Source organism: Malus domestica, chromosome 07 (assembly GCF_042453785.1).
Source record: "Malus domestica chromosome 07, GDT2T_hap1".
Taxonomy (NCBI): Eukaryota; Viridiplantae; Streptophyta; class Magnoliopsida; order Rosales; family Rosaceae; genus Malus; species Malus domestica.
In genome coordinates, this window is record NC_091667.1 from 35,422,032 (window position 1) to 35,482,981 (window position 60,950).

Genomic DNA, 60,950 nt, shown 5'->3' on the forward strand with positions numbered 1-60,950 from the left:
AAGATTGGCCGTGTGTTGACCCACCACCTTGCCCAGCAACCGAGTTAAACCCTGATCTACGCTTTGACCCGAAAACGACTCGTCCACTTGTCAACTTACGATTGGCTCTTGATCTACCAATATGGAACTTCCACGAGTGCGGATCCTCGCCTGATCCTCTTTGTGAAGACTCTAGAGATCCTCAAATTACATTCGTTTATCGTACATCGTACGATCAGAAATCATTGTAATTTTTTTTATTTAAAATTGAATATAAACAGTACCTGATAAAAACTGACAGCATTATGTACGATGAATGAAAAAATATGGCGAAGATTCTCTCTCACATCTATTTTGGCACCCTGCCAGGTGTCGCCAACTCATTCATTTTCGGTAAACGAGCATTAATTCCCATATCGGACAAACACGAGAGGCTCTCCACATTTTCTCTATAAAAGAGGCATTTCTTCAAAGATGGTAATTATTAACGATTTTTTAGGCTAACTTCAAAATTCTTCTAAATTAGTTGAACCCTTCGGCCGGCACCACATTGGTGTCAAGGGTGACCCGAGTCTTATTTTGCAGGGTTCGAGACAAATCAGGGTTTGGCATGCCGTATAGAAAAGTTGATAATACCAAATGGCATGTACGTACAAAATCTAGCTTTCGGTGTCAATTCATATTCGATTTCTAAAGAATCTTTTTTGCTTTTTCAAAGCATGTCGTATAAGAAGAGTTGATAGTACTAAACAACATGTAGTACAAAAAATCAGCTTTCGATGTCAACTCATATTCTCCTAAAGAATCTTTTTTTTTTTTCCAATTACCACGTAGAAACATAGGGATGAGTTCTTCCCCTTCTTCTAGGGACAAGTACTAGTGATAACTTGTCCAAGTCCAAGTCGTGAACATATGATAATTAACCCAAGTTGTGAGCATATGGTGATTAATCACTAATCAGAACACGCAAACAACTAATTTATTGTTATTGTGAAAATGAAAGTTGCAGGAAAATTAGTTTGATTAATATTCTGCTGATAAACAATTAAAAGTCACAACTCGCGTCAGTGTCCGGGATTTTAGTGTTGGGGTTGGTTTTCTGGTTCCCTCGATGAGCGGCACACACGGCGGCAGACATAGTAACTCCGCTGCATGACCGAACGAGGACGAGCACCGTGCGTTTTCGAGAACGACCGCCATTTTTGTTGATTTTTGAGCTGCTACTTGGACTGGAGGACGACGAGCACCGTTTGCTCTGCGTGTGTTCTTCTTCGTTGTCCCTTTGTAGAAAAGGTAGGGCTTCTCGCTAAAACAGTCTGTAAATCTAGGGCCCGTTAAATGGGCCCAAATGTACAAAATGACTTAATGGCCCAAGCGTTGCTAGGTGACTAGATTTCCACACACCAAAGGATGGAAGAAAAGGATAAGATTCTTGAGATAAATGATAAACACATATTTTTGTACTTTTTCACAACTCTATTTAATCTGGTGCGTCGGTTTTTTTTTTTTTAGTAATTTTTCTCAAAGTTCCAAAGGCTACTGTCAAATTGATTGATATGTTTTTTTTATTTTTTTCCGAATTAGAGTCAAATTTTTCTTGCAAGTTTCTCTTGACAAAGTACTCTTAAAAGAATAATCGAAAGGTGGCTTCTTGGGCTTTCCCTTTTTTTTTTTTTTTTGAAAAAAAAAAGAAGATATTCTCTACACTAAGGGACAAGCCTCACAATGAGCTTAGCCTAAAACATTTCACTTACAAATGAAGATGAATACTACTAAATTGTAGTACTAACAAGCCGTCTTTCCTCCTCTTTGCAAATGGAAAGCTAGAAAATAGGTAATTTGTCAAGTGTTGATGATGGGGTGGGTTCGTGAGCTCTTCCTTCAGAGGCATTGGTGGGATTTCAATAATTGTGGATGATATGGACATTTGACATTAATGTTATTGGAAATTTTACTATGGCGATCAAATAATTATGTATCCGACTTTAAATTATGGTTTTATACTTTATACTCGAAATTCCGATTTTCTCAGGTACTTGTTCGGGGCTTAGGGTTTAGGTTTGGATATTATTTTGCATTCTAATAACAATAACATCCTGATTTATCCTAATTGTTTTGACGTGCTAATGACAATAACACGACTTATGAGACTGTTTTAGTGCTCTAATAACATAACGACTTTTGGATTTATGTTTAGGGTTAGCCCAAGTTGTAACGGTGAGTGGGAAAATTAGTTAGGATTATGATAGATTAAGCGTTAAGTGCCTTCCATTAAAACAAAAACTATTTCCTCATAGGCCCAATGGGTTACTACGAAACCCACTTTCTTGTAATCTGCATGTTTAAACCAGGCCCAATGGGCCATATTAGACTTTTCTGTTCCTCCCACTAAACAATGCCACGAGAGAATTCAAAGACATGCCACGTTGACCAAACAGGAGAGAGAGAACGCTACAAAACTACAACTACAATCGTGAACTGTTGTTCATAAGGTACATGGACAAGGGACGTACAGGAGGACTTATGGGGGCGTACAGCAGGTTTGAGATACTGGATTCTTGGCGTCGAGCCTTTAGAGCTCTCGACGCCACTCGGTAAAGGGCTGTCCAGGATGAGTAACGTTAATATTATTGTTGTTTTTGTTGTTGCTGTGATTCATGTTTGGCCACAACGATCCGCATTTGGAGACTAAACTTGTCAAATCATTGGCCATAAGAACAAAAGCTTCAACTTTTGTATGTCATTGAACGGTTTGGGCGGAGATAGGAAGTTTCGACTGAGATGACGGCCAGTATAGAAGCTCTTCGCCGTAGAACTCGCCTTTTTTTAAGCGTTTTGGTTGGCATTGACGAGGATTGGGAACCCGACGATGATCCAGCACCGTGTCGACTCTGTTCACCGCCCACATAAGTATCTATAAACCCTTCCGTAATGAAAATAATCCGATCGAGAGGATGTCCTCTTCAAACAACGATGCTATTCTCGTTGTACATCACTGGTCTCAGATAATCGCAGATCATTTTCAACACTTTTCCATCCGTTTCTTTGAGCATTGGTACCTATACATGTTATATGCATGCATGCATATTAGCTTAATCATATCTAATTAATCACATCATATAGATTATTCATCATATAAAGAGATAAGAGGGGTTGAGGTTGCACATACTGTCCTTAGGGTATTCATGCAGAGAAAACGCTTTAGGGGTTTCATGGTGTACCAAGGAAGAATGGAGAACAGATTCTCCAGATCAGCATCTTTGTTTTCTTTCAGTTTTTGTTTTATGTTTTTCTTGATCTTTTGTTTCAAATGTCCTGGGATATCATTTTTCACCATCCACTCTTCTATTTGTCGATCTTTCATCTTCCATCTTATCTCCTCCGACTTTATAGTTGCCAATTGCATAAACGTCTGTATGTACGTACGTCACACAACAAATACTTGTTATTGGTAAGTCTATTAGACACGAAAATAAAACTGATACACTTGTTGACACACTACATATTGAAAATAAACCCTAATCAAGAAAATAATTGAAAATTTTAAGGAAAAATAACAGAGACTCGTTTAGGTGTGTTTTTTAAATAACTGAAAAGTTTTTTGTGAAAATGATTTTGGAACCAATCTTAGTACAAAACCAGTGAATCCTAAAAAAACATTTGAAGAGAAGCCATTTATGTGCCCCCCTCCTCCTTATCTCCCTTGGTTGATCTCGATGTGCAATATAAAGACTTGTTATAATAAGATTTCTAAATCTGGTGCTTAAACGTACGGTTTCCTTTGGATGCAGGTCCCGCCCAAGAGCTTGTAGAGAAGCCATTTTTTGAGACAATAGCTAGAGCATTAAGGCCTGGTGGTGTTCTCTGTAACATGGCAGAGAGCATGTGGCTCCATACACATCTTATTCAAGATCTGATCTCTGATTGCCATCAAACATTCCAGGGGTCTGCCGAATATGCTTGGGCGAGTGTTCCTACGTATCCAAGGTAACACTGTAGTTCCTTTCCTTGTTATCCTTATTAGGTTATACAATTAAAACACAAACGAATGAGTGACTAACCTGATTCCATCGGCGGCCATGGAAGTCGAACACGAAGGGCACGGCAACACCAAAATCTTCTATAAGTTCCTAGCCGAATACAACTACTGTATGGGAAGCATTATGTTGTGTGTTCTAGGGCTTATAGGGACCGGTGTTTTATATAGGCTAAAAGCTAGGGTTTCCATCCATAAAGGAAACCTAAACTTACTTTATTAGCCTCCAAGTCAAGTATCATAATCATATTCAATTAAGGATTCCATCAATCCTATTTCCAATATAAGACACCTTATATAGGATTGATATCTTTAAGAGATCAAATCACAATTAACATTATTCTCCAATATTACATTCCTATTACATATAGTAGACCACTTAAAGGTTGATTTATATTGGATAAATCCAACATTCTCCCACTTGGTCTACAAAATGTAATATTCACGTTTATACTTGAGATTGGAGACTAATGTCACTTTAGTGGCCATGTAATAGTGATTACATCTCGTCCTTAATGCAGCTTCTGTCAAATGCATTTCTTAACATGGAACTAACAAGGTTGTAGAGTTAACACAACCCAGAACCTTCATAATCACACATGCTAAGATCCTCATTCACATGAAACACAAATTATGATCAAGAGATGAAACTTTAAAATTAAACTTTAAATTAACCAAAATGTCTTACTTTATATCATCTCAGGTCCACCTTATTGTAACTCACAAGTTACATTTTATGCTTCTTCGAAGCCTTAAATCTGCCAATGCAGATATCCTTCATCTAATGAAACCACCATAACCTGCAGGTGTGAATATATATCCAAAACAATCATGCATCAGTTTCATTAGACCGATAACAATACAAACAGTGTTTGTAACCAACGGACACAACTGAAAATACCAAATAGGCACATGTCCAAGTAAAATATCCCAAAAACTTCATAAAACAAATTAATTCAACACTTGTGAGCAAGATGAATTAATATGTTTTTGACACTGATCTATGCACCATACCAGTTACTTTCATAGTGATTTCCAACACCTGCGGGCAAGATGGAAATCCTCACAACTGAGGTAGTACATAAACCATGTCATGCCATTTAATATGCAATTTGATAACAACTTGATATCTGATATATATTTTATCAGATTATTGACTAGCACACGAAAAATGTGACTTAATGAATCCAACTGGAGATTAAAATGAATACATGGATTCTATACATACCTTATAGGTCATCTGCAACTGTAAGGCATTACTAACACGAAACTCAAACTCCCACTGATCTGCAACATCATCACTTAATTTGCAAATCAATACTTTAATCATACTTTTGAAAATATGCCTTTGGGAGTAGCCTTACTTAGTCAATGAATGCGTATTACCTCAATGAAAGGTACAACTAAGCTTGAAAGCATTCACTGTTGTTTACACAAAAACCGTGCATCCAACAACCATTGTATATGTATTAATAAGTCCACATTTATGCTAAGTCCTTATGAGCCCCAAAACAATATGATCAATCAAGAAATCTAAATGATTGCAAGTAATACAAAATGTACGCATATACCAAGTATTCATTCGTGCAACTTAAACATATTATAGACATTCAAGTAACACAAATTCATGGAAGATAGAATAACGCTTTAATAGATTCATGCAAGGCCACTTAATGCTCACAATTTTAGAACAACTCCCACTAAGTTATCAGAGTTTATGCTTGCAAATAAGTTAATGAGTGTGAAGCCCAATTTTCGTTCACTAATTCTCCCACTTGGGCAAACACTCTTTCAAAGATGTATCTAAATAAAATTTCTTTATATTTTAGACAAAATAAAATAGGCATTACAACCAACATAAAGTTGTCAAACATAATTTCAGCAACGAGTTACACTTACTTTAGAGTTTATCATAATTAATTTACAAGCTTGATTGCTACCAAATTTATACTGATCAAAATAGACATACTAATCTTCATAAAATAAAAATACAGAGCTGTTTTGGGTCAAAAAAAGTAGTCTAAAGTCACGTCTCAAAAAGACCAACACAATCTGCCAGTAAAAGTGCTATACGAGTATGGGTTACTAATAAATTCATCATAATTAAAATACATGGCAGAAAATTACGAAAATTTGTAGACACATAGTAGACATATATATGTTGAACATATCAAAAATTCAGGTCATTTGGTGACCATTAGACGTGTCATTCACCCGATTTAAATCAAGACACGCAATCTGCCAGAAACAATTATGTGCATCTATCATGCATTTATGCATCCATAACAAATTCAATTTCATATCATTTCAATTTCGATGTCCAAAAGAAACTTTAGTAGTCAAATTTCATCCTCTAAACCGACATCATAGTTCAAATTGAAAAGATTTTCAAGCATAAGACTTAAACAATGCGTACCTTAGCAATCCTTGATTAACTTTCATGGATCCAATACTTTGCATCAACAAGTCTCATGAAGAGACACAAAATACGTCATGATGCAACCGATTTCCATGCCTTAAAACCACAACCTATTATGGGCTCATAGTGGAAATATTTTAACTGATGGCATGGAACTTTATCCCCAATAGACTTCATGAAACTAAATTAATTTACACCTTTAGGCAAGAAAATTAACTAGTTTCTAGTACTAGATTTTATGTCACAAAAGTACCTTCATGAAAAAACTTCAACACCTATAGGCAAGATGAAGGTTTTCACAACTTTTGTAAAATAAAACCCACACTATGCCATCTTAATTAAGCTAAAAGAAATAATCCACACCTGTAGGCAAGAAGATTATCCCTTTTATTCTAATTAAGATGCAAAGTTGACCGAAGTAACTCAAAAACACAATCTCATCATCAACTAAGCCGTTGTGGCTTCCTTTAGTTGAAAAGACATTTATCAACTCCGCCCTGAAACAATGCAAAAGTCACATGGATTAATTAACTGTAAGTGACAAAACTATGATAACCTGATTCAAGCGTCGAGTCTTGCCAACAAATGGCACTAATTCCTTCATGACTCCCTTTGACATTAAATTAATCTCAAGAAACCTGACAGCATACTTGAAAGAGATTAATCACATATAGAATAAGTTTTATTCCACCACAAGAATGTCAAAACTTATCGTCATGGAGTCAATTACTTGATAGAAATACTTTATGTAATGTGAGAGAACAATACATTCCTTTAATTTAAAAGCTAAATCGCTCAAATATATATCAAACGGGTTCCTTTCCTTTTATATATTTCTTTCCGTAGTACAAAACTACTAAACATAGCATTAAAATCATGCATTAGCTTTGCAAATACCAAATTAAATAAAAGGAACAACCAAAATTATTTTCTTCCATAGAAAACATCTCCAATATATGCCCTACATTAGCCTTGAAAAGTTTCTTTTCTTCTCCCCTTATGGCACATAAAAATTTACTAATTAAAACACTGTTTAAATTCTTTAGGCATAGGAAAAACCACAAACAATAATACATGTTTGAAAATCCATGCTTATCAATTTAGTCACATACTTTGAATGAAATACATACCTCATGCCTTCATATGTTCACCACTTCTTTATAAACATATTTATAATCACATGACCAACCACAATTCTCATATAAATAGATAAAATACAAACGAGAATTGTCACATAATTACTACAAACCTCATTCTATTTGTATAATGTCCTTGTTCTTGCCACTGAATGCTTTCTGTCATTCTCAGTCAATTCACAAGTTATGCATCAATTTCATAATTAACTAGTCATGTACAATTGACTATACTGAGATATGAAAGCAAAATTGTAGACAAAACTAATTTGATTAGTCATGCAAATTCCTTATGGAGTTAATATCATTATAAACTGTACTTGAATTAATCCCCAATCATACTTAAGTGCTAGTATACTGCATTACTAATCAACACATTTGTGTCTTTATATAAGAACATCTCAAGCTTAAAGCAATATAGGACGACCCAATTCCTTTAATAAAACATGCCATATGTCAATTTTGCTATATGTTTGCAAAACTTAAAATTTTAATCCATATTGATTACTTCCCACAACAAACAATTACATGGCAATTCAATTCAGTATATATATACCCATGGAGATCAGAGGCAATAAGGATTTGGGGTGTTTTCCAAAACCAGTCCGTGAGGCATCTGAGGGGTTGCTTAGTGTCCCCTCTGCTTCTGCCCAACTTGGAAACTGCAGCTTGTTGTTGAAGGCCAGCCAATAATCTCACTCATGTAATATTAACAAAATAGCCATGAACAAACAAGATATATACGCACATTTATATGCATGCTTATGCCTTAAAAATTCAGCTTTTCTCAAACACACTAATTTCCACAGATTTGGGCAATTCATCAAGGAGCCCCCATCTAAAACTTTAACATTTGGAGCAAAATTACTTAAAGATCTGCTGCTAGTTAAAGAAATTGTAAAACACTTAATTAAACAAGCATACCAAAAGGAAAGGTTATACCAAGATTTCATATGCCAATGTATATATATGAACCTTCACAACCATATATTAATGCCTTCACGTCTTTTCCACTATATGTTTTCATTCCATACATCAATTCCTTCATATGCTGGTATATCTGAACCTTCCCATCGAACTTGTTGTTGTATAGAGATCTCAAAATTTTCTCCAATGCAAGGTTAGAATAAATGTAAATATGTACATATTCTTACACAACTTGAGAACACATCGACATTACATGGTAAAACATTCCAGCCAAAATATTAGCATGAAAATTGAAGTAGAAAATTTGAAATATGCCATGATCTTCAGTATTGGCTAATTCAATGAACTGAGTAATCAAATTTTCTTTATCGTCCTTTATCAGAACTGTTGGTGGCAATCAAATTTTACTAATCATACTAACAACCTCCTGACTTTGGTGGTTCAACTAAAACAAATTATATGCAAAAAGGCCTGCATAAAAATGTCATCAACCTGACCATATATTATATGTAACTATGATAGGTATAATCTGGAAAACTGTTGGATTTCGAAGCAATCATCACCATTATTTAAATTTCATACTTCAATCCATGTTTGGATCCCATTGCAAAATATTTACATATTAGCACCATATACATATATTGATATGCTTCTCCAAATTCCTATTTGATCCACGACTTGCTGCTATTCTTTATAAAATTTCCCCAAATTTATGCCATAAGATTATTAAAAGATATTCTTGATTAAAACAGAATGGTTATACAACCTATTAATAATCCTCAAATTCCACTAATTAATCCAACACGGTGATGTTGCCGAAATCACAATTTGGATTTAAAAAAAAACCGCAGTCCAAAAGAAAAGATATTATATAATCAAACTTCAAACCTAATAGGTTTTAATCATATAACCAGTGGCTCTGATACCAACTGTTAGCCTTAGAGCAAGTCCACCCCTAAAGACTTTGTGCCAGCACCCAGCGCATTTATCCACTCAAGTGAACAGTAATAGACTCCAGTGTACAGTAATAGGCCAAAACATCTCCACTCCTAACAAAAAATAGTCTAGTCCATTTTATTAAAATATTATAATTTTTATTATAAAATAATAAAAAATAATGATTTTATTTTTAATTTCTGACTTTATAAAAAAAATATTAAAATGTTTTTCAATTTCATCACTGCACCCCGCACTTCCTTTCTCAACTTCACCGCTGCACACCCCTGCACCCCTACACTTCCCTCCCAACAAAAAATACCCTAGTCCATTTTATTAAAATATTATAATTTTTATTATAAAATAATAAAAATAATGATTTTATTTTTAATTTCTGACTTTAGAAAAAAAATATTAAAATGTTTTTCAATTTCATCGTTGCACCCCTGCACTTCCTTTCTCAACTTCACCGCTGCACACCTCTGCACCCCTGCACTTCCCTCCCATCTTCCAACTCTTCCCATTTTCCAACTCTTCTCATCTTCCTCTGCTGTCATCAACAAGCTCACACCCAACTCCTGCAAAACCAAAAAGATTCAATCTTTTTCAATCTGGACGAACAAACAATCGAATCAGACCTGACCCATTTTCCCAAAACGCATAAACAAGCAGTCGTTTAGTAGTATTTACTCACTCTTGGTGCCAGCTTTGCAGAGCTTGTCGTCGACGACGATGAGGTTGGCGTCGTCTTGCCCCGTGGGGAGTCGTTTGGTGGAGAAGAAAGAGATGAGGGTCTTCCCCCTTGACCAGACCTAGCGCGGAAAAAAGGAAGGAAAAAAAATGGCTAATGTCATATTGGCGTCATACGGGCCAGTCCATTCCTCTGTCGATTTTGGGCTGGCCTGGAGACCAACTTGGGCTGGGTGCCAGGCAAGAACACGGGTTGGAGAGGATTGGCTGAGTGCCAGCCTTGTTTTTTGGCTGAGTGCCGGCCTAACCACCTCCCAGTGGGAACTGCTCTTATTAGGTTATACAATTAAAACACAAACGAACGAGTGACTAACCTGATTCCATCGACGGTCATGGAAGTCGAACACGAAGGGCACGGCAACACCAAAATCTTCTATAAGTTCTTAGCCGAATACAACTACTCTATGGGAAGCATTATGTTGTGTGTTCTAGGGCTTATAGGGACCGGTGTTTTATATAGGCTAAAAGCTAGGGTTTCCATCCATAAAGGAAACCTAAACTTACTTTATTAGCCTCCAAGTCAAGTATCATAATCATATTCAATTAAGGATTCCATCAATCCTATTTCCAATATAAGACACCTTATATAGGATTGATATCTTTAAGAGATCAAATCACAATTAACATTATTCTCCAATATTACATTCCTATTACATATAGTAGACCACTTAAAGGTTGATTTATATTGGATAAATCCAACATTCCTCGCATTAATCTACTCTCTCACTCTCAACCTTTACATATATTTATAAGTTTTTAGCATAGAAAAGATGTCTTGAGCTTCCGTGTGAAGTTGTATATAGACTAAACACCTCGCTTATCCGATCCTTCTTAAGACCAGGTAGATGTAATGAAATCATTCTTACTTGTGAGATTACTTGTCATGCAGTGGTGTGATAGGTTTTCTGTTGTGCTCAACATCGGGGCCTCCCGTTGATTTCAAAAACCCCGTCAATTCTATTGAGAAGTTAGAAGGAGCTCTCAAACATAAGAGAGAACTCCAGTTCTATAACTCCGAGGTAGGAGTCATTTTCTGATTCAGCTGACATAGCAATCTGCTGTATTTGCATCCTTTTCGTTTGCTTTAGATATACTTTTAAGGAAAAATAACGGCGTTGTTTGTTTGGCAGATGCACTCAGCTGCCTTTGCGTTGCCTGCTTTCTTGAGAAGGGAGGTGAGTGCGCTACGTGAATCTTCAACTCCGGCAAGACAAATCGGGGATAAGTAGTTATTAGTAGAGACAACGGTTGCTTGAGTAGCAAATGGAAAGCTAGAAAATAGGTAACTTGTCGAGTGTGGGTGGGGTGGGTTCGTGAGCTCTTCTTTCAGAGGCATTGGTGGGATTTCAATAATTGTGGATGATATGGACATTTGACATTTAATGTTATTGGAAATTTTACTATGGCTATCAAATAATTATGTATTTTTATACTTTATAATTGAAATTCTGATTTTCTCAGGTACCTGTTCGGTGCTAGGTTTGGATATTATTTTGCGTTCTAATAACAATAACATCATGATTTATCCTAATTGTTTTGAAGTGCTAATGACAATAACACGACTTATGAGACTATTTTAGTGCGCTAATAACATAACGACTTTTGGATTTATGTTTAGGGTTAGCCCAAGTTGTAACGGTGAGTGGGAAAATTAGTTAGGATTATGATAGATTAAGCGTTCGGTGTCTTCCATCAAAACAAAAAGTATTTCCTCATAGGCCCAATGGGTTACTACGAAACCCACTTTCTTGTAATCTGCATGTTTAAACCAGGCCCAATGGGCCATATTAGACCTTTCTGTTCCATTAAACAATGCCACGAGAGAATTCAAAGACATGCCACATAGACCAAAACAGGAGAAAGAGAAAGTTAAAAAACTGCTGTTCATAAGGTACATGCACATGGAACGTGCAGGACGACTAATTGGGGCGCATAGCAGGTTCGAAATACCGGACTCCTGGTGTCGAGGCCGTAGAGCTCTTGAAGCCCCTCAGTAAGGGCTGTCCATAATGAGTAACGTTCATATTGTTGTTGTTGTTGTTGTTGTTGTTGTTGCCGTGGTTCATGTTGTTCGGCAACAACGATCTGCATTTGGAGACTATACTTGTCCAGTCCTTGGCCATAAGAACAAAAGCTTCGACTTTTGTATGGCATTTAACGGTTTGTGGGGAGATTGGAAGTTGCGACGGAGATGACTGCCGGTAGAGAAGCTCTTCGCCGTAGAACTGGCCTTTCTTAAGCATGTTGGTTGGCATTGATGAGGATTGAGAACCTGATGATGATCCACCACCATGTCGATTCTGATCACCGCCCACATAAGTCCATATAAACCCTTCCGTAATGAAGATCATCCGATCGAGAAGGTCTCCTGTTCGCACAACGAAGCTATTCTCGTCGTACGTCACTGGCCTCAGATAGTCGCAGATCATTTTCAACACTTTTTCATCCATTTCTTTGAGCATTGGTACCTATACATGTTATATGCATGCATGCATATTAGCTTAATCATATTTAATTAATCACATCATATAGATTATTAATCATATAAAGATATAAGAGGTGTTGAGGTTGCACATACTGTCCTTAGGGTATTCATGAAGAGAAAACGCTTTAGGGGTTTCTTGGTGTACCAAGGAAGAATGGAGAACAGATTCTCCAGATCAGCATCTTTGTTTTCTTTCAGTTTTTGTTTTACGTTTTTCTTGATCTCTTTTTTCAAATCTTCTGGGAGATCATTTTTCACCATCCACTCTTCTATTTGTCGCTCTTTCATCTTAATCTTCTGTCTTATATCCTCCGACCTTGTAGTTGCCAATTGCATAAACGTCTGTATGTACGTACGTCACACAACAAATACTTGTTATTGGTAATTCTATTTAACACAAAAAGAAAACTGATATGACACTCTATAATACATATTGAAAATAAACCCTAATCAAGAAGGAAATTAAATGAAAATTTTAAGGAAAAATAACAGAGGGAGTGCTTTAAAATTATTGAAAGACTTTTAGTGAAAATATTTTTGGAACCAATCTTAGTAAAAAGCAAGTGAATATTGGAAAAATATTCGAAGTTCTTTGTGGAAAAAGTACTTAAGTGTTGTTTTCTCCAAGAAGCACTTCAAGTGCTTTCTGGAACCCAAAAATACTTTTTTTAAAAACATTTTCGATCATTTTAAAAACACTTTTAAATAAGCTTAAAGATTTAATACCAACCTGTACATTTCCTATGAGATATAAAAATAGGAGTAATCCAATGATAGAAATAAGAATTGCAAAGATGTTTTCCCACACATATGTACTTGTTGTCAGATTTGTGCCAAAGTTGCTGCAAAAAAAAATAAAATTCAAACGATGATCAAGAAATGTGACAAAATAACATAAAATGTACATAATAATTAGTTGTCGATGAATTGCCAACCTTAAATTTCGCAGTCCCCACCAAAACGAGTAGAACAACTTGCCCGGGAAATCCAACGACGCCGCGTTTCCAGATCGAAGAGAATCAAGAAATATTCCGAAATCAAACGGCCGTGTAGTATTTTCAGGAACATTTATTGGACAAAATTTATCTAGAAATGATGTAATATTTCTTGGGGTAGCACTGTCGTCACAGTAAAAAGTACTCAAGTCTGTCATGTTATGTTTTCTAAATGTCCGATACCAACATGATGTCTCTCGTTGAATAGAAAAAAAGTACCAAAAAGCTCCAAGTACCTAAAACACAAGAAGCTAATTAATTATATATCGTAAAATTAAGGGTAAATTCTTAATTAGTATAAATGTTTAAGTCAAACAATAGTTAGTTTTACCAAACTAAAGACTAAAGTGAATTACCGCTCGAGTTAGTCAAATGGCAAAGGAGAGTAGGATGACAGGTAGGAGTAAGTTAATTTAAAAAGATAAATAAATTGACAATGGAATAGAAACTTACATGACTTGCAAGGATGTAAAGGACAAAATAGAATACACCTTTGGTCCATATTCCAGTTTGTGGAAGGTTGTTAGAGGATAGGAGAAATCGATAAATCCTCGGAAGATATTGGGCAAGAAGGAAAAAAGTTAGAACCTTTCTTTTGTACAAATATCGATAGCCTGTCATTTTGAAGAAAACATGTACTAAAAGCACCTGGGCAAAAGAAACAAACAAAGCCAGTTAAACTTAAAGCTAATCATATAACTCACAAAAAAACATTAGGAAGTTGTTATTCGGGTATAGACGCTCCAAAAAAGTCATTCTGTACTTTAAACATGTGAATATAAGAGATAAAAAGAGCTTGGAGGAGTGCAGACTGATTTTTCTGGAGTTCCAATAGCAACATCTAAAAATTGATCAAACCTTAATTCTAATTGTCTTACTTGTGGGATGGGAAGAACAGCAAGAATGTCAGTAACGATCGAGCGCCACGACAACTTCCTGGCTACTGCCACAGCTTTCGATTCCCAACTGGGATTTTCCATTCCACGTGAGTTGACAGATTTAATGGCCTGACGAATTTGATGAATAATATGCACTACGAAAATGAGATCTGTGAGCAGTCGCAAAACAAGAGTTACATTCTTCAGCTTCTTGTCCATTCCAAGGCACTTGTTTTTTTCATTGATGAATGGAATGTAAAAGAACAAAGGGTCCAGTGACACAGCAATCACACATAAAATTACAAATATTTTGTTCCACAGTAGATCATTTGCAAGAAGTCGATCCAGTTTTGGCCTTTTAAATTTTGTACTAGGTGAAGCTCCTCCAGGTTGCAGGTTAAGTCTGTTGGGATCGAAAGGTGTTTGGCTGAGAAGAAAATGCAAATCAGAAGGGGGGGTAAACACGAATTTGTGCCATAACTCTAAATTATGAATTACTTTTCAGAGCGTACTTCCTTTCTTTTTGAGAGAAACTAACCTTAATTCAATGGTGGACTCATTATTCGGGACATGCATCATTGGACACTGTTTACGTTCGACCGATTGTCCTGAAAAATTGAAAGAATATATGAACAGGTAGAGTAATTTACTTCTTTGGGAAAGAAAGCATGAACTAATACTGGTAGCAGTATGTATAATGTATTGATGAACTTACAAGCTAGAAAGATAACAGGGGGTTTCTTTGGAAGCAAATGATTGGCAATGTGGAAGAGAAATTGTGTCAGATTCAATTTTATTAGCAATTAGGGTTTAACCATTGTTTGGACATCTTCGTTGACGAAGAACTTGTCCAAGTCTTTTCCAAATATTCTCCTAATCTTCCTTCTTCATTTAATTTAATTTAAGTTCAACTTGTAGTTTCAAACGACGCTGCCAAATTGCTTGATAAGTTTGTTTGTTTTCCCCATATAGAGACAAATTTAATCTAGCTGCTCTTTTTTACTAAACTTAATCTAGCTGCTCTTTTTGACTAAACTTAATCTAGCTGCTCTTTTTGACTAAAGTCTTAAAAGAATAGTGAGGAATCAATAATTAAAAGGTATACAAAACGAATGAACCTCTAGCTCAAGTTGTAATATTATTCAAATTTCCTAGAAGGAGGCGCGCAAACGAATGAACCTCTAGCTCAAGTTGTAATATTTGTAATATTATTCAAATTCCTAGAAGGAGGCGCGCAAACGAATGAACCTCTAGCTCAAGTTGTAATATTATTCAAATTTCCTAGAAGGAGGCGCATGCGCGCACACACACACACCCATCTATCAGCTCTCCCTTCTTAAAAGAGACTATATTACACTGTAGCAATAACATATTAGGTTATCAACCCATATATAATTTTTTTGGTCCAACGATAAGTTTGTTATTTTAGATGTCAAATTAGGGAGTTGACGAGATTTGAACTTACGATGTGATGCTAGAACAACACTCATCTCCACCAATGTGGTAGAAGATACTTGCCCTATATATCATTCGATATATCCAATTGTATCCCTAAACTGTTGATCAAATTCCAATTAATCTACGAGCACTTTTTTTTTTCTTTGGCACATACCAATTTACCAAATACTAATACTAAATACTCATTATTTTTTTTGGGCATAATATGTTGTAAGCTCAAGAGACATTGCAAACAAAACATGAGAAGAGTGAGCAAAACAAGAGACACAAGTACGGCTTTAAAGCTACATAGCATTGAATACTACAAGTGTTTTAGTATTACGGTTAGTGATATTTCTCTTCAGCTGTAAGAAGTCTTGAGTTAGAATCTCGTGAATGACAAATTTGTAACCAATTTATTTCCCAACAGCCCGGTACACAAAATGAGATTGCCAACAAGCAGATACGGATATAAGCTTCTTTAGGCGGACATGCAAATAGGTAGCTAGGCATACTCCGCTACGCGAACAAGTAGGCTCTGCTACAAGCAGACAGGCAGGCAAGCAAATTCCAGATATATGGTAGATGAATATAGATTGAGATGGTGGATGGTAGATAGTTTCAAGCAGGCAAATGTTGAAGTATGAACTCCGTCACTAAACGGACGAGATTCCTATTTTCCAATTGGAGTCATGCTCTCTTAAGGTACTTATTTTGAGGACCTATAAAAAGCAAATGCATATTAATCAAAAGATTATATTAGTTTAGATTCAAAGGCTAAAATATTTGACAACTTAATCAAAACAAGAAAATGAGTTTTCTAATGGTTCATAGATTTTAAGTTGATTTTGATTCATTAAATTGTCAAATATTTTAAACCTTTAAACCTAAACTAATATAATCTTGTGTATCCTCAAAATAAAGACCTTAGAAGAGTAAGACTGATTCGAACCTTATCAACAAACAAACATGTAGAAACTTGGACAACAATCAATGGAGTGGACTGGTAGGAATCGCCGTGGGAAACAGACTTGCAAGTCGAAACAAGAAACTTTTCTTATGTTCTTATGTGGGCCTCAAACCCAATTAGTGGCCCAATTTTTTAATTTTCCCTTTACTGTTTGTTTTCCTCTTCTTATTAGTGGTTTCTTTTTCATGGTAAGTTTTGGCATAATCTTGAACTTTAAATTAACTTGAAAATATTTTGAACGGCTCAGAATAAAAGGAGGGTACAAGACTGGAGGGGAGAAAATTCGAATCCTTACAATAGGTAACACATAATTATTGAATCCCATTATTCTATATTCAAAGTAATTTTAGAATATATTTTTTCGCCACTTAGTATTACGGTCTACTAATTTTTATGTGGAAACATTGTTCAACTCTCAACTTTCAATTTTATCACTTCCCGGAACCAAATAGTGTAGATGCACTATGAAAGCATGTAGGTTTACCCAGATGCTCTCCAGATCTAAAAACACTAAACCTAAGGAACAAATGATTTGTGCCTTTGAAATTTGATCTAACAACTACAAACAGGGGACCCTCTAAAATTTATAATAATTGTAGCCGTTGGATCAAATTTCAACAACCCGGATCAATTGATCATTAGGCTCAGTTTTTTGAGATCTGGAGATGATCAGGTTCTATTTGTTAATTATTGAGAGGTTTAGGTTAACCCACCAACGTGAAAAACGTGAATTATTTGTTAATTATTTGAGGGGCTCAAGGTAAGCCACCAACATGGAAAATGAAGCAAAGGTGTCGATCACATTGGAGTGGCTAGATGTCTTCCTGTGCTTTTCTGGGTTAGTGGGATGGGTAGGATTTGGAAGTTGCGCTTTATGTTTTGTTATAAATCTCTTTCGGACCAACAATCTTTTTAACTACTGTTTGGTCTTTTTTTCTTGCTTGGTTTATGGCCTTTTCCTGGGTTTTGTTTTGCCTCCTTTGTTGTTCTCGACATGGTTTTGCCCTTTTTAATAAAATCTCCTTTTGGACCAAAAAAAAAAGTTGGAGTAGCTACTAGCTAGCTCATGGAATATTTTTGGTCCACCCTTAAATGATGGTTATGTGCACCATCTTTTTTTATTATTGATGAATTAATTTAAATCTCGAGTATGTGTAAGAGATACATACAAATCTTAAAATTTAAACTCATCCAATAATAATAAGTAGATAGTAAGCATTACAACCACTTGAAAGTGGTAAGTAAAAATGCACCCAACTAATGTCTGCGTGTGACACTTGTGTGGGACCTACTAATTTTATGAATTTGGATTCTTTTTGCATGTTTTTTTTCTTCAAAACTATACAAAGCTTGCCACTTAGTGTTACGGTCTAATACTATTTATTTTCACTTGTAAGTGAGAGGTTTTAGATTAGATTATCATCAAATGCGAATTTGAACGCATTATTGCTAATCCATTATGAAGCTTAGGTAACTCCTGACTCCCCACCTCGAAGAGCAACTCCAACGTTGAGCATCTTCTAAACCACTAGGCTTCGAGCAAAGCCAGTTGCTCACCCAGTCGATTATTAATCAGCCCCACCCCCAAGCCAAATGACACAATGCTGACGTTAGCATTTATTAAAAAGTTAAAACAAAAATTAATTAAAAATACAAAAACAAATATACAAAATTAATTAAAAATACAAAATACCGAGGTAATCAATCCAATAAATATCTAACTATGTTCTTGCACCTTACATCACATTTCAATATTTTCAAATACTTTCAACAAATTTTTTATTATGATCCAAAATTATAAATAAAATTATCTTTTTATATCATTTATAACAAAAATAATAATATTTTAATACCGTCTGGGTTATTTACTTTAGAGATGAAGATGCACTTAAACAATTACTCTTCACTAAGAAGATTGGTACGCAGACGGGACGAGACGGGACGGAACGAATGTGTAATTTTTGAAAAAGACATGGGGTATATTTGTCTTAAAATGGTAAAACATTGTGTTCCACAGACGTGGAATAAACCCGTTCCAGGAGGAGATGTGGAACGCAAAAACACCCAAAATCTGTCCCGTGGAACAGCCCGTTCCACCCATTTTTGACGCACTAAACGCGGGACGGAACGCCTCGTCCCGTTCCGTCCCGTCCCGTCCCACGTACCAAACGCACCCTAGTGTAACTACTATCGTTTGTTACAAAAAAAAAAAAAAAAAAACCTATACAAGGCTTTTAATCACAATATTCCCCCCCGGGCAAATCACAATATCCCCCCAACATTATACAAGGCTTTTAATCCTAGCCATTGAAATTCATCTGATGGCCCTCAATCTGCCACGTAATTTAATGATTCCAAATTTACTTGGCTTAATTTTTATCACCCTTTCACCCCTGCCCACGACTGTCGGCGGAAGAGGACCTAACTCCGTTGAATCATTATCCAACGTAGCCATGGAAAATTCCTTCATACCAAGAAAAGTCTTTTGCTTTTTTTTTTTTTTAAGAAAATGAAAACTTAAATAACAGAACCTCTAGGATAACCAGTAAACATAACGTCAAAGTGCAAGGCATTTTTCACAATCGCAGCCACAATATTAAACCGAAGGGGATCTCGGAATTTCAATAGTTTTTAGATGATGCTATTTACATACTTATTTTTACTTCCTACATATTTTTATAATTTTTAATTGTCAAATTAAATAAGTTTAAAAAGATCAATAAATAAAAATAATAAAGATATGTAGATAGGATTACCCTTATTTTTTTCATTTTTTATGTTTTGATTAATTTCATCATTGACGACTTGACTTGGTGGATAAGAGTATTGGTTGACGGCTCGACTTTTATTTTTTTTGGAAATAATTGACGACTTGCCTTGCCTTGGTGGATAAGAGTATTGGTTGACGGCTCGACTTTTATTTTTTTAGAAATAATTGACAACTTGACTTAGGTAGTTATTTTATGGATAATATTTGGATATTGACTGTTCAGTACCCAAAATTTATTGACCTCCAATAAAACAAAGACACCTGTCCATTTTCAAGTCTCGAATCACACAACCAAGCACTCCTATTCCTGCAAGAGGTGTTATCCACACACTTCATTTTGCTTCTCACACGCCCCTAGATAATTTATGTATGTTGTTATTCTTCAATTCATCCGATCCGACGGCTAAAAATTAAAAAGATGTGTAAGAAGTAAAATGGGGTGTGTAGATATCACATCCCTGCAAACCAGACATCCTTCTTCTCCTTCTCCTTGCCCAAAGTTCACTCCAAACCTGCAAAAAAACATTGCAAATTGTTTCATAAAAGGTATCACCCATCTAACTGAACTCATACGATTTATTTTTATAAAAAGGAGATCCATGCTCTTCCTTGAGGTTCTTCCTCACGCACTGATTGTAACCACTATGGAGATCCAAATTAATTAACGGCAGAAAGTGTGGCTTCAGGATCTTGCTTGTCACCACAAACATCACCAGGTTGAGATCAAATGGTGAGAGGGACTGTCCAGATTGATGATGACAGGTCGCAATCATCGCCATCGTCCATAAGACGACGATCGCAGTCTTTGTAGAAAAAAGGGATTGGTGGGTCGCAGGAAATAGGGATTGGGTCGCCGGAGAAGAGAAAGGTTGCGGGTGCGTCGCCGGCGATAAGAGAGGGTAAAATTGTGTATTCAAAAGTAAGGGTAAAATTGAAAGAAAAAAGGGCAAAAGTTAATAAGCCCTCTTCTTTTAATAATATAGATTAGTAGGTCAGTAAATGTGGAGCACTGAACAATCAGTACCCAAGAATTATTCTTATTGTATTGCTATATATAATGTAGAAAATTACTCGCTTGGTCCAAACGAGCGTATAACGGTATAAGCCAATATTTTGTTTGATGTTAATTTGATGTTTTTGTCCCTCGTGGAGAAAATTGCTTGGCTTTTCCCTCAATTGGGCAATCAAACAATGAGTCTCAAATTTTGTTGCACTCGTGTTCTAAAAGTTTCTGTTTAGAGCAGTTTAGGCCTTGCTGAAGTGCTAGGTCACCGTCATGATTAATCTCTTAAGTATTTAATGAAAAGTAAAGAGCCTCTAGACTTGCCTTAGAAATGGTAATCGTGTTGTGTTTGCCGTATTCGTATAATTTTCGTAACATACCTTATATTTTAACGAATCTTGTCGTATCAAACTCGTTAAAATGAACAAATAACCCAACCTGAATTCTACATATTAAAATTAACAGATATTATAACATGATTCGTTATTGACTTCATATTCCCACTTTAAGATCCATGACCCCTTGTATTTGGCCATTTCATGTAAAAGAGGGGGAATCTTGGCAGTGGCGAAGCCAGGATTTGCCGAGGGGAGGGGCGAAATTCAAAAGAGTGTAATGTTCAATCGAAACGGTTGCTTTCACATTGAAGAGTGCAAAGTTTTAAATCAATATTCATAACAGAAAATAGTCTCTTTACCAATACGGTTGTAAGCGGTAATATTAAAGCCATGTAACAAGCTTAAATTGGTTAGGATTAGATTCTTAAAGACGTTAGGCGCTAGTTAGGCAGCGGACTGGAGCCTAGCAGCTAGGCGCCTAGGCAAGATTTAGGCTTCTGTCTAGATGGATTTAAATGAATTTCTTTTATCGTAAAATAAGCATTGAACAATATTTACATTACTTTAAAAAATTAATACAATATTTATAATAATGTGAAAGTTTATAATAAATAAGCTAGGAGTCTTAAAAAGAGGGGAAAAAATACATACAAGAATAATAAATAAATAAAAGAGAGAAATGGGTTAACAAACCACAAAAAAAGATGGGTCAGAAGAGAAAAAAAAATAGTGGGGAAAATATAATACTTGAGTAGTCACTGGGAAGTACTCAATTTAGGACAATGATTGTCTGCCCTCCACTTCTGGTGCCCTTCCCGTGCCCTCCTATTTTGTGTGGTCACGGTTAAGCCACGTTAACATTTTATATTTTTTTTATAGATATAATAAGACAAAAATGAATTGTAATATAAAATATTGACGTGGCTTAACCGTGACCACACAAATAGAATGGCACGAGGAGGGTACCGGAAGTTGAGGGCAGACAATCTTTATCCCTCAATTTACTGACCAAATGATATGGGCCAATAAAGTCAGCACAGCTGTCCCTTTAATTCTTTGTTACACTTTCGCTATGTTAAGAACCAAACATATCGACCAGCCTTTATCCTGTTTTCCAAACATATGCTATCATGCTATCCAAACAGGTCTTCTCCCTCACTGAAATACTACTAGCCTTCATCCCATTATCCCAAGCCATTATCCTCTCCCACCAGGGCCACCACCAAGAAGGACGACGATGTTGGTGACTGGTCTCTGTGCGAGGAAGTAGAAAATGGACAGCTGTGAAGTTCGTGAACAGAAAACCCAGAAAAACAGAGGGCGCCGTGAAGTTCGTGAACCATTATTTTCCGGCGAGGCGCGCGAGGGGAGTGGCGAAGACCTGGGGTTAAGTGGTGTTTCCCGGCGAGGGGAGTGGCGGCCGCCACTCCTCGCTCCCACGTGGCTTCGCCACTGAATCTTGGTATGCTAGAGACTTGTGAAAATCATTCCCGCCCAACTCTGCTGCCAAACGGTTGGAATATGCTGAGGAACAGTTTGCGTTGTTCTGCAATTCTTCAACAGATAAACTCTTTGGATTAATCTTATTTTCCACTATTATCACATGTATTTAATGTTGTAAAATTTTCATTTGAGAATAGTCTATCTTGTAACTGATTGATTGATGTAAAGCTATATATACAACACGTACTCTCATTTATGGTTAACTGAGTTGATTTCATTGTTCACAAAGGAAATGAATCCTCGCCGGGTTCTTTTCTAGGAGATTTTAGGGATCTCGTGATTGGGACCGTGTATCGTACATCATGCGGTCAAAAATCATTTTAAAATTTAAAATTTAAAATTATATGTAAATAGTGTCTAACGAAAACTGATCGTACGATATACAATGAACGATCGCGATCACTAGATTCTTAAGATCCCCAAGAAAAGGATCCGGCGGGAATCCTTTCCGTTCACGAAGCCATTTATTCAGAGCTCGTTTAGATGTGTTTTTAAAATGACTAAAAACGTTTTTGGTGAAAAGGTTTTTAGAACTAATCTTTGGTAAAAATACAAATAAATTCTGGAAAAGAGCTTAAAGTGCTTCCTGAAAGAAGCACATAATTGGTGCTTCTTGCAGAAAACACTTTAAGTGCTTTTGGAATTCAAAAACATTCTCTAAAAGCGCTTTCAATCATTTTAAAAGTACATACAAACGAGCTCTCAATCACTGCTAAATATTTAAGTCAAACTACAGACTAAAGTGAATTACCATTGGAGTTAGCCAAACCACCTCTTGAACAGTAATACGGCCGTTGTTGTGCAAACAACATTCCCCTCTTTTTCTTCCTTTCTATTCTCTCATTCTCAACCTCCCTTCAAGTAAGTTCCCAGCCTAGTTTTAGTTCTTTCACAATATAAGATACTAAGAAAGAGATAATTCGACTGAAGTTGTTTAAAAATAATTTTTGATCGACTGACACATGAAAGATTGAATGGATTGACAATTTTGTGCATTGAGAAAGGTATGTTGTAAAGGCTTGATTTTGAAAATGTGTGATTGATGATTTTGACTCTAGATATACTAGAAGAAAGGAGAAATTAGGTTTTCATCGTTCATTTTGCTACTCTATTAATTAAAATCATATTTCTTTTCAATTTTTTGATCAAGATCCTTGTGTATTAATAATGACACACCCTAACCCGAAGACTAGGACGTGCTGGCCGTCACGTGAGCGTGACGTAACCATAACGCAAGGAAACGATTTAATAATAAAATACGAGTCAACGAAAACCACTAAATGCAGATATTTACAACCTAGCATACTATGTGCATAAGAGTGTACTAAACACGTATAAACAGAGCATAAGCGTCTAGGTGCAGTCAAGTAGGACCATAACTATTTTACAACACCCTCGGGTGAAATCCTACATTTATTTATTCTGTCAGAACGCCGTAGCAGTCCTCGTAGGCCACCAACGCCTCAACTATCAACTAGAACCTGGAGGGGCGAAAAACAGAAAACGTGAGTGGGCGAAAATAAAGCTTTTCTAAAACATTTCATGAATCCACATTTATAACCCCTTTTTGGAAAACCTGTATACTTTCCCAGAAAAATAGTATATAGCATATATATCTCAACTGTCTCGATCATCATTCTTATAACAGATTCAATAAAGAATGTACCATGCCAATTTCAACAGTTTAGTATGAATGCATTGACATAATATAAATCAGGTAAAAGAAATAATCAATCAGAGGCCCTCTAATAGCCCTGAACGATTGAACCTAGAGCTCAACATCTATCAATCTCACTCTACCGGAGTCACTCCGCGTGACCTGTCCGGCCTTCTGCACATCAGTCGGAACCACCTAATGTAGTCTGAACGACTCATGGTAATATTCGCTCTAGTGCTTCTCTCATCAATCATCTGTGTACAATAACCTAAGGTCACCCACCAGTCATAATCTCACTAACACTCTACGACTGGCCCGTCGTACCCACTCCGCGTGGACTGTACGACCAGCATCTACTTGGATCCAAGGCGAGCGTGCGATGCGGTGAATACTATAAGCACTAAACCATGGTGCAGGATATGAGCTCAATATATCATCATCATCATCATAATATTAATTAAATACTTACCTGTGCTTCCACAGCACCATCATACATATATGCATCATACGACAGTTCATAATATCCATAACATTCTATGCATGGCAATCACATCATATTTCATTTCATTTCACTATATTTTTCATTTAAATTTGATTTCTGGGAAAATCGAGTATATAGGTATATATATAGAAAGCAATGCCCACTCACTGATATGTCGCCGGGTCGTAACCCCCTTGACGCCCCTGGATGTGCTCGTCCTCGTTAAAGGTTCCACCTAGAAGTGAAATAACTTAAAACAATCATTTAACGCACAATTAACGCACCTAAACCAAACTAGGTAATAAATTCTTCATACGTTGCTCAAATTAGGTATATGAATATACCACCGTGACCTACACAACCTCAGGATCATCCCCATATTTTTAAAATAATTTTTGGAGGTCCCACGCGCCCTCACGCGCCTGACGTGGCACGGACCTACGCGCCCCCCACGCGCGGCCACGTGCCAGGCACACTGACGGTACAGTGAACGGCGTTAGGGAATATTCCTGGAATATTCCGTTAGCTAACTGACGGCGTCAGTTAACGCCGTTGGAATATTCCGTCAAAACTGACGGAATATTCGTCGTCTTCTCCGGCGAGTCACCGGCCGCCGGCGACTGTTCGCCGGTTTCTGGAAAAATTTCAAATTCACTATTCTCCTTCGTTTTTCAACCATTTTTCATGAAATTTATACCAAAATGAAGCATTTAACATGTACAATCACGTTGGGATGGTTTTAAGGCCTAAAAACAACAAGATCAAACCTTTCAAAAATCTTCAAATTCGGCCAAACTCGAACCCGACGATCCCGACGTCCAAACTTCCCAAACTTCACACTCCGAGCCTCCTTGGAACTTCCTAAGGCTCGTGGTGATCTTTGTTTAACCTAAAACACAACCAAATTTAAGTTTGTGAATAGTGCCATTACACGGGGTGTTCTAAAACTAGGGTTCTCGAAATGGAACTCACCTGAAACTTATACCTCCGTGATCGTGAAGCTCCCTAGATCACGATGGTGATCTTAGATTGGACATTCGTATAGAATTGTGGTTGTTCTTGGTGTTTGTCCGAGAGTTCGAGAGAGAATGAGAGTAAGAGAGAGAGTGACTGAGGGAGAGATGAGGAAGAGAGAGAGAAGGAGACCACAAAACGGGAAATGGGGAAGGAATCAGGGAGGTAGGACCCTACTTAAGTCCAAATACAAAATAAAATAACACATACTAATATAATTTTAACCCTAGTTTAAGATCTTAGTGTAAAACAAATACCAGATTTACGCACCTTAATCCCGTTTAAGGGCGTTTCTGTAATTTCACGTCCTCGGAAATGAAATTTCCGGGACGGGCTGTGACAAATAACATCATTAATTATTTCAATAATAAATATTTTTTATATTTCTAAATATATTCATTTAATGTTAAAAATGTTACAATTAGTATATTTATATTTATGACTAAATTTATTATCATATATTTTTAGTTTTAGTTTGTACCCATTTTTAATTTGTAATTCTTTTTTAATTTGTATCAATTTTCTTTTCAGTTTTAATTTGTACTCATATATTAATTTCTTTTTGTGCCCATATTTTTAAAAGTTTATTTGTATTTGTACCCATATTTTTTTTATTTGTACTTTTTATTTTGCTAAATGTACCCATGCTAATTATATGTACCCATTCATGTAAAACTTTTAATTTAAAATGTACTCATTCTTAAATATACCAATTTGTTATATGTAAAATGTACCCCTTTTTTTATATAAAATCCATTCAATTTTTTTCTAATCCATTTTTAAACTTATATGGGTACATTCTTTTTTCTTTTATTTTAAATTGTATCCATGTCAAGTTTAATCGAAGAAATTTATTAATGTTATTAAGCCTAATATCTTTTTCTTTTTTTTATGTGATTTTGAAGAATGTACCCATGTTTTGATACAATAATTTTTTTGGTTAATTTTGATGAATGTACCCATGTTTATACACACACACACAATAGTATATTTATATTTTAATATTTTTAATCCCATATGGTTTTTTTTATTTAAAATCTCATTTATATAAACAACTAAAATTTCTAATTTTTAATTTTAAAAATATAGTAACGTACATAGAAATAAATTATGACATTAATTTCAGGGACCTCAATCAAAAATTAAAAACCAACAAGGTTTTAATCAAATAATGTTCATAACTAAGGACCGTATTCAAAGTATTCTTAAAAGAAATTCGAATATATTTATTTTAGTTAATGACACACCCCGTCCCGAAGGAGGGCATGCTGGCCATCACGTGAGAGTGACGTAACCATTTGCACAGTACGGAAGCTTTAAGATACAATTTAAGTTGATACACCCGAAGGTGAGTCCTAATTTTGTCCAATCTGTCAGAACACCGTCGAATTCCTCGTAGTCACCACACCTTTGTGATTCCTGAACCTGGAGGGGCGCAAAACCAAAATTGAGTGGGTCAGTAAAACAATTCTTTTCCAAATCCAAACATTTCTCAAAACGTTGTAACCCCTCTCCGTAAAACCTGTATACTTTCCCAGAAATGTAAAATATAAATATACATATATATTCTCAAAACTTCATTTTTACTATCTCAACTACATTTTTCTTTACAAATATGCCATGCCATGTCTAATTCAACAGTTAAGTATGGATGCATCAACAATAATCATATCAGGTGCAAGAAAGTAATCAACCGAGGCCCTCTACTAATGGCCTTGTACGGTTGAACCTAGAGCTCAAAATCTATCACTCTCACTCTGCCGGAGTCACCTCTGTGACCTGTCCGGCCTTCTGCACACAAGTTACGCTCTAGTGCTTCTCATAAATCATCTGTGCACATAATCTAAGGTCACCCACCAGTCGGAATCTCACTAACACTCTCGCGACTGGTCTGTCGTACCCACTCCGCGTGGACTGTACGACTAGCATCTACTTGGATCCAAGGCGAGCGTGCGATGCGGTGAATACTATAAGCACTAAACTATGGTGCAGGATTTGAGCTCAATATACATCAACATCATCATAACAGAAATAAATACTCACCTGTGCGTCCACCGCACCATTTCATACATATGCATCATAAATCAATTCTTACCTGTGCGTCCACCGCACCAATTCATACATATGCATCATAAATCAATTCTTACCTGTGCGTCCACCGCACCAATTCATACATATGCATCATATATTAATTCATGCATGGCATTTCAACTCACATTTCTATATACTTTTCATATCAATTCTATGCATGGTATTTCACTTCCCGTTTTTCCACATAACTCATATGCATTTCATTTTAAACATATTTTCATTTCAATTCAATTTCTGGGAAACGTCAAGTATATATATATACGGAAAACAAAACTGCCCACTCACCTGGAGTTCGTCCAACAACTCCCTAGCACCACACATCAAGGTGTCATGACGATCGCCGCCTAGAATAGTAATCAAATCCAGGCTCAGAATTCATATCGATAAAATATATAACTTATATAAAATACGTCACTACGTTGATCGATCCGGAAGATCTGCCACTCAGATTTTAAATCCATAACTTCCAGAGGTCCACATTATACATCTAGGACAACATCCTAAAATTTCATTACCATCCAACGGTCGGATCTCCGTCAATTTCCAAAACTAAGTGACGGTTAACATTTTATATTATGGACTTACAATTCCAATTCCGGAAGATCCGTAACTCGGATTCCCAATCCGTAAGTTCCAATAATCCTCAAATATTACGTATTACAACGTATCAAAGTTTGGTGACGATCCAACGGTCGGATCATCAATTCACATTTTCACCTAAATGTGAAAACTATAAAACATTATTTGAACACCTAACCAACAATCCTCAATAACTTTCTCATACGGTGTTCAATTTAGGTATATGAATATACCACAGTGATCTACTCGACGTCACGGACGTCGACATATTTTTAAAATAATTTTTTTTTTATTTTTTATTTTTACTGTAGCATCTTCTTCTTCCTTGGGTCGCCGGACTGGTTTTTTCGGCGGCCGTTTTCTGGGCAGTTTTTCAAATTGCCATAACTTTGTCATTTCTCAACGAAATCAAGTGATTCAAAAAAGAAAGTTGTAGCCCTTGAAGAGACAAAGAGAATGGTACCTTGCACAACACCTAGTTCGCCGTGGTTTGGCCGGAAACTGCCTCGAAAGCCTCGGAGGTCGCCAGAAACTGGGTATTTTTCAAATGAGTATAACTTCTTCAATACTCAACGAAATTGAGTGAAACAAAAAGGAAAGTTGTAGTACTTGACGAGACGAAGAGATTGATACCTACCTCGACTCCTAACTCGCCGGGGATTCGCCGGAAAACGCCTCGAAAGCTCCGGCCAAACTTTGAACTTGTCGATCTCCGTGTTCTTACGTCCAAAAACTTCCAACGAAGCACTCCGAGCTTCCTTGGGACCTCACTAAGCTTGCTATGATCTTAGTTTGGCCTAAAACACAACCACTTCAAAGATCATGAACAGTACACATTCACGGGGTCTTTAGAACTAGGGTTTTTCGAAATGAAACTTACCTGAAAATGGTACCTACGTGATCGTGAAGTCCTCAGGGTTGCAATGGTAGTCTTAACTTGGACGTTGGTATAGGTTTTAGGTGGTTTTGGTGGTTGCTCGTGCGTTCGAGAAGAAGAGAGAGAGTGAGAGTTTCTGAGGAAGAGCTGAGAAAGAGAGAGAGAGTGATTGAGGAGATGAGAGAGAGACAACAAACGGGAAATGGGGAGGGATTTAGGGTGTAGGACCCTACCTAAAGTCCAAACACAAAATTATTAGTCCAAGTTTAAGTTTAATTAACAATAGCTTAGGAATTTTAGGTAAAACCAATACCAAAATTACGCACCTTAATCCCGTTTAAGGGCATTTTCGTCTTTTCACGTCCTCGGAATTAAAATTCCAGGACGGGCTGTGACAGTTAAGCTAAAATGTTTTAAGCCCAAAAAAGAGATAATAGAAAAATATTGTACATTTTATTTTTCTTGTGAAAATAATGTATCGAAAATAGCCTCATTTTAGTTTCTCGCCTTAGGCCACTAAAAACTCATAAACGGCCTTGAACAGTGAACTACCATTTTTTTTAATTTAAAATGTCCAACCTCATTATTTCATGAATGTCAATTTGTAAATTTGGCCAATCAAAGATTCAAAATAGAAAGTTTGAAATCCTTTCCATTCTCGCATAGAGTAATTAATGCTAGGTAAATCAAATTATAGAACAAATTTGCTTTTAATATAAGTCACAAATATAAAATAACCACGTTAATTAATACATAAGTATTATCTAATAGTAACTACGTAATATGATATAATAAATTTCATCTAAATAGTTGATATCTCTAGCATCCTCACATGATATGGGGTTGGGTTTTTGTCGACTATTTCTTCGTGTGAAATAAAAGAAGCGTAAGTTTAAAAACCATCAATAAAACACTTGCAGTTGACTTAATTACTTTGTGCTAATGTCTTGTTGCTGTTTGATTCTCAAAACATACATAACATCATGCACTCTATATATGTAAGGTTTAGATCGCACTTGATGAATACAAAAACATAGAAACGCTACCCTGGCTAAATATCAACAGTATTGTTTGAAGGCCAGAGCTCAAATGTAACCAGCTAGAGTTGTGTATGGAACTCTTGGCCATAATTTGAGCGTCTCCACTTTGACGTTTCTCAAGATACTAGCCTGCTGTTGATTTTCTTCTTCTTTTTCTGCTTAATTGTCAGTTTTTTCTGATTTAAATGCATGCAATTCATAATCCTGCGGATTTATATTTTTAGTCTACTTATTTTGTTGTTCTTGAATAATTTCAGGCCGCAGTTACTGATGGATTTAGTCGAACAGTTGGCAATCTCCTCTACACGGTTAGTAATTTAACTTTAAGCCATATGTTAACATTTCTGATTAAGCTATTAATCCAGTAAATTAGTTAGGAAAGCATGGTTGAATAAATAAGAGGATGGACGGTTGCAGGATTTTCTCGCTGCGGCTAAGGAAGGAGCTTGGATGGGGTGATGTCGATGTGCTTAGGTAATTACAGAGGAGAGTGGGATATTGAAAATTGATCGATTTCATTGCTTCAGTTCTCTAATTTGCCTCCGGCAGCACCAACTTCGACTGGGAATCTGGGATACTAAAAATTATACATGTTGGACCCGTCCGGTTCTCAGTTTTAAAATGGTAAAATCCGTCCCATCCCGTTGTATTTTCAGACGGGTCCGATCCGAACCCTTTAATTTTGGATCCGGCCCGACCTGTACCCACCCATACCTCTAGCTGTATCATAGCAACATAATAACTACCTAAGGCAAGTCGTCAATTGTTTCCAAAGAAAAGAAAAGTCATCGTCAACTTAAACTTAAACTCTTATCCCCCAAACAATCGTCAATGATAAAATTTATCAAAACATGAAAAAATAATGGAAATTTTGACTCTTTAGATTATTAAAAAGGATTTTGTAACTCAATTGTTTAAAAGTATTTCTTTTTACATTTGTTGTTCTGTTTAAATGACTCTCCTGTTAATTTAAATGAGTATGATTGACAATTCTAATTGTTAAACCCAATAACCATGAATAACCGCCGAACAGATTGAATTTGAGTATGAAAATTTGGATATATTTTGAATATGGGAAAAAACTGTGAATATTATTTGGTTATGCATATAGGCCCCCAATTCGACCCGAATAATATATAATATAATAGTGTTATATATATATATCATTCACCGAATCTATTATTGTGAGAATACAAAAGTTGCATTTTGTGGAAAAGTTCAAAAGTTTTGAATCAAAACCAATGAGAATTCAACGTAAACCCCTCCACTTCTTTTTTTTTTTAAACAAAAAAAAACAAGCCAAAGGCAAATTTAATCTCTTAGGCGATCTCTAACCAATCCGGTCAAAGGTTCATAGGTCAAAATATAATTTGTTTTGACAGGAAAATCATTTTCAACCGAGGACTAGGTCAAATAGCTTGTGGGCCCCACCTAGTCAACAAGCCGGCCAAAAGGAGCCAGCTAATCAGCCCGTTTGCACCAGCCCAAACCCATGCTAATTGACGTCATGTTACTATTGGATTTGAATTTTTTTTAGACGAAATTTAAAAAAAATCTATTTTTTTCCCTATAAATACCTAAGCCATTTCTACACAATTTCTCACATCATTTTGACAATTCCATATTATCTTAACTCATTTTATTTCAATTCTTCACCAATTTTTCACATCATTTTAATTATTAAATATTTTAATTATACATGACACACCCCGACCTGGAAAGGTCGAAGCATACTGGCCGTCACCGTGAGGTGATGTAACCATAAGGGTAAGTGATGCAAAAAGTGAATAAAATTAAAACTAATTAGAACTAAACAGTGAAAGAGTGCGCAATTTGTGGGTTAAACCCACTACAATTATTCAGAGCGTAATAGACAGGGAGACTACGAAAAAGTAGTCAAAGCAACCAAAGTACACTTATTACATAATAGTGATACGTTTGTACATCTAAACAGAAGGAAATGTCAGAACTGCCGTGATTCCTCGAGTGCCACAGAGAGTACATCTATCTAGGTCCTGGAGGGGCGAAAACAAAGTTGAGTGGGTCAGCAAAACAATGCTTATAAGGAAACCTTTATCTTTGAATACATTAACCCCTCGCCGTAAAATAATTATAGTTTCCTCAAAACATACTACGTAACTACGAAATCCAATATATCAGCTATATAACCAGAAATATGCCAAGTAAATGATGTGTCATATGCCATAATAATAATCACGTGATAATCAATATAACTAAGTGCTCATCCATCTAAGCTAGCACACAAGTTCGAACAGATGGTTTCTGACACGAACATGACTGGATGTAATCAATATGCTTTAGTACTAAGATCACGTGAAGACTGGTGCAAAAGCACATCACATACAAGTCGGATCGCTTAATGCAATCTACCCGACAAGACTGGCACCTAAACTTGGATCCAAGGTGAGCGAACGGTGCATATGTGAACATACACGTGAAGGACTGGCCTTGACCCTGGGCGAGTACTAACACCGGGTGCAGCAAGATGAGCATGTACACAAGTACGTATGAATGCCATGACAGTAATATCACAACCATATATCAGCATTTATCACAATTTATATCACAATAATGATACTAGGCAAGTAAGGCATAAAAGTAAAGTAAATACGCATTCATGGAAACTATAAATATATATAGGTATAAAACAACTGCCCACTCACAAGTACGTCGCTGGGTCGTAGCCCCCGAGCCTAGCTTGGCCTCGAAAATCCTCCGAATAAGATTCCCCTATATGTGAAATAACTAAATAACATTAATTAAAGTACATAATGGAAACCTAAATAAAACCCCCATAGTTTGCTCAAACCTAGGGTATAAATATATGAAATCGATCTACTTGACGACGCAAACACACACGTGTCAACCACGCACCGGCCGGAGGCCTGACGCGCCCCCACGCACCGCCCAAAGTGGCTGCCCACGCGACCCCACGAGTACACTGAACTCGCCTTCTTCGCGAAAATCTGCAGTTTTGCAGATTTTTGGGCCAACTTCCAAAGCCTTTAACGAGCTCGAGTCTCAACCAAATTTACTTCTACAAAAGCCAAATTAAAGCTAGGAATGTGATCTACCAATCCCAATTTATAGAAAGTTCGAATATGGACTGAGTTAATCAGAAATTTGGCCTGAAAGTGGCTAAACGACCACGGCTGAAATTTTTTAGAAAACTAAAATTTTCTTCCCAACTTCCAGAGTTGATTTCTAACTCGTTACTTAACCAAACTCAGTGATTCAAAAGCCACTTTAAAGTTAGGAATGTAGAGAATAAGTTTGTACCTAGAAAAAATCCAGTTGTGGTCGAGGTTGACCAAAAAAACGGTTTGAAAATGACCAAATGGCCACGGTTCTTGAGTGAAAAATGGCAGGTTCTCATTCTTCTCGAGTTTCTGGGTAAAACCACTGAAGGAATTATTTTGGAAAACATGTTCATTTGAGCAACATCATATAACATGCAATTAACAATTAAAGGCGGAATCATGCTTGCATGCACTCAAAAACAAAACATTACCATGAAATTCAAAGCCTAGTAGATTGGTGAACCAATAATCAACTCAAAACAAAGTGAGTTGAAATTAATACCTTTGTAGATTCCTCTTTGCATAAGCAAAGGCTAATCACCCAAAGAGATAGGGCCTTCATTCCTTGCTTCTTAGATCCATGGATTTGGATGGAAGAATAGGTTGCTCCAAGTTCCCAAAATAGGGAACCTCTAAGTCTCTTCACCAAGGTTTGATTGTAGAAGAAAATAAGTGACCTTGAAGTAGTAGGATTGCTAGATGTACCCTCCAAGGTGTTGGCCTCTTTAGAGAGAAAATGGAGAGACAATTCTCACCCATTTTCACCCAAAATAAACCCTTAATTACCTGAATGAATATTTGGCTATAAAGTCCTTTATATAGTCCCTTCAAATAAGTGACCTAAAGAACAAAAACCCTAATTCATCTACATGGCAAGCCTACCTTAGGATTTTTTTTTTTTTTTTTTTTTGGGCTTTTGGGCCTTTGTGAATCTTTATTCATTAAGTTGTCATACAACTTAAGTCAATGGGCTTGACATTCGAAGCCCATTGGGCCTTAAGGTCCAAAATTATCCCGAGGTCTTTAACGAACTTATTCGTTTGATTAATTAACATATTAATTAATCCATGCCATAAATAAATGATTAAACCATTTAATCATTCTTACTCATTTCCGTTTAATCTTCAATCTCCACCTTTTATGGTGTGCGATCCATTAGGTTCCTTTTAGCGAGGCAGTGGGCGATTAAAACCATTTTACATCGATTGTGAATTGAAACTATTTTTCAATTCCCCCTTTAGTGATTACACACATTTAGGGCTTCCACAAACCATGAGTGACACCTAGCAGCATATCATGGTTACCCAAGCTAATCAGAAGAGGATAGAGAACCTATTCAGTTCGGGATTACAAATGCAATACGGTCCTTCTCTAATCTAATACTCTTGACCACATTGTTTGGTATGATAGTTTATTTACTCATGTCTACTATCCAATGTGAATCGTTTGCTTATATGATTTCCTTGAATGTGATTTGGAACGCATTCCACAATCTCATTCATACTCTGGCCAGAGATTCCAAATCATATCATAGAGTATTCTCCCTCAACTGTTTGAAGGTTAGAGATCCCTTGTTGCGCATTCACTTGTCTCCATAGCTAAGTGGCTTAACCCCAACGATGTCGTGGACACCCCGAGGGGGTGACTTTGACATAATCAAAGATCAAGGATTTAACCACAAGACAACTGTGATGCCTCAGGTCAAAGGACTACTTTGCATTATCCCAACCATGAGTTCTCATGTGACATGGAATATAAGAACTCTTCGTTGATCACGTTCAGTGAACTCATTCTCTATTGAGCACCTACGTACTTGTCTTGATGTCACACACACCAATGACTCGAGACTAATCACTCTCCCTGAGAGAAGACATAGTACGTACTGATCTTAACGGACTGTCAACGCCCAATTGGCAATCCTATGATCAGGAACATTTAGGATGTGTCTACGAAAGAATGGTCTCATGAATCTAACTTCATTAGATTACATTCTCCCAATCACATATTCCTTGGACTTTATCGTTTAAGCATATAACATTTATATGAGACGGCTCAAACAATAATGTATGCCCTTTATATGTAAAACTAGATTAGTTTAACATGTGAAATGTCCGTAAAGTATCATCACATGATTGGCTTTAGGGCACATTTCCAACAACCACATGTTCAAAACACAAAAAAAATGATTAATAACAATCCATATAAGTGAAATGAAGGTTCTAATAGTTTCTTAAGGCTTACCTAAGCCATGCATGACCTGAAAATCAATATGTCGAACTCGCCGAGTCGACCTTCTGAGTTGGTGAGTCAAAACTTGTCCACACCAGATTTCAAGGACATGGTTGTGATCATGGGACTGAGATGAGCATGATGATGTAGTTTGTTTGTTCGATCTACGAGCTTTGGAACTCACTCATAGAGTTGCAGAGGAAAAGAGAGTTCACGGGAGAGAGAGAAAGAAGAGAGTGAGGTTTTGAAATTTTCTTTGCTTTTTCTAATAGAAGGGGACAGGAAATAAAGAAAAGATGGGATAGCTGAAAGTGGAATAATACAGAGAAGTGCACGGGATGGGTTTTAAAAGGAATCCAAGGATAGATTTTTAGATTTCCTACAGTAAAAGGAAATCGAAATCCATCCGAAGTAGATATTTTTACACTTTAAAATTTACGCCTACTTGTACTAGCGTGTACAATTTAAATGCGATAGCGAGAAATAAAAAGGAAAGCGATAAGAATAAGTCCACGTCACTTGCCAATAAGGGCATAATCATCAATACACATACTCGAGGAGAAATTACATAGGAAAATTAGGGACGGGTCGTCACAATACTTGCATGCTACCAACTTAGACGTTAAAATGAGGTAAGATAGTATGGAATGGTGAAAAAGATGTGAGAAATTGTGTAGAAATGGCTTTAGGTATTTATAGGAAAAAATTAGAATTTTTAAGTTTTTTTCTTAAATTTTGTCTTAAAAAAAAGGCTACATGACGTCAGCTAGCAGCACAGCTGAGCCCAACTTTCAAGACTGGCTGACTGGCTATGTTTGCCTAGCCCTCTAGCCATTTGGCTGTGGGTCCCAAAAATTTTTGGCCCAGCCCTCCACTGGAGATGAGTTTTGTGTAAAACAGGTTATGTTTTGGCCTATAGCCATTTGGCCGGCTCGGTTAGAGATAGCCTTAGATTTCTCTCCACTTGTTAATGAGAGGTTTTAGATTTGATTATCGTCAAATACGAATTTGAACCACATTATTATTAGCCAATTGTGAGGCTTAGCTCACCCATACTCTTTTAGTATAGATAATATCGTTTGTTCAAAAAAATTAAAAAAAGGCCGAACACTCCACTACACCAACAAATGAATTTCTTCAATATACGTAAACTCCTATCCACTAAGTAGTCGTCAATGATAAAATTAATCAAAACACAAAAACCTGAAAAAAAAATAATGGTGATATTTATCAATATTAAATGAGTTTAAATTTCAAGATTTATGAAAGCATGCAAGTTTATTTGTTAATTATTTAGAGGTTACCACCCACCAACGTGAAAAACATTGGATGATCTGTTAATTATTTGAGGGGCTCTTGGTAACCCACTGACGTGGAAAATGAAGCAAAGGTGTTGATCATGTTGGAGTAGCTAGCTGACTTTTTTTTGTTTTTCTGGGTTAGTGGGATGTCTAGGGTTGGGCCAGAAGTTGCTTTTTATGTCTTGTTATAATCTCTTTCGGAACTCTAACCCTTTTAACCATTGTTTGGTCTTTTTCCTTGCTTTGTTTATAGCCTTGGCTTGTGGGCCCCACCCAGCCAGTTAGCCAGCCCGTTTGCACCAGCCCAAACCCATGCTAATTGACGTCATGTTACTATTGGATTTGAATTTTTTATAGACGAAATTAAAAAATATATATATTTTTTTCCTATAAATACCTGAGTCATTTCTACACAATTTCTCACATCATTTTCACAATTCCATACTATCTTATCTCATTTTATTTCAATTCTTCACCCATTTTTCACATCATTTTCATTATATAAAGATAAGAAATCCAGAGGCTTATTCATTTAACGACAATTGGCATTCAAAATATGTTTGAAAACCTTATTTTAATATGGTAGTTTAATTCAATCAACCATATTAATTCAATTAAAATAATAAATTATTGAGGTGTCTAAAAAATAGCCCCATTCGGTTGAAGATGAATTTTTTGTCAAACGAGCTATGTTTTGGCCTATGCTCCTTTGGCCTTCTCGGTTGGAGATGGTATAAAATATGGTCTAATACTGTTCATTAAAAATAGTTTCTTGCATTGCTGTAGGGCTAAACATGGCCATTTGGCCCCCTTTTGGTTGGAGAAATGAGCTACGTTTAGCTCATGTCCAGATTATAGCCCTGTAAGAAATTATTTTTTTAATAAACAATGTCAGACCATATCTATATACAATCTCTAACTGAAGGGGGGCTATTTTTTAGCCCCCTCAATAATATATTATTTTAAGTTTGTTATTTAATTTTATTGGTTAGTTAAGTTAAATTACCATATTAAAATAAGGTTTCTGGACATATTTTGAAGTCCACTTGTCACTAAATGTTGTTTTAAGTTTCATGTTATTAAATATTTTAATTATACTTGCATGCTACCAACTTAGACGTTAAAATGAGGTAAGATAGTATGGAAGGGTGAAAAAGATGTGAGAAATTGTGTAGAAATGGCTTTATGTATTTATAGGAAAAAATTAGAATTTTTAAGTTTTTTTCTTAAATTTTTTCTTAAAAAAAGGGCTACATGACGTTAGCTAGTAGCACATCTGAGCCCAACCTTCAAGACTGGCTGGCTGGCTATGTTTGCCTAGCCCTCTAGCCATTTGGCTGTTGGTCCCAAAAATTTTTGGCCCAGCCCTCCACTGGAGATGCGTTTTGTGTCAAAACAGGTTATGTTTTGCCCTATAGCCATTTGGCCGGCTCGGCTAGAGATAGCCTTAGATTTCTTTCCACTTGTTAATGAGAGGTTTTAGATTTGATTATCGTCAAAGACGAATTTGAACCACATTATTGTTAGCCAATTGTGAGGCTTAGCTCACCCACACTCTTTTAGTATAGATAATATCGTTTGTTAAAAAAAATTAAAAAAAGGCCGAACACTCCACTACACCAACAAATGAATTTCTTCAATATACGTAAACTCTTATCCACTAAGTAGTCGTCAATGATAAAATTAATCAAAACATACAAACCTGAAGAAAAAAAATAATGGTGATATTTATCAATATTAAATGAGTTTAAATTTCAAGATTTATGAAAGCATGCAAGTTTATTTGTTAATTATTTAGAGTTTTAGGGTAACCCACCAATGTGAAAAACATTGGATGATCTGTTAATTATTTGAGGGGCTCTGGGTAACCAACCGACGTGGAAAATGAAGCAAAGGTGTTGATCATGTTGGAGTAGCTAGTTGTCTTTTTTTTGTTTTTCTGGGTTAGTGGGATGTTTAGGGTTTGGCCAGAAGTTGCGTTTTATGTCTTGTTATAATCTCTTTGGGAACTCTAACCCTTTTAACCATTGTTTGGTCTTTTTCCTTGCTTTGTTTATAGCCTTGGCTTGTGGGCCCCACCCAGCCAGTTAGCCAGCTTGTTTGCACCAGCCCAAACCCATGCTAATTGACGTCATGTTACTATTGGATTTGAATTTTTTTTAGACGAAATTTAAAAAAAAAATCTATTTTTTTCCTATAAATACCTAAGCCATTTCTACACAATTTCTCACATTATTTTCACAATTCCATACTATCTTATCTAATTTTATTTCAATTCTTCACCAATTTTTCACATCATTTTTATTATATAAAGATAAGAAATCCGGAAGCTTATTCATTTAATGACAAGTGACATTCAAAATATGTTTGAAAACCTTATTTTAATATGGTAGTTTAATTCAATCAACCATATTAATTCAATTAAAATAATAAATTATTGAGGTGACTAAAAAATAGCCCCTTTCGGTTGAAGATGAATGTTTTGTCAAACGAGCTATATTTTGGCCTATGGTCTTTTGGCCTTCTCCATTAGAGATGGTATAAAATATGGTTTGATACTGTTCATTAAAAAATAGTTTCTTGCATGGCTATAGGACTAAACATGGCCATTTGGCCCCCTTATGGTTGGAGAAATGAGCTACGTTTAGCTCATGTCCAGATTATAGCCCTGTAAGAAATTATTTTTTTAATGAACAGTGTCAGACTATATCTATATACAATCTCTAACCGAAGGGGGGGCTATTTTTTTAGCCCCCTGAATAATATATTATTTTAAGTTTGTTATTTAATTTTATCGGTTAATTAAGTCAAATTACCATATTAAAATAAGGTTTCCAGACATATTTTGAGGTCCACTTGTCGCTAAATGTTGTTTTAAGTTTCATGTTATTAAATATTTTAATTATACTTGCATGCTACCAACTTAGACATTAAAATGAGGTAAGATAGTATGGAAAGGTGAAAAAGATGTGAGAAATTATGTAGAAATGACTTTAGGTATTTATAGGAAAAAATTAGAATTTTTAAGTTTTTTTCTTAAATTTTATCTTAAAAAAAAGGCTACATGACGTCAGCTAGCAGCACATATGAGCCCAACTTTCAAGACTGGTTGGCTGACTATGTTTGCCTATCCCTCTAGCCATTTGGCTGGTGGGTCCCAAAATTTTTTGGCCGAGCCTTCCACTGGAGATGAGCTTTGTGTCAAAACAGGTTATGTTTTGGCCTATAGCCATTTGGTCAGCTCGGCTAGAGATAGCCTTAGATTTCTCTCCACTTGTTAATGAGAGGTTTTAGATTCGATTATCGTCAAAGACGAAATTGAACCACATTATTGTTAGCCAATTGTGAGGCTTAGCTCTCCCATACCCTTTTAGTATAGATAATATCGTTTGTTCATGATGTTGTAGTGTTGGCCTTAACCACAAGGTCGGAGGTTCGAACCCTCCTTCTAGCGCCTACCGAGCACCGGCCAACGCTATACTGTCAAGGACCCAGAAGAGTTCCCCTCCGACCAGGAGGCCAATCACTACTCGACACGTGTCAAGATTAGAAGCCAATCAGAGCGCAGCACGTGTCGACATCAAGAACCAATCATAACATGACACATGTCAATGTGACAAAGCTACAAGTTTTTCTATAAATAGGGATCATTCCCCCACAATATTGCCTAATGCCATTTTGTGTTAAATCATTCACAAGAACTCACTAAATTGAGAGCTTGATCCTTTGTACTTGTGTAAGCCCTTCACTACTAATAAGAACTCCTCTACTCCGTGGACGTAGCCAATCTAGGTGAACCACGTACATCCTGTGTTTGCTTCTCTGTCTCTATTCATTTACGTACTTATCCTCACTAGTGACCGAAGCAACCAAGCGAAGGTCACAAAACCTGACACTTTCTGTTGTACCAAAGTCTTCGCTGATTTTGTGCATCAACATTTGGCGCCATCTGTGGGAAACGACACTTATTCCTACTCTCTTCAGCTGTGTCAAGCTGGTTTCTATCATTCGTACACTTTCTTTTGATCAGGCATCCTTCTCCAACATGGGAAGCGAAGGAAGCCACAACACACAGAATGACACCCCCCTTGCACATAGTGCGAAACAACGAAAGAAGGAAGGAAAACGAGTTCTTCTTCAAGCTAAAGTCGATGAGTTGGAAGCTCAGAACAACAAGATAGCAATGAGGAATGAGGTCCTCCAGGAGCAATATGAGAAGCTCTTCGAGACACTCCACGAAGCTAGGCAAGCTCAGACACGCGAGCTTGTTGCCCCCGTGGAAGTCAACCATCAACTGGGTGCCCTCCAACATGGAGGGTCACATGCATTCGACATAGATATCCCTGATAGGGAACAGATTACCCCTCGACTTGATAATCAACATGAGGCTTCTCTTAACCCAGTTGCTTCGACCCGAACCATGAGAAGTGGAGGGAGACACCTCTTTGCTGAAGGGGCAGAAGGATCGAAAGCCGTCTTTCGCGATTGTCGGGATTTCCTGAAGCAACGTCGAGAGAATTCCATCCATATAAGCTCAAAGATTAATGACCCAAGGATTTCTGAGAGACTCGGTCCCCTGCCACGGCCCAAGCCGGCCACCAATTTGGGGAAGGGGCAACAAGTCCTAGAGAGACATGAGGGTACAGGGGACTCAGAGGTGTTCCGACAGACATACCCTGGAAGCCAGTACAGCGAGTCCAGGGAAAAATCACATGCCTTTGATCAAACCTTCCTAATTCCAATAGGAGATGGAGATTTACGAAAGAAAGTTCCAGTGACACATAACTCCGCTCAGGACCCCCTTGTCCTACAACTTCTTGAGGAAGTAAACAAGTTGAAGGCTGAACGTCAGGCTGAAATACCTGACTGGAACCAACCCAGGTCTGGCCCTCTTATAAGGAGGATCCTCAACACCCCCCTTCAAGCAAAGACAAAGCAAAAGCTTGGCTTGCAACTTTATACTGGAAAAGAGGACCCGATTGAGCACCTTAACCTCTTTGAGTCCACCATGGCATACCGGATGCACACCGACGAAGAGCGATGTCTTCTCTTCCCCTCCACCCTCTCTGGTGGAGCTCTAAATTGGTATTGTCGTCTTACACCTGAGACGGTAAACTCATTTGAGGAATTGAGGAAACTATTTGTTTCCCAACACATTTTCCAAGTAAGCAACCCAGGATAAGAGGTTTGACTTCGGCTTCCGGTTGATTGTTCTCATTCTCCTTGTCTCTCATTCAACTGCCAGGATAAGGAGAAGCAAATGGATAAGAGATGATATGAGATACTTTTGCTTTTGAAGAAGTAACTTTCCACAGGCTTATTCTTGAACTGTGCTGGAGGGTTTTCTGGTGCCCTTCAGAGTATAAGGCCGACTCAAAAATTTGAGGGTCAAAACAAGTCCATCAAATCTAGAGTACGTTCGACCTTGATGATATGGGATACTTTTGCTGTTGACGGAATAATGAATGTGGTATGGAAAGGTGTCGTGCTGTAGTGATCTGTTTCAGCTCACCGTTGAACCTTCTGCTTCAATCTTTTGCATGGCAGAAGTGGTGTGCAACCTTTGCATTTAAATGGTCCTTCAGAACATTCCTTCATAGTGACTCATCCACGCTTGTCAGCTTCAGTGTAAAGAGCCAATATCTGATCAACTGTCATGAGGTATTTGCCGGTGGAATTCGTGACCTTGACAGCAGTTAAGGATGAGTACTCGAGAGCAATGCTAAGTAAGCAACCAGGCAAAGGCTCCAGGCAGTCAGTTCCAAATTGGAGGTTTGATTTCAGGTTCCGACTGACTGCTCTCTTTCTCCTTGTCCTGCAGGTGTGGACAAGGACAAAGACAAAGACAGGGAGAAAGCATGATATGGGATACTCTTGCTTTCGACCCTGATGATATGAGATACTCTTGTTCTTGGTGTGGCTTATTTGCTGAGGTATTATCGGGGGGAAATAAAGCTGAGTATTTCGAGAGGTTATGTTGAGGGTGCCTTTTCGAATGCGAGAAAGGGTTGAGCATTTTTGCAGGTTTGCCTGTCCGTTGAGGATGGAGGTCAATGTATATAGGGATTTCCCAATAACAAGTAGTAATGCTATTCCTTTACCCTTCTTGGTCACAGCAATGTAGTGGGACCTGCCAGCTTCACGTGTTTTAATTTTGTCAGAGCACTTTGAAAAAGTGGTATGTGGTATCTGGAAAGCTGATATTACGTGTGAAGATTACAGACAAGCTTTATCTAAGGAAATCTGGCTCTCGAAGTTCTGAGAGTTGTGCCTCTTCGGTTTTCGAACAAGCAATCCCGTCGAGGATCTGACTCTCGAGATTCGGAAAGCGGTGCTACTCCGGTTTTTGAGAAAGTAATTATGTTGGGAGTCTTTTCTCGAATGTGAGTAAAGGTTGGACGTTCTTGCCAACTTGTCTTGCCGCAAAACACGGAGGTCGACACACATAGGGACTTTCCAGTTGTCAAGCAGTGGTGCTGTTTCTTTACCCTTATGGGTAATAGTAGGGTAGCTGGAACTTCGAAATTCTCGTGCCTAAACTTTGTCAGAGATCTTTGACAAAGTTATATGTGGTAACCGAGGAGTTAATGGTGCATATGGAGAGCGGTGATTGAACAGTAAGATTCACGTGCTTTCTACTTCACCAGAAATCTTCGACAGAGTGCCCGTAATTTCTGCAAAGCTGATTGTGCATGTGACAGGTGCTGACGAGGCTGAAAAAGCAGGTGCTTCTTCGATTTCTGAGATCGGCCCTCGTGGTCTCTGAGCAGCCCAGCTTTTGAGAAAGCAAACGCCTCTTCGATTTCTGAGATCGACCGTCGTGGTCTCTGAGCAGCCCAGCTTTTGAGAAAGCAAACGCCTCTTCGATTTCTGAAGCTCCGTCGAGTACAGATTTTTATAGAGGCTGACATTAAGTTCCACAGCACACTTGAATCTCTACCAGTAGAAGCTCATTTCTTGCACTTCTAAGATCTTGATTTGTCTGACCTCTTCCTTCTTCAACACATTTGAAAATGTCTGGACCCTCCGACCGTCGTTTTGACTTGAACCTTGGAGAAGAGACAGCCACGCCTTCTCCAGACAACATATGGCGCCCATCCTTCATATCCCCTACTGGTCCTCTTACCGTTGGGGATTCTGTGATGAAGAATGATATGACCGCTGCAGTGGTGGCCAGGAACCTTCTCACTCCCAAAGATAACAGACTACTTTCCAAACGGTCTGATGAGTTGGCTGTTAAGGACTCTCTGGCTCTTAGTGTTCAGTGTGCAGGTTCTGTGTCTAATATGGCCCAACGCCTATTTGCTAGAACCCGCCAAGTTGAATCATTGGCTGCTGAAGTGATGAGTCTCAAACAGGAGATTAGAGGGCTCAAGCATGAGAATAAGCAGTTGCACCGGCTCGCCCATGACTATGCTACAAACATGAAGAGGAAGCTTGACCAGATGAAAGAATCTGATGGTAAGGTTTTACTTGATCATCAGCGGTTTGTGGGTTTGTTCCAAAGGCATTTATTGCCTTCGTCCTCTAGGGCTGTACCTGGTAATGAAGCTTCAAATGACGAACCTCCAATGCCTCCTCCTTCTGGGGTTTTGTCAAGTACTGAGGCTCCGGATAACCACCCTCCGGTGCTTTCTCTTTCTGGGGCTCTACCGACTGCTGAGACTTCCCCTAAGCAACTTTTGTGAAGGCTCCCTTTTGTTTGTTTATTTTGACTCATGTATATGTACATATTTGTGGCTTATCGAAAATATTAATAAATAAGCTTTGCTTCATTTCAACATATTGTGTTAAATACACCAAAGCCTTCTTCATAAAGTTTTTTGAATTTTTGCTTTTGTTGAAACCTGTATTGTTGAAGCTTTGTGAGTGAAGCATGTAGTTTGAGGTAGTGTTTCCTTAATTTCCCGAGTGAGGAAAACTTCTCAGTTGGAGACTTGAAAAATCCAAGTCACTGAGTGGTTGTGAGACTGCCGAGTATCAAGGTGCAGTAGCATATGGTGGGAGTCCCCCAAGTCTTCAGGCGAAGAGAGTTGCCGAATGAGGTGTCTCGCGTGTTACTAATTTGTCAAAGTAACGAATCCTTGTTTCGATGTCACACATTCGTATATGCTTTATCTAAAAATATTTCCAACTTTTGTGTGTTTGATGCTGCATGCTATTGACTAGACAAGATCAAGTGCAATTAGTAGCTTTTCTCTCTTTTTCATCTTTTCTTTGGTGGAATTGCTTTTCGTTTCCACTAATCAGCCTGAGTGGATGCAAGATAACACCTTTCTCTATAGCTCAGATTGCAAAGTCGTCTTCATGAAAGTTTTTCCTTATCTTGTGAACTACAACATATCCAAATTTGAGATCCATCGGAGTAGTACAACTTCAGAAATTCAAGTATGATGAGTAACTGTTCATCAATGTTCTGTTAATCCGTCAGACTTGTTGTGAGCTTCGAAACTCCATTTTCTCTTGTTCAGATCAACATACTTTCTTCATTGAAGTTGTTCCTTAACTTGTGAACTACAACATATCCAAATTTGAGGTCCCTCGGAGCAGTATAACTCCAGAAATCCAGGTATGATGAGTGACTGTTTATCATTTGTCTGTCAACCCGTCAGATTTGTTGTGAGCTTTGAAACTCTATTTTCTCTTGCTCAGATCAGCATGCTTTCTTCATTGAAGTTGTTCCTCAGCTTGTGATCTACAACATATCCAAATTTGAGATCCCTCGGAGCAGTATAACTCCAGAAATCCAGGTATGATGAATGACTGGTTATTATTTTTCTGTCAACCCGTCAGATTTGTTGTGAGCTTCGAAACTCCATTTTCTCTTGTTCAGATCGGTATGCTTTCTTCATTGAAGTTGTTCCTCAGCTCGTGAACTACAACATATCCAAATTTGAGATCCCTCGGAGCAGTATAACGCCAGAAATCCAGGTATGATGAATGACTGGTTAGTATTTTTCTGTCAACCCGTCAGATTTGTTGTGAGCTTCGAAACTTCATTTTCTATTGTTCAGATCAGCATGCTTTCTTCATTGAAGTTGGTCCTCATCGTCTCTTTCATAACATATCAAAAATTCAGAATGAACTAATGGTTAAATATTTCCAGATCTTCGAAACATCACAGCAGCTTCGAAATCTGCAAGAATCCGACTGTCATGTTTGGAGCTTCAACACTTTAATTTCCGTCGCTCAAACAGAAATGGTTCCTTCTTGAAAGTTGTTCATATGCTCAAAAACTATAGGGTGTCCAAAATTCAGCTCCATTGGAGAAGAGCAGAGGTTGCAGAAATTTGATAGATGAAAGGAGGCGGAAGAGGGAGAGAGAGAAAAAGTCTCTTGGGTTGGATTTCTATTTTGGGGCAGATTCCAATTTTTGTAGCACCTTCATTGATGAATTGCTTGTACTTTTGTCCATTATGAAACTTGGGACTTTGGCTTGTTGTTGGATCTATTATAATATGTTTGGGAACATATATAAGTGAATAAATAAGAAGGAAGATTTTGGGCCCTTGTGAGTGTAAAACAAAAAATGTTTATGTTTACCCAAGTGTTTTTGTACAAGTTCAAGGGCATCTTGGGTTTTGTGAACAAAATTTGTTTATTTGGAGCAAGGTTTTGTGTTGAAGCTTTGTAGGTGAAGCTTTGGTGTTGAAGCTTTGTAGGTGAAGCTTTGTAGATGAAGCTTTGTAGATGAAGCTTTGTAGATGAAGCTTTCTAGGTGAAGCTTTGATGGTGAAGCTTTGTAGATGAAGCTTTCTGGGTTAAGCTTTTTGGAGGTGAAGTTTTTTTTTTGGGTGAAGCTTTTTTAGGTGAAGCTTTTTGGTTGAAACTTTTTGGATGAAGCTTTGTGGGTGAAGTTTTGGAGGTGAAGCTTTTCAGGTGAAGCTTTGTGGGTGAAGCTTTTTTAGGTGAAGCTTTTTGGGTGAAGCTTTTTGGAGGTGAAGTTTTTTTTGGGTGAAGCTTTTTTAGGTGAAGTTTTTTGGGTGAAACTTTTTGGATGAAGCTTTTTGGGTGAAGTTTTGGAGGTGAAGCTTTTCGGGTGAAGCTTTTTGGATGAAGCTGTTTTTTTTTTTTTTTTTTTTTTTTTTTTTTTTTTTTGGCGCTTGACACGGTCTTCATTTGCTTGTTTTGTAGTGACTGTGGAAGACGGATTGCTTTCTGATTGAGAAGGGTTCCGGCATCGCTTTGCACCATCTTCATGTGGGTAATATAGGAACTTCCTTATGTTTTGATCATGCATGTAGTGATAGAATTTGTTTCTTCTTATTGTAGATGTCAGAGCCTGGAAGTTCTAGTGATGAGGGCTCTTCTAGCTTTAGCTCTAAGTCTGAGTCTGCAATGTCGGAGTCTTCAGGGTCTTTGTTAGAGTCCTGTACTAGAGAAACATTGGATGATCTTCCCAACCGTCAAACTTTAGCTATTGCTAGTTCTTCCTCCATGGCGTTGGGTGAGGGGGTTTCTCTTGATATGTCTTTGCCTCGGCGGAGGCATGGTTATAAGCCTGCGCCATCACCTCAGAGTAAGTCTTCCAAGTATTGGCATTGATCATGTATTTAAAGAAACAATCACGTAGGCCTGCCGTGAAGGCTTTGAGGGCAGTCTTGTCGTCTGCCTCGGCACACCGGGAGTATTCATGGCTGAAGCGGCCAGCATACATACGTAATGACTCGTCTGGCTTCTGGCGGATAGTGTACAAGTCATCTGCAGAGTGCAAGCGATCGGTTTGGAAAATGTGTTGGGAAACAAATAGTTTCCTCAATTCCTCAAATGAGTTTACCGTCTCAGGTGTAAGACGACAATACCAATTTAGAGCTCCACCAGAGAGGGTGGAGGGGAAGAGAAGACATCGCTCTTCGTCGGTGTGCATCCGGTATGCCATGGTGGACTCAAAGAGGTTAAGGTGCTCAATCGGGTCCTCTTTTCCAGTATAAAGTTGCAAGCCAAGCTTTTGCTTTGTCTTTGCTTGAAGGGGGGTGTTGAGGATCCTCCTTATAAGAGGGCCAGACCTGGGTTGGTTCCAGTCAGGTATTTCAGCCTGACGTTCAGCCTTCAACTTGTTTACTTCCTCAAGAAGTTGTAGGACAAGGGGGTCCTGAGCGGAGTTATGTGTCACTGGAACTTTCTTTCGTAAATCTCCATCTCCTATTGGAATTAGGAAGGTTTGATCAAGGGCATGTGATTTTTCCCTGGACTCGCTGTACTGGCTTCCAGGGTATGTCTGTCGGAACACCTCTGAGTCCCCTGTACCCTCATGTCTCTCTAGGACTTGTTGCCCCTTCCCCAAATTGGTGGCCGGCTTGGGCCGTGGCAGGGGACCGAGTCTCTCAGAAATCCTTGGGTCATTAATCTTTGAGCTTATATGGATGGAATTCTCTCGATGTTGCTTCAGGAAATCCCGACAATCGCGAAAGACGGCTTTCGATCCTTCTGCCCCTTCAGCAAAGAGGTGTCTCCCTCCACTTCTCATGGTTCGGGTCGAAGCAACTGGGTTAAGAGAAGCCTCATGTTGATTATCAAGTCGAGGGGTAATCTGTTCCCTATCAGGGATATCTATGTCGAATGCATGTGACCCTCCATGTTGGAGGGCACCCAGTTGATGGTTGACTTCCACGGGGGCAACAAGCTCGCGTGTCTGAGCTTGCCTAGCTTCGTGGAGTGTCTCGAAGAGCTTCTCATATTGCTCCTGGAGGACCTCATTCCTCATTGCTATCTTGTTGTTCTGAGCTTCCAACTCATCGACTTTAGCTTGAAGAAGAACTCGTTTTCCTTCCTTCTTTCGTTGTTTCGCACTATGTGCAAGGGGGGTGTCATTCTGTGTGTTGTGGCTTCCTTCGCTTCCCATGTTGGAGAAGGATGCCTGATCAAAAGAAAGTGTACGAATGATAGAAACCAGCTTGACACAGCTGAAGAGAGTAGGAATAAGTGTCGTTTCCCACAGATGGCGCCAAATGTTGATGCATAAAATCAGCGAAGACTTTGGTACAACAGAAAGTGTCAGGTTTTGTGACCTTCGCTTGGTTGCTTCGGTCACTAGTGAGGATAAGTACGTAAATGAATAGAGACAGAGAAGCAAACACAGGATGTACGTGGTTCACCTAGATTGGCTACGTCCACGGAGTAGAGGAGTTCTTATTAGTAGTGAAGGGCTTACACAAGTACAAAGGATCAAGCTCTCAATTTAGTGAGTTCTTGTGAATGATTTAACACAAAATGGCATTAGGCAATATTGTGGGGGAATGATCCCTATTTATAGAAAAACTTGTAGCTTTGTCACATTGACATGTGTCATGTTATGATTGGTTCTTGATGTCGACACGTGCTGCGCTCTGATTGGCTTCTAATCTTGACACGTGTCGAGTAGTGATTGGCCTCCTGGTCGGAGGGGAACTCTTCTGGGTCCTTGACAGTATAGCGTTGGCCGGTGCTCGGTAGTTTCGGGATTGGTCAAGTATGGTACAAACAGTGCTCCCCTAAGTTCCCGAGTGAGGGAAGCTCCTCGGTTGGGGACTTGCAAGATCCAATCCCTTGAGTAATCACGAAACTTCTAAGTACCGAAGTGTGGTCTGATCTTCATCTGCCCTTCTTTGGAAGTACCTTTCCTCCATCCGGGAATGGTGTACTTAGCTGATGTTGACGCACAAGGTAATGTATCAATTTCACTTGAAGCTTAGTTGTAGTTTCGGGCTTAGTCAAGTGTGATACAAACCCTATAGTAGGAGTCCCCCAAGTCGCCGAGCTAGGAGATCTGCTGAAAGAGGTGACAGACAAGGTAAGCAGTCAAACTTCCAAGTAAGCAACCCAGGATCAGAGGTTTGACGTCGGCTTCCGGTTGATTGTTCTCATTCTCCTTGTCTCTCATTCAACTGCCAGGATAAGGAGAAGCAAATGGATAAGAGATGATATGAGATACTTTTGCTTTTGAAGAAGTAACTTTCCACAGGCTTATTCTTGAACTGTGCTGGAGGGTTTTCTGGTGCCCTTCAGAGTATAAGGCCGACTCAAAAATTTGAGGGTCAAAACAAGTCCATCAAATCTAGAGTACGTTCGACCTTGATGATATGGGATACTTTTGCTGTTGACGGAATAATGAATGTGGTATGGAAAGGTGTCGTGCTGTAGTGATCTGTTTCAGCTCACCGTTGAACCTTCTGCTTCAATCTTTTGCATGGCAGAAGTGGTGTGCAACCTTTGCATTTAAATGGTCCTTCAGAACATTCCTTCATAGTGACTCATCCACGCTTGGCAGCTTCAGTGTAAAGAGCCAATATCTGATCAACTGTCATGAGGTATTTGCCGGTGGAATTCGTGACCTTGACAGCAGTTGAGGATGAGTACTCGAGAACAATGCTAAGTAAGCAACCAGGCAAAGGCTCCAGGCAGTCAGTTCCAAATTGGAGGTTTGATTTCAGGTTCCGACTGACTGCTCTCTTTCTCCTTGTCCTGCAGGTGTAGACAAGGACAAAGACAAAGACAGGGAGAAAGCATGATATGGGATACTCTTGCTTTCGACCCTGATGATATGAGATACTCTTATTCTTGGTGTGGCTTATTTGCTGAGGTATTATCGGGGGGAAATAAAGCTGAGTATTTCGAGAGGTTATGTTGAGGGTGCCTTTTCGAATGTGAGAAAGGGTTGAGCATTTTTGCAGGTTTGCCTGTCCGTTGAGGAGGGAGGTCAATGTATATAGGGATTTCCCAATAACAAGTAGTAATGCTATTCCTTTACCCTTCTTGGTCACAGCAATGTAGTGGGAGCTGCCAGCTTCACGTGTTTTAATTTTGTCAGAGCACTTTGAAAAAGTGGTATGTGGTATCTGGAAAGCTGATATTACGTGTGGAGATTATAGACAAGCTTTATCTAAGGAAATCTGGCTCTCGAAGTTCTGAGAGTTGTGCCTCTTCGGTTTTCGAACAAGCAATCCCGTCGATGATCTGACTCTCGAGATTCGGAAAGCGGTGCTACTCCGGTTTTTGAGAAAGTAATTATGTTGGGAGTCTTTTCTCGAATGTGAGTAAAGGTTGGTCGTTCTTGCCAACCTGTCATGCCACAAAACACGGAGGTCGACACACATAGGGATTTTCCAGTTGTCAAGCAGTGGTGCTGTTCCTTTACCCTTATGGGTAATAGTAGGGTAGCTGGCACTTCGAAATTCTCGTGCCTAAACTTTGTCAGAGATCTTTGACAAAGTTATATGTGGTACCCGAGGAGTTGATGGTGCATATGGAGAGCGGTGATTGATCAGTAAGATTCACGTGCTTTCTACTTCACCAGAAATCTTCGACAGATTGCCCGTAATTTCCGCAAAGCTGATTGTGCATGTGACAGGTGCTGACGAGGCTGCAAAAGCAGGTGCTTCTTCGATTTCTGAGATCGGCCCTCGTGGTCTCTGAGCAGCCCAGCTTTTGAGAAAGCATTCGCCTCTTCGATTTCTGAGATCGGCCCTCGTGGTCTCTGAGCAGCCCAGCTTTTGAGAAAGCAAACGCCTCTTCGATTTCTGAAGCTCCGTCGAGTGCAGATTTTTATAGAGGCTGGCATTAAGTTCCACAGCACACTTGAATCTCTACCAGTAGAAGCTCATTTCTTGCACTTCTAAGATCTTGATTTGTCTGACCTCTTCCTTCTTCAACACATTTGAAAATGTCTGGACCCTCCGACCGTCGTTTTGACTTGAACCTTGGAGAAGAGACAGCCACGCCTTCTCCAGACAACATATGGCGCCCATCCTTCATATCCCCTACTGGTCCTCTTACCGTTGGGGATTCTGTGATGAAGAATGATATGACTGCTGCAGTGGTGGCCAGGAACCTTCTCACTCCCAAAGATAACAGACTACTTTCCAAACGGTCTGATGAGTTGGCTGTTAAGGACTCTCTGGCTCTTAGTGTTCAGTGTGCAGGTTCTGTGTCTAATATGGCCCAACGCCTATTTGCTAGAACCCGCCAAGTTGAATCATTGGCTGCTGAAGTGATGAGTCTCAAACAGGAGATTAGAGGGCTCAAGCATGAGAATAAGCAGTTGCACCGGCTCGCCCATGACTATGCTACAAACATGAAGAGGAAGCTTGACCAGATGAAGGAATCTGATGGTAAGGTTTTACTTGATCATCAGCGGTTTGTGGGTTTGTTCCAAAGGCATTTATTGCCTTCGTCCTCTGGGGCCGTACCTGGTAATGAAGCTTCAAATGATGAACCTCCAATGCCTCCTCCTTCTGGGGTTTTGTCAAGTACTGAGGCTCCGGATAACCACCCTCCGGTGCTTTCTCTTTCTGGAGCTCTACCGACTGCTGAGACTTCCCCTAAGCAACCTTTGTGAAGGCTCCCTTTTGTTTGTTTATTTTGACTCATGTATATGTACATATTTGTGGCTTATCGAAAATATTAATAAATAAGCTTTGCTTCATTTCAACATATTGTGTTAAATACACCAAAGCCTTCTTCATAAAGTTCTTTGAATTTTTGCTTTTGTTGAAACCTGTATTGTTGAAGCTTTGTGAGTGAAGCATGTAGTTTGAGGTAGTGTTCCCTTAATTTCCCGAGTGAGGAAAACTTCTCGGTTGGAGACTTGAAAAATCCAAGCCACTGAGTAGTCACGAACTTTTGAGTACCAAGGCGTAGTAGCATATGGTGGGAGTCCCCCAAGTCTCTAGTCGAGGGAGTTGACGAATGAGGTGTCTTGCTAATAGTCCATGTCGTAAGTACCAAAACTTCATTCTTTTGTTTTCTAAGTGGTAGCCCCGGACTTGTTCTTCATATATTTTGTTTATGACGGTTGCTAGGCCCGAATAAGTGGAATTGCAGAAGGTGTAACGGTTGGTAGCTGTTTTATGGAAAGCCATCTGACTACGATAGTCTTGCACATGATGACTATAGGGAGATACACACACATACTGTTATGATAGAGGGTGTAACCGTTGGTGCATTACAATCATAATGGAAGCATCACAATGATGGAAGCATCACAATGATGAAAGCATCATAATGATGAAAACACCATAATGATGAAACATCATAATGATGTTTCTTTGGTGGAATTGTTTTTCATTTCCCCTAACACCCTGAATTGGTTTTCAACATAACACCATCATCTGTAGGTCAAATCACAAAGTTGTCTTCATGAAAGTTGTTCGCTAATTCCTTAACTACAACATATCCAAATTGGAGAGCCATCGGAGCAGTAAAACTCCAGAAATCCAGGTATGATGAGTGACTGTTTATCATTTGTCTGTCAACCCGTCAGATTTGTTGTGAGCTTTGAAACTCTATTTTCTCTTGCTCAGATCAGCATGATTTCTTCATTGAAGTTGTTCCTCAGCTTGTGAACTACAACATATCCAAATTTTAGATCCCTCGGAGCTGTATAACTCAAGAAACTCAGGTATGATGAATGACTGGTTATTATTTTTCTGTCAACCCGTCAGATTTGTTGTGAGCTTCGAAACTCCATTTTCTCTTGTTCAGATCGGTATGCTTTATTCATTGAAGTTGTTCCTCAGCTTGTGAACTACAACATATCCAAATTTGAGATCCCTCGGAGCTGTATAACTCAAGAAACTCAGGTATGATGAATGACTGGTTATTATTTTTCTGTCAACCCGTCAGATTTGTTGTGAGCTTCGAAACTCCATTTTCTCTTGTTCAGATCGGTATGCTTTCTTCATTGAAGTTGTTCCTCATCAACTCTTTCATAACATATCAAAAATTCAGGATGAACTAACGGTTAAATATTTCCAGATCTTCGAAATCTGCAAGAAGCCGACTATCATGTTTGGAGCTTCAACACTTTAATTTCCGTCGCTCAAACAGAAATGGTTCCTTCTTGAAAGTTGTTCATATGCTCAAGAACTATAGGGTGTCCAAAATTCAGCTCCATTGGAGAAGAGCAGAGGTTGCAGAAATTTGATAGATGAAAGGAGGCGGAAGAGGGAGAGAGAGAAAAAGTCTCTTGGGTTGGATTTCTATTTTGGGGCAGATTCCAATTTTTGTAGCACCTTCATTATTGATGAATTGCTTGTACTTTTGTCCATTATGAAATTTGGGACTTTGGCTTGTTGTTGGATCTATTATAATATGTTTGGGAACATATATAAGTGAATAAATAAGAAGGAAAATTTTGGGCCCTTGTGGGTGTAAAACAAAAAATGTTTATGTTTACCCAAGTATTTTTGTACAAGTTCAAGGGCATCTTGGGTTTTGTGAACAAAATTTGTTTATTTGGAGCAAGGTTTTGTGTTGAAGCTTTGTAGGTGAAGCTTTGGTGTTGAAGCTTTGGAGGTGAAGCTTTTCGGGTGAAGCTTTTTGGGTGAAGCTTTTTAGGTGAAGCTTTGTGGGTGAAGCTTTGGAGGTGAAGCTTTTCGGGTGAAGCTTTTTGGATGAAGCTGTTTTTTTTTTTTTTTTTTTTTTTTTTTTTTGCGCTTGAGTTTTTCGGGTGAAGCTTGTTGGGTGAAGCTTTTTAGGTGAAGCTTTGTGGGTGAAGCTTTTTAGGTGAAGCTTTGTGGGTGAAGCTTTGGAGGTGAAGCTTTTCGGGTGAAGCTTTTTGGGTGAAGCTTTTTAGGTGAAGCTTTGTGGGTGAAGCTTTAGAGGTGAAGCTTTTCGGGTGAAGCTTTTTGGATGAAGCTGTTTTTTTTTTTTTTTTTTTTTTTTTTGCGCTTGACACGGTCTTCATTTGCTTGTTTTGTAGTGACTGTGGAAGACGGATTGCTTTCTGATTGAGAAGGGTTCCGGCATCGCTTGCTATGAATGTAAAAGAGTGAGGGCTGAGTTGGCTAAATTACCTCTTTATTGAATTCATTGCCAAATGGCCTTCATTACATAGGATGCCGAACGGCTATAGCTCAACACTTGTACATCGTGAGTCTATTTGTAGTAGTACTTCAAGTGATCAGCGTTCCATGGATGGCCAAGGGTCTTGCCATCGGAGCTTCTAAGTGTGTAAGAGCCAGGGCGACTGATGCCAATGACTTCATACGGTCCATCCCAGTTTGGACTAAGTGTGCCTTCACTCGGGACTCTGTCGCAGAGTAATCTTTTCTTTAAGACCCAGTCTCCTATTTTGAAAGAACGAGGCTTGACCCTAGAGTCATAATAGTTGGAGATGCGCTGCTTGTAGGCGACATTCCTCAAGTGAGCTTGGTTTCTGTGTTCCTCGACTAAATCCAAGTTGAGGGTGAGTTGTTTGTCATTTTCACTTTGAATGTAGTTCTGGACTCGGAATGTTGCTTGCTCGAGCTCAACAAGGACAACCGCCTCTGTGCCAAAGGCAAGTGAGAATGGAGTTTCTCCTGTTGAAGTCCGATATGAAGTGCGATATGACCAAAGAACTTGGGGTACAAATTCTGGCCAACAGCCTTTAGCTTTGTCCAAGCTGGTTTTCAAAGTGCGCTTGATTATTTTGTTGATGGCCTCAACTTGTCCATTAGACTGGGGATGAGCTGGAGAGGCAAAGCATAAGTTGATGTTGAACTTAGAGCAGAACAACCTGAACTTCTTGTTGTCAAACTGTCGCCCATTGTCAGTGACTATCGCATTGGGAATGCCAAATCTACAAAGGATGTTCTTCCACACGAAGTCTTCTATCTTTGCCTCAGTAATGGTTGCCAAGGGTTCTACTTCGGCCCACTTTGTGAAGTAGTCCACTGCAACGACTGCGTAACAGACTTTGCCCTTCCCTGCCGGCATTGGGCCGATCAAATCAAGTCCCCACTGGGCGAAGGGCCAAGGGCTGATCATAGGAGTAAGAGGCTCTGAAGGGGAATGAGGAATAGTTGCATATCGTTGACATTTGTCACATGAGCGGGATACTTTGATGGCATCCTGGTGGAGTGTTGGCCAGTAATATCCTTGGATAAAAGTCTTGTGTGCTAGGGACCGAGATCCAGCATGATCTCCACAGACTCCCTCATGTATTTCCCGAAGGACGATTTCCGCCTCGGCAGGCGTAAGACACCTTAAGTATGGCAGGCTAAAACCTCGCTTATAGAGTTGATCATTGATGATCAGGTAGCGGGTAGACTTGTATCGAATTTGCTTAGCCTGGACTTTATCATTTGGGAGGGTGCCATGAGCAAGGAAATTATAGATCGGGGTGATCCAACTATCCCCCCGTTGTAAGTTACATACTTCTGCGGCCATGGTGCTTGGTGTTGCCAACAGTTCGACATGAATTTTTCTTCCAATCTTGTTTTCCACAGCTGAGGCGAGGCGAGCCAGGGCGTCTGCATGACTGTTTGCCGCTCGAGGAACTTGGGTGATCTGGTAGTGGAAGTGCTTGAGCAAAAGTTGTGTTTGCGCAAGATATGCTGCCATGGAGCTGTCCTTAGCATCAAAGTTGTTGGTAACCTGGTTGACCACTAATTGGGAGTTACTGAAAATATCAATTTGTTTAACCCCGAGGTGTTTGGCCAAACGTAATCCTGCTAGAAGGGCTTCATACTCGGCCTCATTGTTTGATGCCTTGAATTTGAAACGAAGAGCATACTCCATTGCTACTTTGTCGGGCGTAGTCAAGACTAGTCCCGCTCCACAGCCCTGTTGGTTGGATGAGCCATCAACATACAGACTCCATGCTGAGGTCGTTGATTCTACTTTCTGAGCTTCCGATGGTAATGAAGCTACTGCTTCAGGTGTAGAAGCAATGTCAACAGGATATGTGAAGTCGGCGATGAAATCTGCTACTGCTTGGCCCTTCTCAGCTGGCTTTGGTTGGTAGGAGATGTCAAACTCACCCAACGCTATTGCCCATTTGATCATTCGCCCTGAAGTGTCAGGACTTTGGAGTATCTGTCGAAGAGGATAATTGGTAAGCACGATGATGGAGTGCGCTTGGAAGTAAGGGCGGAGTTTTCGAGCAGACATGACCAATGCCAGAGCCAATTTCTCAATGTTAGAGTACCGTGTCTCCGCATCTTGTAAGGTTTTGCTAGCGTAGTAGACAGGTCGCTCAATATTCCCATCCTTTCGAATGAGAACGGAACTTACGGCTGAAGCTGATACCGATAGGTAGATAATGAGAATGTCTCCTACCTCGGGCTTGGAGAGTAGAGGGGCTTTACTCATGTACTCCTTGAGGTTTTTGAATGCCTCGGCACATTCATCAGTCCATGTAATGTACTTCCTACTTCCCTTAAGTGCTTTAAAAAAGGGAGCACATTTGTCTGTGGCCTTAGAAATGAACCTGGTTAAGGCTGCCACCTTGCCAGTAAGGCTCTGGATGTCCTTTGAAGTTACTGGTTCCTTCATGTCGAGGATTGCTTTGATCTTCTCGGGATTAGCTTCAATGCCTCGTTGGCTAATCATGAAACCTAAGAATTTGCCAGAGCCTACGCCGAAGGCACATTTGTTGGGGTTTAACCTCATTCGATACCTCTTCAAAATAGTGAAAGTTTCATATAGGTTGGTGATGTGTTGATCAGCATGTTTGCTCTTGACTAACATATCATCAACGTAAACTTCCATGCTCTTCCCAATCTGCTCGGCGAACATTGAGTTGACAAGTCTCTGATAAGTCGCTCCTGCATTCTTTAGGCCTAAAGGCATGACTTTGTAGCAGTATAGTCCTCTGTCGGTAGTGAAGGCTGTGTGTTCTTGATCCGAAGGGTTCATGAGGATTTGGTTGTATCCTGAGTAAGCATCCATGAAGCTCAGGAGTTCACACCCGGCAGTAGAGTCTATAAGTCTGTCAATAAGAGGAAGAGGGAAGCTATCTTTCGGACACCCTTTGTTTAGGTCGGTGTAGTCAACACACATTCTCCACAAGACCTTTTGAAGCAAAAGACTTTCTTTGGTCGGATTTTTCTTAACAAGGACCATATTTGCTACCCATGTCGGGTAATTGACTTCGCGGACAAAGGCTATGCCTTTGAGTTTTTCAACTTCTGCTTTCATTGCCTCGTATCGTTCAGCGTCATAAGATCTTCGCTTCTGTCTCACCGGCTTGATCTTGGGGTCAATACTCAAACGATGACAGATGACATCGGGAGAGATGCCTGGCATGTCCTCGTATGACCAGGCGAAGACTTCAGTGTTCTCTTTCAAAAAAGATATCAATGCTAACCGAAGGGGTGGTGACAATGTGGTGCCAATCTTCACCATGCGATCTGGATAATCTCTTGAGATATGTACCTTCTCCAACTCTTCAGCAGGTTGGGCTTGCTGGGTGAAAGAGTCATCTCGAGGATCATCGGGTTGATTGTTGTTATCAGGAAGATCCAAGTTCGCTTCATCTAGGCTGGTCTTTGTGACTTGGTCATGTACAGACAGGGTTTCCTTGGGTCCGGGCAAGTGTTGTTGCTTAACTGAAGTGTTGTAACATGATCGTGCACTAAGCTGATCTCCTCTGATGTAGCCGTTGCCATGGGGGGTTGGAAATTTCATCAACAGCATATGCGTGGATACCATAGCCTTGAGATCATTGATGCCTGTGCGCCCAAAGATGACATTGTATGCCGTTGGGCAGTCAACCACTAGGAAGTTAGTGGTAATGGTAGCCGTGTAAGGGCCTGTACCAATAGTAAAGGGTAAATGTATGCTCCCTAAGGGTTGCACGATATCACCGGAGAAGCTTATCAGAGGAGAAATCGAGCGATCGAGCAAGTGTTCAGCTACACTGAGTGCCCTGAAAGCTTCGGCAAACATGATATTGACCGAAGCCCCTGTGTCTACGAGGATTCGTCGAACATCAAAGTTGGCTATGTGAGCCTCCACGATCAATGGGTCGTTATGAGGGTAGATGATGCCTCTTTCTTCCTCAGGGTAGAAACATATCGGATCCCAGTTAGGCTTTTGATACTTCCCTCCCTTGATGTCTTCCACGTGAAACACTTGGTGACCAGGCCTCAGAATTCGTTCACTGTTTTTCATGGCCCTATTGGAAGATTCAGATATGGGTGTGCCGCCGCTTATGGAATATATGACATTCACCTGGCGTTGGTTACGGTTATCCCTTTGAGGGTGAAGGAGGAATTGATCAATTTTTCCTTCTCGTGCCAAAGTTTCAATACGATCACGGAGGATGATACATTTCTCGCTATCATGGCCGTTATGCTCATGGTAGCAACAAAACATGCCCGCGTTATTCGGGGGCGTGTAATCTGGGTGCCTCGGCTTTGGCTTTGGTATCAGGTGAGCTATGCTGGGGTAAATGGCCGCGCATGTGGCATTCAAGGGCGTGTATGTCTCATACCTTGGGGTAGGGGGTATCTTGACGCGGGTTTGACCCACTGCATTGACTGCCTGGGGGCGAGCGTTATTGTGGCGATACCCTTGGTTATCGGGATAGTGTCCCTTACTCTTTTTACTGAAATGAGAGTGGTGAGAATGGAAATCCTTCCTCTTGCCTTGAAATTGATATGTCTGTTGATTCGGCGAAGCATTATGCAAGGCATGGGGAGGTGCCACTGCTGTTTGGAAAGTCGAGGTCTTCTCATTTAGGTGAGTCTGGCTTCCACCTCCCACTTGTTGATAAAGGATGGTTGTAGGGGGTTTCTCCTGATATGTCTTTGCCTCGGCGGAGGCATGGTTATAAGCCTGCGCCATCACCTCAGAGTAAGTCTTCCAAGTATTGGCATTGATCATGTATTTAAAGAAACAATCACGTAGGCCTGCCGTGAAGGCTTTGAGGGCAGTCTTGTCGTCTGCCTCGGCACACCGAGAGTATTCATGGCTGAAGCGGCCAGCATACATACGTAATGACTCGTCTGGCTTCTGGCGGATAGTGTACAGGTCATCTGCAGAGTGCAAGCGATCGGTTTGGAAAATGTGTTGGGAAACAAATAGTTTCCTCAATTCCTCAAATGAGTCTACCGTCTCAGGTGTAAGACGACAATACCAATTTAGAGCTCCGCCAGAGAGGGTGGAGGGGAAGAGAAGACATCGCTCTTCGTCGGTGTGCATCCGGTATGCCATGGTGGACTCAAAGAGGTTAAGGTGCTCAATCGGGTCCTCTTTTCCAGTATAAAGTTGCAAGCCAAGTTTTTGCTTTGTCTTTGCTTGAAGGGGGGTGTTGAGGATCCTCCTTGTAAGAGGGCCAGGCCTGGGTTGGTTCCAGTCAGGTATTTCAGCCTGACGTTCAGCCTTCAACTTGTTTACTTCCTCAATAAGTTGTAGGACAAGGGGGTCCTGAGCGGAGTTATGTGCCACTGGAGCTTTCTTTCGTAAATCTCCATCTCCTCTTGGAATTAGGAAGGTTTGATCAAGGGCATGTGATTTTTCCCTGGACTCGCTGTACTGGCTTCCAGGGTATGTCTGTCGGAACACCTCTGAGTCCCCTGTACCCTCATGTCTCTCTAGGACTTGTTGCCCCTTCCCCAAATTGGTGGCCGGCTTGGGCCGTGGCAGGGGACCGAGTCTCTCAGAAATCCTTGGGTCATTAATCTTTGAGCTTATATGGATGGAATTCTCTCGACGTTGCTTCAGGAAATCCCGACAATCGCGAAAGACGGCTTTCGATCCTTCTGCCCCTTCAGCAAAGAGGTGTCTCCCTCCACTTCTCATGGTTCGGGTCGAAGCAACTGGGTTAAGAGAAGCCTCATGTTGATTATCAAGTCGAGGGGTAATATGTTCCCTATCAGGGATATCTATGTCGAATGCATGTGACCTTCCATGTTGGAGGGCACCCAGTTGATGGTTGACTTCCACGGGGGCAACAAGCTCGCGTGTCTGAGCTTGCCTAGCTTCGTGGAGTGTCTCGAAGAGCTTCTCATATTGCTCCTGGAGGACCTCATTCCTCATTGCTATCTTGTTGTTCTGAGCTTCCAACTCATCGACTTTAGCTTGAAGAAGAACTCGTTTTCCTTCCTTCTTTCGTTGTTTCGCACTATGTGCAAGGGGGGTGTCATTCTGTGTGCTGTGGCTTCCTTCGCTTCCCATGTTGGAGAGGGATGCCTGATCAAAAGAAAGTGTACGAATGATAGAAACCAGCTTGACACAGCTGAAGAGAGTAGGAATAAGTGTCGTTTCCCACAGACGGCGCCAAATGTTGATGCACAAAATCAGCGAAGACTTTGGTACAACAGAAAGTGTCAGGTT

The 60,950-nt window shown here is 39.0% G+C and overlaps 2 protein-coding genes and 2 long non-coding RNA genes across 5 annotated transcripts; 2 read left to right on the plus strand and 2 right to left on the minus strand.

The window, feature by feature from the left end:
* The first annotated feature begins 3,755 nt into the window (after positions 1–3,755).
* On the plus strand, positions 3,756–11,597 carry LOC103439882 (spermine synthase). The gene is made up of 3 exons (XM_008378513.4): positions 3,756–3,966; positions 11,070–11,199; positions 11,311–11,597. Exons 1-3 carry the CDS (start codon positions 3,851–3,853, stop codon positions 11,407–11,409), a joined length of 345 nt encoding a protein of 114 aa, XP_008376735.1. The 5' UTR covers positions 3,756–3,850; the 3' UTR covers positions 11,410–11,597.
* Positions 11,598–11,942: 345 nt separating this feature from the next.
* LOC103410389 (cyclic nucleotide-gated ion channel 1-like) lies at positions 11,943–15,458 on the minus strand. Its single transcript, XM_029106216.2, has 8 exons — positions 15,254–15,458; positions 15,077–15,146; positions 14,539–14,965; positions 14,114–14,308; positions 13,601–13,896; positions 13,396–13,507; positions 12,759–13,007; positions 11,943–12,648 (listed from the first exon to the last, which is right to left on the minus strand). The coding sequence occupies exons 2-8, from the start codon at positions 15,115–15,117 to the stop codon at positions 12,100–12,102; spliced, it is 1,869 nt and encodes a 622-aa protein (XP_028962049.1). The 5' UTR covers positions 15,118–15,146; positions 15,254–15,458; the 3' UTR covers positions 11,943–12,099.
* An 11,395-nt stretch (positions 15,459–26,853) lies between these two features.
* LOC139197488 (uncharacterized) lies at positions 26,854–29,479 on the minus strand. The gene is made up of 5 exons (XR_011582930.1): positions 29,262–29,479; positions 29,019–29,178; positions 28,845–28,913; positions 28,088–28,146; positions 26,854–27,136 (listed from the first exon to the last, which is right to left on the minus strand). It is a non-coding gene; the product is annotated as an uncharacterized lncRNA (long non-coding RNA).
* Positions 29,480–44,984: 15,505 nt separating this feature from the next.
* On the plus strand, positions 44,985–46,437 carry LOC139197895 (uncharacterized). 2 transcript variants are annotated; one of them, XR_011583272.1, is made up of 4 exons: positions 44,985–45,498; positions 45,582–45,679; positions 45,763–45,860; positions 46,036–46,437. It is a non-coding gene; the product is annotated as an uncharacterized lncRNA (long non-coding RNA). The 2 variants fall into 2 exon arrangements; XR_011583273.1 differs by lacking the exon at positions 45,763–45,860.
* The last annotated feature ends 14,513 nt before the right edge of the window (positions 46,438–60,950 follow it).

Bases quoted from the DNA above. Each gene is read 5' to 3' on its own strand.
- LOC103410389 (XM_029106216.2), bottom strand. From the start codon at position 15,117: ATGATGCATGTCCCGAATAATGAGTCCACCATTGAATTAAG. The intron at 13,897-14,113 runs GTAAGTTTCTAT...CTTGTGTTTTAG, and splicing joins TTTACATCCTTGCAAGTCAT to GTACTTGGAGCTTTTTGGTA. The intron at 12,649-12,758 runs GTATGTGCAACC...TAACATGTATAG, and splicing joins TCATGAATACCCTAAGGACA to GTACCAATGCTCAAAGAAAT.
- LOC103439882 (XM_008378513.4), top strand. From the start codon at position 3,851: ATGGCAGAGAGCATGTGGCTCCATACACATCTTATTCAAGATCTGATC. The intron at 3,967-11,069 runs GTAACACTGTAG...CTTGTCATGCAG, and splicing joins AGTGTTCCTACGTATCCAAG to TGGTGTGATAGGTTTTCTGT. The intron at 11,200-11,310 runs GTAGGAGTCATT...TTTGTTTGGCAG, and splicing joins TCCAGTTCTATAACTCCGAG to ATGCACTCAGCTGCCTTTGC.